General features: G+C 41.9%; 2 protein-coding genes across 3 annotated transcripts; both read left to right on the forward strand.

Annotated features, from left to right (window-relative positions):
* Positions 1-24134: 24134 nt before the first annotated feature.
* Positions 24135-33177, forward strand: akap17a (A kinase (PRKA) anchor protein 17A). 2 transcript variants are annotated; one of them, XM_084362283.1, is made up of 8 exons: positions 24135-24247; positions 25116-25465; positions 25658-25876; positions 26281-26493; positions 28168-28316; positions 28796-29036; positions 30125-30214; positions 30520-33177. In XM_084362283.1, the coding sequence occupies exons 2-8, from the start codon at positions 25124-25126 to the stop codon at positions 31420-31422; spliced, it is 2157 nt and encodes a 718-aa protein (XP_084218409.1). In that variant the 5' UTR covers positions 24135-24247; positions 25116-25123; the 3' UTR covers positions 31423-33177. The 2 variants fall into 2 exon arrangements, with proteins under 2 accessions (XP_084218409.1, XP_084218410.1); XM_084362284.1 differs by lacking the exon at positions 30125-30214.
* A 1072-nt stretch (positions 33178-34249) lies between these two features.
* Positions 34250-54757, forward strand: asmt (acetylserotonin O-methyltransferase; the record flags this gene model as incomplete). The annotated part of the gene is made up of 8 exons (XM_084362664.1): positions 34250-34351; positions 35962-36136; positions 36286-36415; positions 37651-37719; positions 41790-41908; positions 50065-50205; positions 52924-53046; positions 54418-54757. The coding sequence occupies 8 exons, from the start codon at positions 34250-34252 to the stop codon at positions 54633-54635; spliced, it is 1077 nt and encodes a 358-aa protein (XP_084218790.1). The 3' UTR covers positions 54636-54757.
* Positions 54758-72089: the final 17332 nt, after the last annotated feature.

Here is a 72089-nt window from a genome sequence, read left to right on the forward strand (position 1 = left end):
TTCATGAAAAAGGTCATTTTTTCTTTAAAATATTCGCCAAAAATACAAATTTCACCCGAATCCAATGGGGACTGCTGTGTCTCGTTCAGCCAGTATAGGACCACGTCTGGGAGAAATTTCGAGTCAATCGGTCCAAAGACCTGGAAGCTATTGAAAAAATCGGCCGACGTTTTCATGAAAAAGGCCATTTTTTTCTTTAAAATATTCACCAAAAATACAAATTCCACCGGAATCCAACCAAAACCGGCGAGCCTCATTCCACCAGTGAGGAGGACATGCGTGTGCAATTTCGAGTCAATCGGTCAAAAGACGACCGTAACCCTAACCCTAGCCCCATAACCCTAACCCTAGCCCCATAACCCTAACCCTAACCCTAACCCTAGCCTCAGCCTTAAGCCAGCCTCATGAAACATTGTCCCTCTCACTAAAATATTCGCCAAAAATACAAATTTCACCCGAATCCAATGGGGACTGCTGTGTCTCGTTCAGCCAGTATAGGACCACGTCTGGGAGAAATTTCGAGTCAATCGGTCCAAAGACCTGGAAGCTATTGAAAAAATCTGCCGACGTTTTCATGAAAAAGGCCATTTTTTCTTTAAAATATTCGCCAAAAATACAAATTTCACCCGAATCCAATGGGGACTGCTGTGTCTCGTTCAGCCAGTATAGGACCACGTCTGGGAGAAATTTCGAGTCAATCGGTCCAAAGACCTGGAAGCTATTGAAAAAATCGGCCGACGTTTTCATGAAAAAGGCCATTTTTTCTTTAAAATATTCGCCAAAAATACAAATTTCACCCGAATCCAATGGGGACTGCTGTGTCTCGTTCAGCCAGTATAGGACCACGTCTGGGAGAAATTTCGAGTCAATCGGTCAAAAGACCTGGAAGCTATTGAAAAAATCGGCCGACGTTTTCATGAAAAAGGTCATTTTTTCTTTAAAATATTCGCCAAAAATACAAATTTCACCAGAATCCAATGGGGACTGCTGTGTCTCGTTCAGCCAGTATAGGACCACGTCTGGGAGAAATTTCGAGTCAATCGGTCCAAAGACCTGGAAGCTATTGAAAAAATCGGCCGACGTTTTCATGAAAAAGGACATTTTTTTCTTTAAAATATTCACCAAAAATACAAATTCCACCGGAATCCAACCAAAACCGGCGAGCCTCATTCCACCAGTGAGGAGGATATGCGTGTGCAATTTCGAGTCAATCGGTCAAAAGACGACCGTAACCCTAACCCTAGCCCCATAACCCTAACCCTAACCCTAACCCTAGCCTCAGCCTTAAGCCAGCCTCATGAAACATTGTCCCTCTCACTAAAATATTCGCCAAAAATACAAATTTCACCCGAATCCAATGGGGACTGCTGTGTCTCGTTCAGCCAGTATAGGACCACGTCTGGGAGAAATTTCGAGTCAATCGGTCCAAAGACCTGGAAGCTATTGAAAAAATCGGCCGACGTTTTCATGAAAAAGGCCATTTTTTTCTTTAAAATATTCACCAAAAATACAAATTCCACCGGAATCCAACCAAAACCGGCGAGCCTCATTCCACCAGTGAGGAGGACATGCGTGTGCAATTTCGAGTCAATCGGTCAAAAGACGACCGTAACCCTAACCCTAGCCCCATAACCCTAACCCTAACCCTAACCCTAACCCTAGCCTCAGCCTTAAACCAGCCTCATGAAACATTGTCCCTCTCACTAAAATATTCGCCAAAAATACAAATTTCACCCGAATCCAATGGGGACTGCTGTGTCTCGTTCAGCCAGTATAGGACCACGTCTGGGAGAAATTTCGAGTCAATCGGTCAAAAGACCTGGAAGCTATTGAAAAAATCGGCCGACGTTTTCATGAAAAAGGTCATTTTTTCTTTAAAATATTCGCCAAAAATACAAATTTCACCCGAATCCAATGGGGACTGCTGTGTCTCGTTCAGCCAGTATAGGACCACGTCTGGGAGAAATTTCGAGTCAATCGGTCCAAAGACCTGGAAGCTATTGAAAAAATCGGCCGACGTTTTCATGAAAAAGGACATTTTTTTCTTTAAAATATTCACCAAAAATACAAATTCCACCGGAATCCAACCAAAACCGGCGTGCCTCATTCCACCAGTGAGGAGGACATGCGTGTGCAATTTCGAGTCAATCGGTCAAAAGACGACCGTAACCCTAACCCTAGCCCCATAACCCTAACCCTAACCCTAACCCTAGCCTCAGCCTTAAGCCAGCCTCATGAAACATTGTCCCTCTCACTAAAATATTCGCCAAAAATACAAATTTCACCCGAATCCAATGGGGACTGCTGTGTCTCGTTCAGCCACTATAGGACCACGTCTGGGAGAAATTTCGAGTCAATCGGTCCAAAGACCTGGAAGCTATTGAAAAAATCGGCCGACGTTTTCATGAAAAAGGCCATTTTTTTCTTTAAAATATTCACCAAAAATACAAATTCCACCGGAATCCAACCAAAACCGGCGAGCCTCATTCCACCAGTGAGGAGGACATGCGTGTGCAATTTCGAGTCAATCGGTCAAAAGACGACCGTAACCCTAACCCTAGCCCCATAACCCTAACCCTAACCCTAACCCTAGCCTCAGCCTTAAGCCAGCCTCATGAAACATTGTCCCTCTCACTAAAATATTCGCCAAAAATACAAATTTCACCCGAATCCAATGGGGACTGCTGTGTCTCGTTCAGCCAGTATAGGACCACGTCTGGGAGAAATTTCGAGTCAATCGGTCCAAAGACCTGGAAGCTATTGAAAAAATCGGCCGACGTTTTCATGAAAAAGGCCATTTTTTTCTTTAAAATATTCACCAAAAATACAAATTCCACCGGAATCCAACCAAAACCGGCGAGCCTCATTCCACCAGTGAGGAGGACATGCGTGTGCAATTTCGAGTCAATCGGTCAAAAGACGACCGTAACCCTAACCCTAGCCCCATAACCCTAACCCTAACCCTAACCCTAGCCTCAGCCTTAAGCCAGCCTCATGAAACATTGTCCCTCTCACTAAAATATTCGCCAAAAATACAAATTTCACCCGAATCCAATGGGGACTGCTGTGTCTCGTTCAGCCAGTATAGGACCACGTCTGGGAGAAATTTCGAGTCAATCGGTCCAAAGACCTGGAAGCTATTGAAAAAATCGGCCGACGTTTTCATGAAAAAGGCCATTTTTTTCTTTAAAATATTCACCAAAAATACAAATTCCACCGGAATCCAACCAAAACCGGCGAGCCTCATTCCACCAGTGAGGAGGACATGCGTGTGCAATTTCGAGTCAATCAGTCAAAAGACGACCGTAACCCTAACCCTAGCCCCATAACCCTAACCCTAGCCCCATAACCCTAACCCTAACCCTAACCCTAGCCTCAGCCTTAAGCCAGCCTCATTAAACATTGTCCCTCTCACTAAAATATTCACCAAAAATACAAATTTCACCCGAATCCAATGGGGACTGCTGTGTCTCGTTCAGCCAGTATAGGACCACGTCTGGGAGAAATTTCGAGTCAATCGGTCCAAAGACCTGGAAGCTATTGAAAAAATCGGCCGACGTTTTCATGAAAAAGGCCATTTTTTCTTTAAAATATTCGCCAAAAATACAAATTTCACCCGAATCCAATGGGGACTGCTGTGTCTCGTTCAGCCAGTATAGGACCACGTCTGGGAGAAATTTCGAGTCAATCGGTCCAAAGACCTGGAAGCTATTGAAAAAATCGGCCGACGTTTTCATGAAAAAGGCCATTTTTTCTTTAAAATATTCGCCAAAAATACAAATTTCACCAGAATCCAATGGGGACTGCTGTGTCTCGTTCAGCCAGTATAGGACCACGTCTGGGAGAAATTTCGAGTCAATCGGTCCAAAGACCTGGAAGCTATTGAAAAAATCGGCCGACGTTTTCATGAAAAAGGCCATTTTTTCTTTAAAATATTCGCCAAAAATACAAATTTCACCCGAATCCAATGGGGACTGCTGTGTCTCGTTCAGCCAGTATAGGACCACGTCTGGGAGAAATTTCGAGTCAATCGGTCAAAAGACCTGGAAGCTATTGAAAAAATCGGCCGACGTTTTCATGAAAAAGGTCATTTTTTCTTTAAAATATTCGCCAAAAATACAAATTTCACCCGAATCCAATGGGGACTGCTGTGTCTCGTTCAGCCAGTATAGGACCACGTCTGGGAGAAATTTCGAGTCAATCGGTCCAAAGACCTGGAAGCTATTGAAAAAATCGGCCGACGTTTTCATGAAAAAGGCCATTTTTTTCTTTAAAATATTCACCAAAAATACAAATTCCACCGGAATCCAACCAAAACCGGCGAGCCTCATTCCACCAGTGAGGAGGACATGCGTGTGCAATTTCGAGTCAATCGGTCAAAAGACGACCGTAACCCTAACCCTAGCCCCATAACCCTAACCCTAGCCCCATAACCCTAACCCTAACCCTAACCCTAGCCTCAGCCTTAAGCCAGCCTCATGAAACATTGTCCCTCTCACTAAAATATTCGCCAAAAATACAAATTTCACCCGAATCCAATGGGGACTGCTGTGTCTCGTTCAGCCAGTATAGGACCACGTCTGGGAGAAATTTCGAGTCAATCGGTCCAAAGACCTGGAAGCTATTGAAAAAATCGGCCGACGTTTTCATGAAAAAGGCCATTTTTTCTTTAAAATATTCGCCAAAAATACAAATTTCACCCGAATCCAATGGGGACTGCTGTGTCTCGTTCAGCCAGTATAGGACCACGTCTGGGAGAAATTTCGAGTCAATCGGTCCAAAGACCTGGAAGCTATTGAAAAAATCGGCCGACGTTTTCATGAAAAAGGCCATTTTTTCTTTAAAATATTCGCCAAAAATACAAATTTCACCCGAATCCAATGGGGACTGCTGTGTCTCGTTCAGCCAGTATAGGACCACGTCTGGGAGAAATTTCGAGTCAATCGGTCCAAAGACCTGGAAGCTATTGAAAAAATCGGCCGACGTTTTCATGAAAAAGGCCATTTTTTCTTTAAAATATTCGCCAAAAATACAAATTTCACCCGAATCCAATGGGGACTGCTGTGTCTCGTTCAGCCAGTATAGGACCACGTCTGGGAGAAATTTCGAGTCAATCGGTCCAAAGACCTGGAAGCTATTGAAAAAATCGGCCGACGTTTTCATGAAAAAGGCCATTTTTTCTTTAAAATATTCGCCAAAAATACAAATTTCACCCGAATCCAATGGGGACTGCTGTGTCTCGTTCAGCCAGTATAGGACCACGTCTGGGAGAAATTTCGAGTCAATCGGTCAAAAGACCTGGAAGCTATTGAAAAAATCGGCCGACGTTTTCATGAAAAAGGTCATTTTTTCTTTAAAATATTCGCCAAAAATACAAATTTCACCCGAATCCAATGGGGACTGCTGTGTCTCGTTCAGCCAGTATAGGACCACGTCTGGGAGAAATTTCGAGTCAATCGGTCCAAAGACCTGGAAGCTATTGAAAAAATCGGCCGACGTTTTCATGAAAAAGGACATTTTTTTCTTTAAAATATTCACCAAAAATACAAATTCCACCGGAATCCAACCAAAACCGGCGAGCCTCATTCCACCAGTGAGGAGGACATGCGTGTGCAATTTCGAGTCAATCGGTCAAAAGACGACCGTAACCCTAACCCTAGCCCCATAACCCTAACCCTAACCCTAACCCTAGCCTCAGCCTTAAGCCAGCCTCATGAAACATTGTCCCTCTCACTAAAATATTCGCCAAAAATACAAATTTCACCCGAATCCAATGGGGACTGCTGTGTCTCGTTCAGCCAGTATAGGACCACGTCTGGGAGAAATTTCGAGTCAATCGGTCCAAAGACCTGGAAGCTATTGAAAAAATCGGCCGACGTTTTCATGAAAAAGGCCATTTTTTCTTTAAAATATTCGCCAAAAATACAAATTTCACCCGAATCCAATGGGGACTGCTGTGTCTCGTTCAGCCAGTATAGGACCACGTCTGGGAGAAATTTCGAGTCAATCGGTCCAAAGACCTGGAAGCTATTGAAAAAATCGGCCGACGTTTTCATGAAAAAGGCCATGTTTTCTTTAAAATATTCACCAAAAATACAAATTTCACCCGAATCCAATGGGGACTGCTGTGTCTCGTTCAGCCAGTATAGGACCACGTCTGGGAGAAATTTCGAGTCAATCGGTCCAAAGACCTGGAAGCTATTGAAAAAATCGGCCGACGTTTTCATGAAAAAGGACATTTTTTTCTTTAAAATATTCACCAAAAATACAAATTCCACCGGAATCCAACCAAAACCGGCGAGCCTCATTCCACCAGTGAGGAGGACATGCGTGTGCAATTTCGAGTCAATCGGTCAAAAGACGACCGTAACCCTAACCCTAGCCCCATCACCCTAACCCTAGCCCCATAACCCTAACCCTAACCCTAGCCTCAGCCTTAAGCCAGCCTCATGAAACATTGTCCCTCTCACTAAAATATTCGCCAAAAATACAAATTTCACCCGAATCCAATGGGGACTGCTGTGTCTCGTTCAGCCAGTATAGGACCACGTCTGGGAGAAATTTCGAGTCAATCGGTCCAAAGACCTGGAAGCTATTGAAAAAATCGGCCGACGTTTTCATGAAAAAGGCCATTTTTTCTTTAAAATATTCGCCAAAAATACAAATTTCACCCGAATCCAATGGGGACTGCTGTGTCTCGTTCAGCCAGTATAGGACCACGTCTGGGAGAAATTTCGAGTCAATCGGTCCAAAGACCTGGAAGCTATTGAAAAAATCGGCCGACGTTTTCATGAAAAAGGCCATTTTTTTCTTTAAAATGTTCACCAAAAATACAAATTCCACCAGAATCCAACCAAAACCGGCGAGCCTCATTCCACCAGTGAGGAGGACATGCGTGTGCAATTTCGAGTCAATCGGTCAAAAGACGACCGTAACCCTAACCCTAGCCCCATAACCCTAACCCTAGCCCCATAACCCTAACCCTAACCCTAACCCTAGCCTCAGCCTTAAGCCAGCCTCATGAAACATTGTCCCTCTCACTAAAATATTCGCCAAAAATACAAATTTCACCCGAATCCAATGGGGACTGCTGTGTCTCGTTCAGCCAGTATAGGACCACGTCTGGGAGAAATTTCGAGTCAATCGGTCCAAAGACCTGGAAGCTATTGAAAAAATCGGCCGACGTTTTCATGAAAAAGGACATTTTTTTCTTTAAAATATTCACCAAAAATACAAATTCCACCGGAATCCAACCAAAACCGGCGAGCCTCATTCCACCAGTGAGGAGGACATGCGTGTGCAATTTCGAGTCAATCGGTCAAAAGACGACCGTAACCCTAACCCTAGCCCCATAACCCTAACCCTAGCCCCATAACCCTAACCCTAACCCTAACCCTAGCCTCAGCCTTAAGCCAGCCTCATGAAACATTGTCCCTCTCACTAAAATATTCGCCAAAAATACAAATTTCACCCGAATCCAATGGGGACTGCTGTGTCTCGTTCAGCCAGTATAGGACCACGTCTGGGAGAAATTTCGAGTCAATCGGTCCAAAGACCTGGAAGCTATTGAAAAAATCGGCCGACGTTTTCATGAAAAAGGCCATTTTTTCTTTAAAATATTCGCCAAAAATACAAATTTCACCCGAATCCAATGGGGACTGCTGTGTCTCGTTCAGCCAGTATAGGACCACGTCTGGGAGAAATTTCGAGTCAATCGGTCCAAAGACCTGGAAGCTATTGAAAAAATCGGCCGACGTTTTCATGAAAAAGGCCATTTTTTCTTTAAAATATTCGCCAAAAATACAAATTTCACCCGAATCCAATGGGGACTGCTGTGTCTCGTTCAGCCAGTATAGGACCACGTCTGGGAGAAATTTCGAGTCAATCGGTCCAAAGACCTGGAAGCTATTGAAAAAATCGGCCGACGTTTTCATGAAAAAGGCCATTTTTTCTTTAAAATATTCGCCAAAAATACAAATTTCACCCGAATCCAATGGGGACTGCTGTGTCTCGTTCAGCCAGTATAGGACCACGTCTGGGAGAAATTTCGAGTCAATCGGTCCAAAGACCTGGAAGCTATTGAAAAAATCGGCCGACGTTTTCATGAAAAAGGACATTTTTTTCTTTAAAATATTCACCAAAAATACAAATTCCACCGGAATCCAACCAAAACCGGCGTGCCTCATTCCACCAGTGAGGAGGACATGCGTGTGCAATTTCGAGTCAATCGGTCAAAAGACGACCGTAACCCTAACCCTAGCCCCATAACCCTAACCCTAACCCTAACCCTAGCCTCAGCCTTAAGCCAGCCTCATGAAACATTGTCCCTCTCACTAAAATATTCGCCAAAAATACAAATTTCACCCGAATCCAATGGGGACTGCTGTGTCTCGTTCAGCCAGTATAGGACCACGTCTGGGAGAAATTTCGAGTCAATCGGTCCAAAGACCTGGAAGCTATTGAAAAAATCGGCCGACGTTTTCATGAAAAAGGCCATTTTTTTCTTTAAAATATTCACCAAAAATACAAATTCCACCGGAATCCAACCAAAACCGGCGAGCCTCATTCCACCAGTGAGGAGGACATGCGTGTGCAATTTCGAGTCAATCGGTCAAAAGACGACCGTAACCCTAACCCTAGCCCCATAACCCTAACCCTAACCCTAGCCTCAGCCTTAAGCCAGCCTCATGAAACATTGTCCCTCTCACTAAAATATTCGCCAAAAATACAAATTTCACCCGAATCCAATGGGGACTGCTGTGTCTCGTTCAGCCAGTATAGGACCACGTCTGGGAGAAATTTCGAGTCAATCGGTCCAAAGACCTGGAAGCTATTGAAAAAATCGGCCGACGTTTTCATGAAAAAGGCCATTTTTTTCTTTAAAATATTCACCAAAAATACAAATTCCACCGGAATCCAACCAAAACCGGCGAGCCTCATTCCACCAGTGAGGAGGACATGCGTGTGCAATTTCGAGTCAATCGGTCAAAAGACGACCGTAACCCTAACCCTAGCCCCATAACCCTAACCCTAACCCTAACCCTAGCCTCAGCCTTAAGCCAGCCTCATGAAACATTGTCCCTCTCACTAAAATATTCGCCAAAAATACAAATTTCACCCGAATCCAATGGGGACTGCTGTGTCTCGTTCAGCCAGTATAGGACCACGTCTGGGAGAAATTTCGAGTCAATCGGTCCAAAGACCTGGAAGCTATTGAAAAAATCGGCCGACGTTTTCATGAAAAAGGCCATTTTTTTCTTTAAAATATTCACCAAAAATACAAATTCCACCGGAATCCAACCAAAACCGGCGAGCCTCATTCCACCAGTGAGGAGGACATGCGTGTGCAATTTCGAGTCAATCGGTCAAAAGACGACCGTAACCCTAACCCTAGCCCCATAACCCTAACCCTAGCCCCATAACCCTAACCCTAACCCTAACCCTAGCCTCAGCCTTAAGCCAGCCTCATGAAACATTGTCCCTCTCACTAAAATATTCGCCAAAAATACAAATTTCACCCGAATCCAATGGGGACTGCTGTGTCTCGTTCAGCCAGTATAGGACCACGTCTGGGAGAAATTTCGAGTCAATCGGTCCAAAGACCTGGAAGCTATTGAAAAAATCGGCCGACGTTTTCATGAAAAAGGCCATTTTTTCTTTAAAATATTCGCCAAAAATACAAATTTCACCCGAATCCAATGGGGACTGCTGTGTCTCGTTCAGCCAGTATAGGACCACGTCTGGGAGAAATTTCGAGTCAATCGGTCAAAAGACCTGGAAGCTATTGAAAAAATCGGCCGACGTTTTCATGAAAAAGGTAATTTTTTCTTTAAAATATTCGCCAAAAATACAAATTTCACCCGAATCCAATGGGGACTGCTGTGTCTCGTTCAGCCAGTATAGGACCACGTCTGGGAGAAATTTCGAGTCAATCGGTCCAAAGACCTGGAAGCTATTGAAAAAATCGGCCGACGTTTTCATGAAAAAGGCCATTTTTTCTTTAAAATATTCGCCAAAAATACAAATTTCACCCGAATCCAATGCGGACTGCTGTGTCTCGTTCAGCCAGTATAGGACCACGTCTGGGAGAAATTTCGAGTCAATCGGTCCAAAGACCTGGAAGCTATTGAAAAAATCGGCCGACGTTTTCATGAAAAAGGCCATTTTTTTCTTTAAAATATTCACCAAAAATACAAATTCCACCGGAATCCAACCAAAACCGGCGAGCCTCATTCCACCAGTGAGGAGGACATGCGTGTGCAATTTCGAGTCAATCGGTCAAAAGACGACCGTAACCCTAACCCTAGCCCCATAACCCTAACCCTAACCCTAACCCTAGCCTCAGCCTGAAGCCAGCCTCATGAAACATTGTCCCTCTCACTAAAATATTCGCCAAAAATACAAATTTCACCCGAATCCAATGGGGACTGCTGTGTCTCGTTCAGCCAGTATAGGACCACGTCTGGGAGAAATTTCGAGTCAATCGGTCCAAAGACCTGGAAGCTATTGAAAAAATCGGCCGACGTTTTCATGAAAAAGGCCATTTTTTTCTTTAAAATATTCACCAAAAATACAAATTCCACCGGAATCCAACCAAAACCGGCGAGCCTCATTCCACCAGTGAGGAGGACATGCGTGTGCAATTTCGAGTCAATCGGTCAAAAGACGACCGTAACCCTAACCCTAGCCCCATAACCCTAACCCTAACCCTAACCCTAGCCTCAGCCTTAAGCCAGCCTCATGAAACATTGTCCCTCTCACTAAAATATTCGCCAAAAATACAAATTTCACCCGAATCCAATGGGGACTGCTGTGTCTCGTTCAGCCAGTATAGGACCACGTCTGGGAGAAATTTCGAGTCAATCGGTCCAAAGACCTGGAAGCTATTGAAAAAATCGGCCGACGTTTTCATGAAAAAGGCCATTTTTTCTTTAAAATATTCGCCAAAAATACAAATTTCACCCGAATCCAATGGGGACTGCTGTGTCTCGTTCAGCCAGTATAGGACCACGTCTGGGAGAAATTTCGAGTCAATCGGTCCAAAGACCTGGAAGCTATTGAAAAAATCGGCCGACGTTTTCATGAAAAAGGCCATGTTTTCTTTAAAATATTCACCAAAAATACAAATTTCACCCGAATCCAATGGGGACTGCTGTGTCTCGTTCAGCCAGTATAGGACCACGTCTGGGAGAAATTTCGAGTCAATCGGTCCAAAGACCTGGAAGCTATTGAAAAAATCGGCCGACGTTTTCATGAAAAAGGACATTTTTTTCTTTAAAATATTCACCAAAAATACAAATTCCACCGGAATCCAACCAAAACCGGCGAGCCTCATTCCACCAGTGAGGAGGACATGCGTGTGCAATTTCGAGTCAATCGGTCAAAAGACGACCGTAACCCTAACCCTAGCCCCATCACCCTAACCCTAGCCCCATAACCCTAACCCTAACCCTAGCCTCAGCCTTAAGCCAGCCTCATGAAACATTGTCCCTCTCACTAAAATATTCGCCAAAAATACAAATTTCACCCGAATCCAATGGGGACTGCTGTGTCTCGTTCAGCCAGTATAGGACCACGTCTGGGAGAAATTTCGAGTCAATCGGTCCAAAGACCTGGAAGCTATTGAAAAAATCGGCCGACGTTTTCATGAAAAAGGCCATTTTTTCTTTAAAATATTCGCCAAAAATACAAATTTCACCCGAATCCAATGGGGACTGCTGTGTCTCGTTCAGCCAGTATAGGACCACGTCTGGGAGAAATTTCGAGTCAATCGGTCCAAAGACCTGGAAGCTATTGAAAAAATCGGCCGACGTTTTCATGAAAAAGGCCATTTTTTTCTTTAAAATGTTCACCAAAAATACAAATTCCACCAGAATCCAACCAAAACCGGCGAGCCTCATTCCACCAGTGAGGAGGACATGCGTGTGCAATTTCGAGTCAATCGGTCAAAAGACGACCGTAACCCTAACCCTAGCCCCATAACCCTAACCCTAGCCCCATAACCCTAACCCTAACCCTAGCCTCAGCCTTAAGCCAGCCTCATGAAACATTGTCCCTCTCACTAAAATATTCGCCAAAAATACAAATTTCACCCGAATCCAATGGGGACTGCTGTGTCTCGTTCAGCCAGTATAGGACCACGTCTGGGAGAAATTTCGAGTCAATCGGTCCAAAGACCTGGAAGCTATTGAAAAAATCGGCCGACGTTTTCATGAAAAAGGCCATTTTTTCTTTAAAATATTCGCCAAAAATACAAATTTCACCCGAATCCAATGGGGACTGCTGTGTCTCGTTCAGCCAGTATAGGACCACGTCTGGGAGAAATTTCGAGTCAATCGGTTCAAAGACCTGGAAGCTATTGAAAAAATCGGCCGACGTTTTCATGAAAAAGGCCATTTTTTTCTTTAAAATATTCACCAAAAATACAAATTCCACCGGAATCCAACCAAAACCGGCGAGCCTCATTCCACCAGTGAGGAGGACATGCGTGTGCAATTTCGAGTCAATCGGTCAAAAGACGACCGTAACCCTAACCCTAGCCCCATAACCCTAACCCTAGCCCTATAACCCTAACCCTAACCCTAACCCTAGCCTCAGCCTTAAGCCAGCCTCATGAAACATTGTCCCTCTCACTAAAATATTCGCCAAAAATACAAATTTCACCCGAATCCAATGGGGACTGCTGTGTCTTGTTCAGCCAGTATAGGACCACGTCTGGGAGAAATTTCGAGTCAATCGGTCCAAAGACCTGGAAGCTATTGAAAAAATCGGCCGACGTTTTCATGAAAAAGGCCATTTTTTTCTTTAAAATATTCACCAAAAATACAAATTCCACCGGAATCCAATGGGGACTGCTGTGTCTCGTTCAGCCAGTATAGGACCACGTCTGGGAGAAATTTCGAGTCAATCGGTCAAAGGACCTGGGAGCTATTGAAAAAATCGGCCGACGTTTTCATGAAAAAGGTCATTTTTTCTTTAAAATATTCGCCAAAAATACAAATTTCACCCGAATCCAATGGGGACTGCTGTGTCACGTTCAGCCAGTATAGGACCACGTCTGGGAGAAATTTCGAGTCAATCGGTCCAAAGACCTGGAAGCTATTGAAAAAATCGGCCGACGTTTTCATGAAAAAGACCATTTTTTTCTTTAAAATATTCACCAAAAATACAAATTCCACCGGAATCCAACCAAAACCGGCGAGCCTCATTCCACCAGTGAGGAAGACATTCGTATGCAATTTCGAGTCAATCGGTCAAAAGACGACCGTAACCCTAACCCTAGCCCCATAACCCTAACCCTAACCCTAACCCTAGCCTCAGCCTTAAGCCAGCCTCATGAAACATTGTCCCTCTCACTAAAATATTCGCCAAAAATACAAATTCCACCCGAATCCAATGGGGACTGCTGTGTCTCGTTCAGCCAGTATAGGACCACGTCTGGGAGAAATTTCGAGTCAATCGGTCCAAAGACCTGGAAGCTATTGAAAAAATCGGCCGACATTTTCATGAAAAAGGCCATTTTTTCTTTAAAATATTCGCCAAAAATACAAATTTCACCCGAATCCAATGGGGACTGCTGTGTCTCGTTCAGCCAGTATAGGACCACGTCTGGGAGAAATTTCGAGTCAATCGGTTCAAAGACCTGGAAGCTATTGAAAAAATCGGCCGACGTTTTCATGAAAAAGGCCATTTTTTTCTTTAAAATATTCACCAAAAATACAAATTCCACCGGAATCCAACCAAAACCGGCGAGCCTCATTCCACCAGTGAGGAGGACATGCGTGTGCAATTTCGAGTCAATCGGTCAAAAGACGACCGTAACCCTAACCCTAGCCCCATAACCCTAACCCTAGCCCTATAACCCTAACCCTAACCCTAACCCTAGCCTCAGCCTTAAGCCAGCCTCATGAAACATTGTCCCTCTCACTAAAATATTCGCCAAAAATACAAATTTCACCCGAATCCAATGGGGACTGCTGTGTCTCGTTCAGCCAGTATAGGACCACGTCTGGGAGAAATTTCGAGTCAATCGGTCCAAAGACCTGGAAGCTATTGAAAAAATCGCCCGACGTTTTCATGAAAAAGGCCATTTTTTTCTTTAAAATATTCACCAAAAATACAAATTCCACCGGAATCCAACCAAAACCGGCCAGCCTCATTCCACCAGTGAGGAGGACATGCGTGTGCAATTTCGAGTCAATCGGTCAAAAGACGACCGTAGCCCTAACCCTAGCCCCATAACCCTAACCCTAACCCTAACCCTAGCCTCAGCCTTAAGCCAGCCTCATGAAACATTGTCCCTCTCACTAAAACATTCGCCAAAAATACAAATTTCACCCGAATCCAATGGGGACTGCTGTGTCTCGTTCAGCCAGTATAGGACCACGTCTGGGAGAAATTTCGAGTCAATCGGTGCAAAGACCTGGAAGCTATTGAAAAAATCGGCCAACGTTTTCATGAAAAAGGCCATTTTTTCTTTAAAATATTCGCCAAAAATACAAATTTCACCCGAATCCAATGGGGACTGCTGTGTCTCGTTCAGCCAGTATAGGACCACGTCTGGGAGAAATTTCGAGTCAATCGGTCCAAAGACCTGGAAGCTATTGAAAAAATCGGCCGACGTTTTCATGAAAAAGGCCATTTTTTTCTTTAAAATATTCACCAAAAATACAAATTCCACCGGAATCCAATGGGGACTGCTGTGTCTCGTTCAGCCAGTATAGGACCACGTCTGGGAGAAATTTCGAGTCAATCGGTCAAAGGACCTGGGAGCTATTGAAAAAATCGGCCGACGTTTTCATGAAAAAGGTCATTTTTTCTTTAAAATATTCGCCAAAAATACAAATTTCACCCGAATCCAATGGGGACTGCTGTGTCTCGTTCAGCCAGTATAGGACCACGTCTGGGAGAAATTTCGAGTCAATCGGTCCAAAGACCTGGAAGCTATTGAAAAAATCGGCCGACGTTTTCATGAAAAAGACCATTTTTTTCTTTAAAATATTCACCAAAAATACAAATTCCACCGGAATCCAACCAAAACCGGCGAGCCTCATTCCACCAGTGAGGAAGACATTCGTATGCAATTTCGAGTCAATCGGTCAAAAGACGACCGTAACCCTAACCCTAGCCCCATAACCCTAACCCTAACCCTAACCCTAGCCTCAGCCTTAAGCCAGCCTCATGAAACATTGTCCCTCTCACTAAAATATTCGCCAAAAATACAAATTTCACCCGAATCCAATGGGGACTGCTGTGTCTCGTTCAGCCAGTATAGGACCACGTCTGGGAGAAATTTCGAGTCAATCGGTCCAAAGACCTGGAAGCTATTGAAAAAATCGGCCGACGTTTTCATGAAAAAGGCCATTTTTTTCTTTAAAATATTCACCAAAAATACAAATTCCACCAGAATCCAACCAAAACCGGCGAGCCTCATTCCACCAGTGAGGAGGACATGCGTGTGCAATTTCGAGTCAATCGGTCAAAAGACGACCGTAACCCTAACCCTAGCCCCATAACCCTAACCCTAGCCCCATAACCCTAACCCTAACCCTAACCCTAGCCTCAGCCTTAAGCCAGCCTCATGAAACATTGTCCCTCTCACTAAAATATTCGCCAAAAATACAAATTTCACCCGAATCCAATGGGGACTGCTGTGTCTCGTTCAGCCAGTATAGGACCACGTCTGGGAGAAATTTCGAGTCAATCGGTCCAAAGACCTGGAAGCTATTGAAAAAATCGGCCGACGTTTTCATGAAAAAGGCCATTTTTTCTTTAAAATATTCGCCAAAAATACAAATTTCACCCGAATCCAATGGGGACTGCTGTGTCTCGTTCAGCCAGTATAGGACCACGTCTGGGAGAAATTTCGAGTCAATCGGTTCAAAGACCTGGAAGCTATTGAAAAAATCGGCCGACGTTTTCATGAAAAAGGCCATTTTTTTCTTTAAAATATTCACCAAAAATACAAATTCCACCGGAATCCAACCAAAACCGGCGAGCCTCATTCCACCAGTGAGGAGGACATGCGTGTGCAATTTCGAGTCAATCGGTCAAAAGACGACCGTAACCCTAACCCTAGCCCCATAACCCTAACCCTAGCCCTATAACCCTAACCCTAGCCCTATAACCCTAACCCTAACCCTAACCCTAGCCTCAGCCTTAAGCCAGCCTCATGAAACATTGTCCCTCTCACTAAAATATTCGCCAAAAATACAAATTTCACCCGAATCCAATGGGGACTGCTGTGTCTTGTTCAGCCAGTATAGGACCACGTCTGGGAGAAATTTCGAGTCAATCGGTCCAAAGACCTGGAAGCTATTGAAAAAATCGGCCGACGTTTTCATGAAAAAGGCCATTTTTTTCTTTAAAATATTCACCAAAAATACAAATTCCACCGGAATCCAATGGGGACTGCTGTGTCTCGTTCAGCCAGTATAGGACCACGTCTGGGAGAAATTTCGAGTCAATCGGTCAAAGGACCTGGGAGCTATTGAAAAAATCGGCCGACGTTTTCATGAAAAAGGTCATTTTTTCTTTAAAATATTCGCCAAAAATACAAATTTCACCCGAATCCAATGGGGACTGCTGTGTCTCGTTCAGCCAGTATAGGACCACGTCTGGGAGAAATTTCGAGTCAATCGGTCCAAAGACCTGGAAGCTATTGAAAAAATCGGCCGACGTTTTCATGAAAAAGACCATTTTTTTCTTTAAAATATTCACCAAAAATACAAATTCCACCGGAATCCAACCAAAACCGGCGAGCCTCATTCCACCAGTGAGGAAGACATTCGTATGCAATTTCGAGTCAATCGGTCAAAAGACGACCGTAACCCTAACCCTAGCCCCATAACCCTAACCCTAACCCTAACCCTAGCCTCAGCCTTAAGCCAGCCTCATGAAACATTGTCCCTCTCACTAAAATATTCGCCAAAAATACAAATTTCACCCGAATCCAATGGGGACTGCTGTGTCTCGTTCAGCCAGTATAGGACCACGTCTGGGCGAAATTTCGAGTCAATCGGTCCAAAGACCTGGAAGCTATTGAAAAAATCGGCCGACGTTTTCATGAAAAAGGCCATTTTTTCTTTAAAATATTCGCCAAAAATACAAATTTCACCCGAATCCAATGGGGACTGCTGTGTCTCGTTCAGCCAGTATAGGACCACGTCTGGGAGAAATTTCGAGTCAATCGGTTCAAAGACCTGGAAGCTATTGAAAAAATCGGCCGACGTTTTCATGAAAAAGGCCATTTTTTTCTTTAAAATATTCACCAAAAATACAAATTCCACCGGAATCCAACCAAAACCGGCGAGCCTCATTCCACCAGTGAGGAGGACATGCGTGTGCAATTTCGAGTCAATGGGTCAAAAGACGACCGTAACCCTAACCCTAGCCCTATAACCCTAACCCTAACCCTAGCCTCAGCCTTAAGCCAGCCTCATGAAACATTGTCCCTCTCACTAAAATATTCGCCAAAAATACAAATTTCACCCGAATCCAATGGGGACTGCTGTGTCTCGTTCAGCCAGTATAGGACCACGTCTGGGAGAAATTTCGAGTCAATTGGTCCAAAGACCTGGAAGCTATTGAAAAAATCGGCCGACGTTTTCATGAAAAAGGCCATTTTTTCTTTAAAATATTCGCCAAAAATACAAATTTCACCCGAATCCAATGGGGACTGCTGTGTCTCGTTCAGCCAGTATAGGACCACGTCTGGGAGAAATTTCGAGTCAATCGGTCCAAAGACCTGGAAGCTATTGAAAAAATCGGCCGACGTTTTCATGAAAAAGGCCATTTTTTTCTTTAAAATATTCACCAAAAATACAAATTCCACCAGAATCCAACCAAAACCGGCGAGCCTCATTCCACCAGTGAGGAGGACATGCGTGTGCAATTTCGAGTCAATCGGTCAAAAGACGACCGTAACCCTAACCCTAGCCCCATAACCCTAACCCTAGCCCCATAACCCTAACCCTAACCCTAACCCTAGCCTCAGCCTTAAGCCAGCCTCATGAAACATTGTCCCTCTCACTAAAATATTCGCCAAAAATACAAATTTCACCCGAATCCAATGGGGACTGCTGTGTCTCGTTCAGCCAGTATAGGACCACGTCTGGGAGAAATTTCGAGTCAATCGGTCCAAAGACCTGGAAGCTATTGAAAAAATCGGCCGACGTTTTCATGAAAAAGGCCATTTTTTCTTTAAAATATTCGCCAAAAATACAAATTTCACCCGAATCCAATGGGGACTGCTGTGTCTCGTTCAGCCAGTATAGGACCACGTCTGGGATTAATTTCGAGTCAATCGGTTCAAAGACCTGGAAGCTATTGAAAAAATCGGCCGACGTTTTCATGAAAAAGGCCATTTTTTTCTTTAAAATATTCACCAAAAATACAAATTCCACCGGAATCCAACCAAAACCGGCGAGCCTCATTCCACCAGTGAGGAGGACATGCGTGTGCAATTTCGAGTCAATCGGTCAAAAGACGACCGTAACCCTAACCCTAGCCCCATAACCCTAACCCTAGCCCTATAACCCTAACCCTAACCCTAACCCTAGCCTCAGCCTTAAGCCAGCCTCATGAAACATTGTCCCTCTCACTAAAATATTCACCAAAAATACAAATTCCACCGGAATCCAATGGGGACTGCTGTGTCTCGTTCAGCCAGTATAGGACCACGTCTGGGAGAAATTTCGAGTCAATCGGTCAAAGGACCTGGGAGCTATTGAAAAAATCGGCCGACGTTTTCATGAAAAAGGCCATTTTTTCTTTAAAATATTCGCCAAAAATACAAATTTCACCCGAATCCAATGGGGACTGCTGTGTCTCGTTCAGCCAGTATAGGACCACGTCTGGGAGAAATTTCGAGTCAATCGGTTCAAAGACCTGGAAGCTATTGAAAAAATCGGCCGACGTTTTCATGAAAAAGGCCATTTTTTTCTTTAAAATATTCACCAAAAATACAAATTCCACCGGAATCCAACCAAAACCGGCGAGCCTCATTCCACCAGTGAGGAGGACATGCGTGTGCAATTTCGAGTCAATCGGTCAAAAGACGACCGTAACCCTAACCCTAGCCCCATAACCCTAACCCTAGCCCTATAACCCTAACCCTAACCCTAACCCTAGCCTCAGCCTTAAGCCAGCCTCATGAAACATTGTCCCTCTCACTAAAATATTCGCCAAAAATACAAATTTCACCCGAATCCAATGGGGACTGCTGTGTCTCGTTCAGCCAGTATAGGACCACGTCTGGGAGAAATTTCGAGTCAATCGGTCCAAAGACCTGGAAGCTATTGAAAAAATCGGCCGACGTTTTCATGAAAAAGGTCATTTTTTCTTTAAAATATTCGCCAAAAATACAAATTTCACCCGAATCCAATGGGGACTGCTGTGTCTCGTTCAGCCAGTATAGGACCACGTCTGGGAGAAATTTCGAGTCAATCGGTCCAAAGACCTGGAAGCTATTGAAAAAATCGGCCGACGTTTTCATGAAAAAGGCCATTTTTTTCTTTAAAATATTCACCAAAAATACAAATTCCACCAGAATCCAACCAAAACCGGCGAGCCTCATTCCACCAGTGAGGAGGACATGCGTGTGCAATTTCGAGTCAATCGGTCAAAAGACGACCGTAACCCTAACCCTAGCCCCATAACCCTAACCCTAGCCCCATAACCCTAACCCTAACCCTAACCCTAGCCTCAGCCTTAAGCCAGCCTCATGAAACATTGTCCCTCTCACTAAAATATTCGCCAAAAATACAAATTTCACCCGAATCCAATGGGGACTGCTGTGTCTCGTTCAGCCAGTATAGGACCACGTCTGGGAGAAATTTCGAGTCAATCGGTCCAAAGACCTGGAAGCTATTGAAAAAATCGGCCGACGTTTTCATGAAAAAGGCCATTTTTTTCTTTAAAATATTCACCAAAAATACAAATTCCACCGGAATCCAACCAAAACCGGCGAGCCTCATTCCACCAATGAGGAGGACATGCGTGTGCAATTTCGAGTCAATCGGTCAAAAGACGACCGTAACCCTAACCCTAGCCCCATAACCCTAACCCTAGCCCTATAACCCTAACCCTAACCCTAACCCTAGCCTCAGCCTTAAGCCAGCCTCATGAAACATTGTCCCTCTCACTAAAATATTCGCCAAAAATACAAATTTCACCCGAATCCAATGGGGACTGCTGTGTCTCGTTCAGCCAGTATAGGACCACGTCTGGGAGAAATTTCGAGTCAATCGGTCCAAAGACCTGGAAGCTATTGAAAAAATCGGCCGACGTTTTCATGAAAAAGGTCATTTTTTCTTTAAAATATTCGCCAAAAATACAAATTTCACCCGAATCCAATGGGGACTGCTGTGTCTCGTTCAGCCAGTATAGGACCACGTCTGGGAGAAATTTCGAGTCAATCGGTCCAAAGACCTGGAAGCTATTGAAAAAATCGGCCGACGTTTTCATGAAAAAGGCCATTTTTTCTTTAAAATATTCGCCAAAAATACAAATTTCACCCGAATCCAATGGGGACTGCTGTGTCTCGTTCAGCCAGTATAGGACCACGTCTGGGAGAAATTTCGAGTCAATCGGCCCAAAGACCTGGAAGCTATTGAAAAAATCGGCCGATGTTTTCATGAAAAAGGCCATTTTTTTCTTTAAAATATTCACCAAAAATACAAATTCCACCGGAATCCAACCAAAACCGGGGAGCCTCATTCCACCGGTGAGGAGGACATGCGTGATCAATTTCGAGTCAATCGGCCAAAAGACGGCCGTGATCCGAAACCCCAGCCCCTTAACCCTAACCCTAGCCCTAACAGCAGCCTTAAGCCAGCCTCATTTAAAATGGCCCCTTTCACTAAAATATTCACCAAAAATACAAATTCCACCCGAATCCAATGGGGACTGCTGTGTCTCGTTCAGCCAGTATAGGACCACGTCTGGGAGAAATTTCGAGTCAATCGGCCCAAAGACCTGGAAGCTATTGAAAAAATCGGCCGACGTTTTCATGAAAAAGGCCATTTTTTTCTTTAAAATATTCACCAAAAATACAAATTCCACCGGAATCCAACCAAAACCGGGGAGCCTCATTCCACCGGTGAGGAGGACATGCGTGATCAATTTCGAGTCAATCGGCCAAAAGACGGCCGTGATCCGAAACCCCAGCCCCTTAACCCTAACCCTAGCCCTAACAGCAGCCTTAAGCCAGCCTCATTTAAAATGGCCCCTTTCACTAAAATATTCACCAAAAATACAAATTCCACCCGAATCCAACGGGGACTGCTGTGTCTCGTTCAGCCAGTATAGGAGCACGTTTGGGAGAAATTTCGAGTCAATCGGTCCAAAGACCTGGAAGCTATTGAAATAAATCGGCGACCTTTTTTTTCATGAAAAATGGTCTTTTCTTTAAAATATTCATGTAAAATACAAATTCCACCGGAATCCAACCAAAACTGGCGACCCTGCTTACACCAGTGAGGGGGACATGCGTGATCGATTTTGAGTCAATCGGTCCAGCCAATCACTAACCCTAACCCTAACCCTAACCCTAGCCCCAGCCTTAAGCCAGGCCTCATGAAACATTGTCCCTCTGACTAAAATATTCACCAAAAATACAGATTTCACCCGAATCCAACAGGGACTGCTGTGTCTCGTTCAGCTATTGAAAAAATCAGCCGAGGTTTTCGTGAAAAATGGCCCCCTTTCACTAAAATATTCACCAAAAATACAAATTCCACCCGAATCCAATGGTGTTATGACCAGGGCCTAGGGGAGACCCTGGCGCAACATGAAAATGAGACTCCCATCACCCAAGCACCACCAGCAGCGAACCAGCAGGTTTTATTTAAAAACACATGTAGCACACAAACAAACATGCTGGTAGTCTGGTTGAGAGAGAAGAGCCCACAGGAACTGGGAAGAGTCGGCCTTTAAACTCCTGGCTTCGAGGCAGGAACCAATCAGCTCCATGGACAACCTTCACTCACTCGAACACACCTGCAACCAATCACACACACACACACACACACACACACAGACACACACACACAGACACACACACTCACTCAGGTATCAGAGGGTTATTTAAGCAGAGAGACAAAACATATACGACCTCTGGGGTCGTAACAAATGGGGACTGCTGTGTCTCGTTCAGCCAGTATAGGACCACGTTTGGGAGAAATTTCGAGTCAATCGGTCCAAAGACCTGGAAGCTATTGAAAAATTCGGCCAACGTTTTCATTAAAACTGGCCACTTTTCTTTAACCCTTGTATTATGTTCGTTTCTCCCCCCTTTCTTTGGTGTTCCCAGTCAAATTTGAGCGGTCTGGTTCAACTACTCTTACATTAATACAAAAAACATCATTCAAACATAATCATCACCAAATTGTGTTTAACTTTTTTAACCTTTTAATGCCGTAAATAATGTATCTAACTAGTGGTGAACATGAATAACTGCAGTGAATATCCAAAGAATAGACACTGAAAATTATTATAATAATCAAAACAGAGACCAAATTCACAGAACATCAGAAAATCATGAATAGTCTTCTTTCTCGTGTGTGTGAGTGTGCATGGGGATGTTTTCCATGAAAAAAAGTTCCACTAAAAAAATTCCACTAAAATCCAATAGAAACTGCTGTGTCTCATTCTACCAGTATAACAAGACATTTGGCCATTGATATTGAGTCGATGGCTCAAATGACATGTGAGCTATTGAAAAAAGTCGGCCGCTGTTTTCATGAAAAATTATGACTTTTCTTTAAAATATTCATGAAAAATACAAATTCCAATATAATCCAATAAAAACAGGTGTGTCTCATTCAACCAGTTTAAGACGACATTTGTGATCGATTTCGAGTCAATTGGTCAAACGACCTGGAAGGAATTTTAAAAATCGGCCGATGTTTTCATGAAAAATACTGACTTTTCCTTAAAAATGTTTGGAAAAACAGAAGCTCATTAGCTCAGTTGGCAGGGTGGGTGTCCCATGTACAGAGGCTTTGTCCTTGCTGCAGCGGGCCCTGGTTCAAGTCCGACCTGAGGCTCTTGCTGTATGGGTATTCTGAACTTAACCAATTACTTATTTTGATCTGGTTTAAACTTGTCCTGAATATCCAAGAGACCCTGGAAAAAATTTGCAACATTCATTCTCTTGAGTAGTTGTTGCTGAATGGTTACAGCTATGGAAAAAATCTGCTGCTGTTTTCATGAAAAATTGCGACTTTTCTTTAAAATATACATGACAAATACAAATTCCACTAAAATCCAATACAAACAGGTGTGTCTTATTAAAAGAGTGTAGGACCTCATTTGTGATCGATTTCGAGTCAATCGGTCAAACGACCTGGAAGCTATTGAAGAAATCAGCCGATGTTTTCATGAAAAATAGTGACTTCCTTAAAAGATTTTGGAAAAACAGAAGTACATTAGCTCAGTTGGTAGGGTGGGTGTCCCATGTACAGAGGTTTTGTCCTTGTTGCACCAGCCCCTGGTTCAAGTCCCACCTGAGGCTCTGTGCTGTATGGGTATTCTGAACGTAACCAATTGCTCATTTTGCACTGGATCAGGTTTAAACTTGTCCTGAACATCCAAGAGACCCTGGAAAAAAATTGGCAAAATCCAATAAAAACAGGTGTGTCTAATTAAACCAGTATAGTATACGACATTTATGATCGATTTCGTTTCAATCGGTCAAACAACCTGGAAGCTATTGACCCTGCCACCGTTCTAGCTTCAAACAGTGTTCTGGGGACATTATTTTCCTCAGAGAACAGCTTGTTTATTCCATTTTGGAAAAAATGAATATTTCTGTTTGTCTTATTTACTCATTATTATTGTAAATATTGAAAACCTTTTCCAAAACGACATATAGCCCCTTTAACCAATAATAATATGTCATCATTTATTCGTTGATAGTTTATATTAAGCAAATGAATTAGTAACTAAAGCTATCAATAAAATGTACTTGAGTAAATGTACTTAGTTACATTCTAGCATTGTCTAAAACCAAACGTATGAACTGGACAGTGAGGATGATGCTTCGCCACATGGTGTCACTGTTCTGAAGTGACGTCATCATAATGTTGCTGCACGTTGGTTCTTTTTGAGGTCAAAGTTCACTGAACGCGGAAGTGACATGTAGTTTGGCTTCTCTCTCTCATTTTTCTCCACAGTATTTGGCTCTTCACAAATCAACACAATACGTGTGTTGTTGTTTTTTTCTCTGGAGGCTAACTGAAGTTAGGTGAGTGGCGGTTAGATTTACTGTAGTAATGTAGTACAACGTTATGTAATATCGAGGATTTTGTTTGAAAGCTACAGCGATAGAGTTACAGGACACTTCAGGCTTACCTACGCTAGCCGACGGCTAACTCCAAATAACACTGATGTAAGCCGTTGTTATTAAATAAAACAGTTTGCGCGTATAAGCTAAAATTTTGGACAATATAGTCTACGGAATTAACGCTAATTGTCTGTTTTAGAAAGCCCTCGAGTTAGCCTCTCTTGAAGGTCTAACGCTAGCTAAACTTTACAGCTAGCGTTAAGCTAGTAACGTTACAGTTAGCTTTTACGTCTTAGCATACAAACAAAGTTTCGTAACGTTTATTCTCAATGGGTTAATACAAACAGACAACAAAATGCGTTTCCAGAGCTTGAAATGAGTCTTGGTTAATGGAGCCAACATAAATAATTTATCGCTAATTCTAACGTAACAGCTAAGCTAGTAACGCTAACGTTAGCTAGCTAGTTGTATGAAGCTTGTAAAGAGAAATCTGGCGCTAGGTGTATATCCTCAGAAGAAATTGAAGGTCTGTATAAATGATAATAACAGGCGAACCAAACTTTTAGTTAGTTGAGTTTGAAGTTTGAGTACAGCTTTATGAGGAATTAGTTCCAATTATGAAAAGGGATAGCGAGGATAGGTATCGTCAGCAATGTTTTTTATTTAATTTTGTATGAGACCAGTGTGTTTGCCAATCATCAATGCAACAGAATTAAACTGTAAAATGGTATAGAATTATTCTAAAGTAAAAGCACTAGAAATAGTCCTCTAAGTCAGAGTTATTTCAACTACAGTTAACAAGTGCTAACAGTCTATACTGTCTCTCCAGCTTCCCTCATGGCTTCAGCAACAATGACCACCATTGTCCATGACACTACAGAGGCAGTGTGCCTCTCCTCTGAGTACAACCTGTACCTCAAGCCCATTGCCAAAATGACCATCAGTGTGGCTCTGCCCCAGCTCAAGCTCCCAGGCAAGAGCATCTCCAACTGGGAGGTGATGGAGAGGGTAAAGGCCATGGTTGCTCCGGAGCAGTTTTCAGCTCTGCGAATTTCCAAGAGCACCATGGACTTCATCCGCTTTGAGGGCGAGGTGGAAAACAAGACGGTGGTCAAGAGCCTGCTGAGCCGCCTGGATGGGAAGAGCATCAAACTTAGTGGATTTACCGATGTACTTAAGGTAAGGTGCACATTATAGTGGATCGCAACTATTAGAAACACCTCTCAGTATAATGCAGTGCAATTAAACAGCACCACAAACAGCAGCCTCCAAAATGACCATAAAGTTGAAGTTAACATTGTTCTATCTTGTAATACATAATAAACGGGCACCTGAATTCATATCAACCTTTCTCTTCCCCTTGTCTCAAAGGTTCGTGCAGTAGAGAACAAGGTGGACTTCCCTACACGTCACGACTGGGACTCTTTCTTCCGCGATGCGAAGGACATGAATGAGACTGTCCCGGGGGAGAGGCCTGACACCATCCACCTGGAGGGACTTCCCTGCCGCTGGTTTAGCCAGAAGGACAGCCAGTTCCCAGACCGGCCCTCTGAAGAGGTCCTTATTGCGGTCTTCCAGACATTTGGCAAGGTGGTACATGCTTCTGCTTTTCTATATTTGAGAGGAAACTGACCTGAACACAGGATTCACAATATTTTATTTAGTTTGAAATTAGGTGATGTCCCACTAGATTGTAAGACACAGCTGATGTGAGTGACATAATGAGGGAGATGGAAAGTTACTGCTGTGTAGTGCGTTAGTTCCCTCTTGCAAGCTGGTGTATTCTACATGTATGGGCTTTTTTTATGCAGCAAAAAATATATATATATAACTTCACTAAAATAATTGAATTCTAAAATATCAAAATGTTTATCTAAATATTGCAAGAAATCACCCAAAATCACATATTATATTGCCACATCATTGATATTAAGATAAAGAGCCAAAAATAACATATTCGATTTTGTCAATGTGCCACCTTTTATTGTTTGTAGGTGCGAAATGTTGACATCCCCATGCTGGACCCGTACCGGGAGGAGATGCTGGACAAGAACTTCAACACATTCAGTTTTGGGGGTCATCTGAACTTTGAGGCTTATGTCCAGTACCAGGAGTACTGTGGCTTCACCAAGGCAATGGACACTCTGCGCAGCATGAAGCTGATGCTGAAAGGAGACGATGGAAAGGCAGTGGCCTGCAACATCAAGGTACTGAAGACACTCAAAGCACTTCACCATCTATGTTGATAGTTGTGACAAGAACACAGGTAGGGATTATTAGTAGTTTACCCAATTATTCGACTGAACCTTTGAAATATTCCCTCCCAGAACTTAGGCACCTTGACCTGAGCTGATAACCCATTTCTCAAATTATTCCTATTTTGTGAGGTTCACAACCTGGTGTTCGTAATTAAGTTGGACTACGTTGTTTGAGTTCCCATAATTTGTCAATCCTAGACCGAGAAACTGATCAGTACAAACTTTAAGTGGCAGGCTTTTTAGAAAAGTTGGGTTAACTTGTAATTCATTTGTAAAACAGACTTCTTCTCCTAGTGAGGTAAATGGTGAACACAGCTTTGTGTTTCTTTCTTCTTCACTTTACACATCTTCTTTGTCCTAGCCTGGCAGGCCATGAAAGTCGGCGTAATTTAGAGCTAGTACAGTGCAGAAGAAAAGAGTGGAGCCGTATTTGCAGAAAAGCCTCATTAATTTCAATGAGAATCCTGTGTTGATAGTGGCCGGCTCACACATGGGGCTCCAATAAGAAATATCGGCGGCAGAACAGCTCAGCATGGCTTAACTTTTGCCGCAATACAATTATTGTAGGGTAGTGCGAGGGAATCTGCACAGCATGTACTGGGATATAACTTTCCAATGTGGACGATGTCTTGGTACATTTTAATTCACTGTTGTGAAGACGCAGCTAAAATTATTTTTCCAGACTCTCAACCGCTGTAAAATCCTTCCCCACAGCAGTGTATATACAATATTTCATTTTATCACCCGTACCTGCAGCCCACTGAAGGTTTATTCTTGGTCTGACTGACCACTGAGGTCATATAAGAGATCTGCATGTGTCTGTTTTGTCTGTTAGGCCACCAGCGAATTGCAACTTCTGTAGCGATGTTGTGGATAGGCAGATTTTAGCAATTACATTGTGTTGTTCAGAGTCACGTAGCAGCTTTAAGACCTTTTAGTGGAATGAGAATTAAAGCTGTGTCATCGTTATTTCCAAGGTAATGAGGGGAGAGCCTGGACTCTTAATCCACAGAATAAAGCTTCACTGTGAAATCTAAATGAAGTAGATGAGGGAAAGGAGGGTCTGTTTAAGAAATGAGGAACACAAGCAGATGTTGTAAGTTTTGGTAGGTTCTGTTGGTAGATATACAAAGTGGAAGCATCTCATAATCTGACCAGCTGTTGCCTGAGCATGAAGGGTTTAGTCCTGCTTTCATATGACATGAAGTATTTTGAAAATTGATAATAACCTCATATGCCTACTTGATCAATTTGAATCAAGGCACAGTGGTAATCAACAGGCGACTCATTATATTATTTAACTAATTACTGTTACAATCAAGCTGTTGTAATAAACATTTTCTACCATCTGCTCTTCGCTGGAAGGGATGCTCTGCTATGCCACAATATTCTAAACCTTTTGGTCAAAACATCAGACTTGAATTATTTTATATTCCACGTTGATATGACTTTGGTCACGGTTTTGCTGGACATGCTGCAGTTACCATGTCACAACACAATGCAAAGAGGTACAACCAATTTGGTAAAAGGGCAATTAAACGTCACAAATGCCATTGGAACAGTTTAAAAAGATGTTTTACTCAATACTATGTCCTTGTATCTTTGCGTTTGTGTGTTCCTCAGGTGGCCTTTGACACCAGCAAACACCTGAGCGAGTTGGCCCTGAAAAGGAGGAGCATGGAGAGGCTGAAGTTACAGGAGCTGGAGAGGCAGAGAGAGGAGCAGAAACGACGGGAGAAGGAAGAGGAGGAGCGACGTAAGGAGGAGGAGAGGTACGATCAATTACAAAAGAGGAATGGAGAGTTCAGATGTCTCCAATTCAGATTTTTTATTAATAAACCCTTTTAATTATCATTTGCTGGGTAGCTGTGTGCTATGCTCATACTTTTATGCTTCTTTTGAGAAGTTTAACCATAAGATGAATTCAGAATGACACTGGGGCTTTGAAAAGGACACAGCTTTGTCTCTGCATATTTCCAAACCAAGCATTTGTCAACTTAAGTTTAAAGAAACTTTAAAAAACGTGCCATTGTGGAAGAGGCAAGAAAAAGTTACTTTTCTCTCATTTAAATGACTTGATATGAGTAGCAACACCTCAAAGGTAACAATTCATGTGTGGTTAATTTAATTTTACACTTGCTGTGGAAGTCACCATACACTGCATCAAAGCCCTGTTTGACTACAGTTAATAGCAAAAAGTCACCCTGTAACAAGAGAGATTCATGTAAGATAATTTACCTTTTCTTTCCAGGAAACTGAAGGAGCAGGAAGAGGAGGAGAAGGAGAGGAGGAAGGAAGAGAGGATCCGGAAGCGAGAGCAAAAGTTGCGGGAGAGAGAGGAGAGGAGGAACCTGAAGAAAGTGAGGCGACAGCAGGAAGAGGAGCAGAAGAAGCTGCAGATGAAGATCGCCATGGAGGAGAGGAGGCTGCTGCTGGCTCAGCGCAACCTGGAGTCGATTCGGCTCATCGCGGAGCTGCTGGCTAGAGCCAAGGTACGACACGCACACAAAGATACCGACACACCTACACACGTCCATCCAGTATCTAATGATGCACCAACACTGTAACTATCTGCACATTGGATTCCCCGAAAACTCTGATAAACTAATTTTCAAGCCAAATGCAAACAATAGGCTCTAATGTTTGAAACTTCACAAGCCTGATGAATATTCAACACTAAAGAATAAAGTAAGCACAATAAAGAGGACTGTTAATGTTGGGGTTCACCTTTAAAGGAATAGTTTGTCATATTTGTCCATTAAGTATCAAGACAACACTCCAAGAAATTACTGCAGAAGTAGTCTGGCACAAAGCCAGCCTTTAAACCACAAAGAAACAAGATAAAACAGAGGAGTTGGTGAGCTTTATGGGTGCCGACAGGTGGGTTTGGTAGCTTTGGACAGAATCCGGCAAGTGTTTCCTCCTGTTTCGCAAGAGTATTACCTTTTTGATGTGGTTTCATCAGTCTTCACTTTGATGAATAAAAGAATAAAGTTGACAAGGCTTAGTTGTCAGTACATTATGAGTTTAATACAATTACAAACCTGTTAACAGAGAAGATTTTAGTAGAGCATGTGCACACAGGAACGATCACACCAAAACATTATATTTGCTTAGCTTTATACAGTATGCCATCATGTCATCACGTCATCAGACAGGAGTGCACCAGATAAAATGTGTTGAACTCATGGTCATACATTTGATTGTTTATAGCACAATAAGGAAGTGAAATAATCATTTGGAGTAATAAACTATGTATGTAAGTTGCTGGAATACCTTGAAAATTGTTTAAAGTAGACTTTGAAAAGCAGTGTTTCCCACAGTGGCTGTGTATGTGTGGCGGGGAGGGGCTGCTCGTCGTAGGTATTTGACTCAAAAATCTACTTTATTCAGAATTGCTTGAAGAGTTTGTCTACATTACATAGTGTTGCATTTATTGTCCACCTTAGTACAGGCACACTGACCTGCCTAGCCTTTCTGTTTCTCTCTACCAGCAAAGCTATCTGCTTTCTTTGTCAGCAGTAAGTTTTATAAAGTCAGCCATGGATAAGGGGTTTTTATTCCATTCTCATAACAACAGGTGAGCCACGTGTGGAGGAAGCTTAATCATGAAGCCAATCAAAACCAACGTGCACTGAACAACATCGCAACAACCAGGTGCACTTACAAGGTGCGTTTACAAGAGGGGAGGCAATACCAGAGAGCATCGCTCTCACTCTCTCTCTGCAGAGTATGTGTGATTGACAGTAGAAAGGAGAGCGAGGGCACAGTGACCACTACTTAATCAATCAGGGAGGGCATTGTTGTTTCGGATGGATTAAAAAACTATAGCAAACTATAAATGCTAAAATGGATCATCAAATGTACTTTGGCGGCCTTTAATATACCTGGGTGGCCCACCTTGTGTTGGAAACACTTGTTGGAACCCTGTTTGCGTTGTTTCTATACTGACATTGTGTCGATCTCCTCCTACAGGCCGTTAAGCAGCAGCAGCAAGAAAAAGAGAAGGCAGAACGGGAGGAGCGGGAAAAGCAGGAGCAGTCTCGGCAGAAGGAGGAACTGGCTAGACTTCAGCAGCTGGAGGCCTGCCGACGCAAGCAGGAGGAGGAACTCCGGAGGGTGGAGGTGGAGAAGGAGCGTGCACTGGAGCTCCAGCGTCGAGAGAAGGAGCTAAGGGAGAGACTGCTTTGTAACCTGTTGAAGAAGGGCAGCGGTAAGGCTTCAAGACCTCCAGCCACGGAGGAGCAGGCTGGTCCTGGTGAGGAGGCCTCTGATCCAGGTGGCAATGATCTGATGTTGGGGGTCCTGGGCCGGGTGAATGGAGTCAAAGTTGTTGAGAGCAAAGAGAAGCAGGTGTCCAAATCCAGCGTGCACTCCCAAAGTTTGGGGAAAAACAGAGCAGGAGAGGAGAGGAAGGGAGGGGAGGACAGGAAGAAGGACCGGGAGGGAAGGAGGGAAGAGGGGGCGAGGAGCAGGCACAGCAGGGAGCGAGCGAGGGACCGGGAACGCTCCCACAGAGAGAGGAGCTCCTATAGCCATGGGAGGAGGAGGCGCTCCCACAGCCACAGCAGGAGGAGAAGGAGCTCTAGCCACCGCAGGAGGAGCTCCAGTCGTCACAGGCGTAGCTCCAGTCACCACAGCAGAAGGAGGCGCAGCCACTGCAGCAGGAGTACGAGCTCCAGCCGGGAGAGGAGCCGGAGCAGCAGCGGGAGGAGCTACAGCAGGGGGAGGAGCCACAGGTACAGTCACCGCAGGTACAGCAGAGGCAGCTCCAGGAGCAGCAACAGGAGCAGAGACAGGAGGAGTCACAGTCATTACAGCCGGAGGTGCAGGAGACACAGCAACAGTAGAGACAGGAGTCACTCCAGACGACGCTGACCTCATCAATCTGATTGGTTTATTGGTTGATTTATTCCCCCTTCTGGGTTCACACATAAAGTTTATTGAGTTACATCACAATAAGTGATATTTAAAAATGTGTTACAAAGTAAATTAAAATCCTTAAACGAACTCCGAAGAATCAACTTAAACCACATTTTAAAGTGTGCTACGTACGTTTGAGGCATGTAAATGATGCCGTTGATTCTGTGGAGTTGATTTAACCGTTCTTAGAGTTTTTTTCTTTCACATTTCATATTGTTGGATTGAAGATCCTGACAGCTGTTAATTTGTGAATATAAACAATATATGTTTACATTTTACAATTCAATGGCATAAAACTCCAAATTCAACATTTGGTTTCTAGAATATTGCTCTTTGCTGTGTGTGAAAGACATTGAATCAGTTGGCCCACATAAAAGCAGCACTATGTGGTTTTGGGGAAGAAATTTTAATCAGAAGAGAAATATCTTCATTGTCTGTTTTTTTTTGTTTTTTTTAAGGCTAAACAAACTGTTTTTTTTATGACTGAATCAAGGACAACACAACTTCGTACTGTTTTACTTTGTTTATATGTGGCGGACCCTGCCACCTTTCTAACTTCAGACAGTGTTCTGGGGACCTTATTGTTCTCTGACAAAAGCTGGTTTATCCAGAGTTCGTATGATTACTTATTAATGTTGTAAATAATAAAATTCTGAGTTTGAATTTCTTCTCCAGAGCTGCATAGAGCCCCTTTTAAAACACTAATTAGAAAAAGATTTTTAATGATATTGTAAGCTGAAAACATTGGCTGGCTGATTAATCCAAAGCCCACTACGTTTTTAGATCAACACACCAGTCTGATCCTACTGAGAACTCAAAAAACCTGTTGATGACTTAATTTTATGCAGGCCAGTTGTCTTTGTGCATGAATGACCGTGAGATGTAAGAACAGAGAACAAATAGTGTTAGTTATTTTGATGTGACACCAGCCTGTTCATCCACAGAAAATAAAAACATCCAGTAGCGACATTTAAATCAGAATGAAGTTACAGACGCCACAGTCGTGGAGGAAAGGACTAAAATAAATGGCTGCTGTTTTTTTTTTTTGTTTTTTTTTTTCAAATGTGAAATTTCCACTGACTTCAAGAAACATACCTCTGTGTTTAGGCTGACCTGCAGACAGCCTGAAATATGTCTTGGATTACTTCTTCAGTATTGGCTGAGTTGCTGACAAGCAGCTCAGAAACACACAACTGTGTTCTACCACAGATTCATCGTCGAGCTCAACCGAGCAGCTCCACGATGATTAGTTTAAGTTTTATCTGAATTTTCTGTTTGAAAAGAAGAAGTGGTTTGTGGAGTGTGAGTTTTGTGAAGACTTGATGTTGGACCTGTCACAACAAGCAGTGTACTCTGTCTTTCCTTGGTCATGTGTGAGTCTCGACTACGAGTGATGGATTTAAGACTTCTTGAGTTTGGGACAAAGTTTAATCATTGTTCTGGGGTTCAAGTCAAACCAGCACAACACCAAGTAAAAATAGGATGTTTGGATCTAGCAACATGGTGCCACATTCATTTCTTTAGTCTTACTAATAACTGTTCTCTAAGCTGTACGACAGGTTTGGGGAAGTCATTCAAGCCAAGTTGTTCTGTTGACTCTGCTGTATCAAACTTGTTATGGCAAAGCCCTTTTGTTCTGTGCACTGTATGCTCATGATCTACTGGAACATGTCTTGCACTCACATGGTCGAAATAAAAATTGAAAACAAATTGTCTGCATTGTTTGAAGATGAAGACGGTCATCACGAGTCCAGAATCTTAAACTTTGATAAAATACCAGTATAAACATACAATACTTGATACTAGGGCTGCACAATATGGTTAAAAGAGCTCATATTGGTATTTGATTTATTATTATTGGGAATAAATATTTTGCGTCATTCATTGAGAAACCTATTTAAATCATGATGATGAGACATCTGTTGGTGTTCGCACTAAATAAACATGTTTTCTCACATCAGGAGGACAAGATTGTAGGCGAGGGCTCCTCTGCAGCACAACAGGACTTCCTTATAACTTATATACCTTATAACTTAACATTAAACGTCTTTAGAAAATTCCTGAATGATTTAAAGCTCATGGAGCTGTTATCAGAGCAACTGATGTCCATTTTGTTTTTTATCTCTTTATGACTCCTCAAAACCTCGTGTGAAAGATCAAGGTGACAACATCCTCGACTCCAGCTGCCATATCTGTATCCTGTCCGTACATGGCTGCCTTAATGAACTGCGCGGATGAATAATTAATCGTCAAACTGATTAGTGTCTGTGTAACCTCATCAAGGCGCGTGACGTGACAGTCTTTGTCATTAGGTCTGATGCTACCATTAGTCTCTCAGCGTAAGTGCAATCAGGCCATATGGAGGCGAGGAGAGGAGCACATCTATCATGAGACAGTTTCTCCTCAAAGGTTTCCAGAAGTGTCAGACACAGTTTTGGGGTCATGCAAACTGTGGGAAACATGTCTGGTATGAGAATGCACAGAGTGAAAGTCTCCATCCAAGTGTGTCCAAGTGCGAGTGGTAATGAACAAAGCAGCAGTGTGCTGCCACAGAGTTGTTTCTTTGTCCAAAGCAGACTGAGCCCCCGCTCTAATCTGGGTTATCTGGCTGTAATCAGCTTAGCCCACTGCAACTCTCACTGCTGCAGCAGGGTGGGCACTTTGTCTGGGTCTAGTTCTGTCTACTCTTCCATTCATACATTCACCTGTTGAAGTGTCTCCGAAGAAGGGAAGTTCACTTTACATGTAGAAGAGCAAAGAGGTCCTGTCCAAACAAGAGGCCATGGCTGAACATCAAGGGGTGTGTTTACCTGAGGGGACACCTGCTGCAGACACGTACCCCAAAAAGATACTCGAGTACATGGAAGGATTCCTCATCTCTAAGGTAATGATACACTCTAAACTTCATGGGTCACATAAAGGGATGTACCTTTATAGTTTTCTCTCTGCAGCCTGAGGGTCAATTTAGTTAATTGCATTCCTGGTAGCTGATATAGCAATAGCATCAAACATATTAAAACTGCAAGGACAGAGTTTCAGAGGAGCTGAGAAGATTAGTTGACTTACTACTTATTTAATCAAATGTAAAGTAACTCTAAGATCAAAAATGCTACGCACTAGATTTGTTGCTTAATATCTTTGGGTTTTAGACTGTTGGACAAATTAAATGCATTTTGAAGATGCCATCTTGGGCTCTGGTATAAGGTGATGGGCATCTTTTAGATTCAACGATTATTGTCCAAAGCAGAACGTCCTAATTTCCTTTCCAGCACTCAAACTACTAACTGAGCTAAGCACAAATCTGTTGACATTTTTCAAATCGGTCAAAGTATGAGGCTACAGTGAAAGGATTTCTCAACATTGGAATGGATGTTAAAATTTTGAGTTTGAGTTTTTTGGGGTTTTTTTTTGCATTTTTAAAAAACAATCGACTTTTCCTATCAGATAAGTCATGACAAATCTGTGAAAATGAAAATGAAAAGATCTGATTAGTCGTGTTTCAGCACATGTTTGGCAAATTTTGCGTTAAAGTTTCACAAATCAACTAATAATAATATAATTGTGAGATTAATCAAGAATAAAAATCCATCGTTTATTGCAGCCTGAAGGAATCTCTAAACAGTAAACTACGACCATATGTACTGGCATCATTTCTATTTCTGGCCTCGTCACCAACCACAAGTCAGTTTACAGCACCTTTCATTTACTCGTACAAACAGTACACATGATTGTCTACACTGTAATAGAGTGGAGGACTGGATGATGATGCTTTAATTGAAAGGAGACCAGTGGTGGACACAAGTACATTTATTCAAGTACTGTATTTTAGTTGAAATTCAAGATATGTACACTGTACAGCTTTATACTTCTTAGGCAAATATTGCACTTGTCACCCCACTACATTTGTCTGACAGCTTCAGTTGCGTTTCCCACACCTTTCCTGCCAGATGAAAACAACACATCACCAAATGTGGTGATTTTGAATGTGAAGGATTTGGTGTTCCTTCGGGTTGAGAAAATTCTCCTACTTCTTAAACTAAATAATCTATTTTAAAACCCTCATGGATTACCTGGAAACACATTACCACAAAGCTGAACAGGACTCTGTTTCTAATGAAAACTTTTTTCAGAGATGTGACTTAAACTGCTACTATTAAACTACCCAACAGTAGATAAAGTAGTCAAAATGAGCTCAATCTTAAACATTTACAGCAGTAAAATGACACAGATGCATTCATGCAGCAGTAATATTAATCAAAAACACTAGATATAATAGTTAAACACTGACAGGGACATTTTCTGCAGAATGAGTACTTTTACTTTGACTAATTTTGCAGTTTGAATCATTCTTTTCAAGTCTTTTTACTGCATTAGTCCTGATTAGTGTGAATATCTAGATACATGACTATTAATTCAATTGATTAGATAATTCTATCAGTACACAGAGCATTTTATTTCAGTACACTGCATGTTGTCCCTCTCTCTTTGACTCAGGTGGTGTTCTCCTCCTGTGAGCTGGGGGTGTTTGATATATTGCTGGGTGCAGAGCGCCCCCTGTCTGCAGAGGAGATCAGTCAGGCGGTGGGAGCCAGTCTGGACGGCACACAGAGACTGCTGGCTGCCTGCAGCGGCCTGCAGCTCCTCCACACACACCAGGACAACGGACGAGGTAGTCACTCTGGTCTCCCACTTATATTTTGAATACATGCACATCTCCCCTTGTCTCCGTCTCTCACATAGACATAAAAGGTGAAACTTTGTCTGAACACCTGCAGTGAGTCACTCTCACTCATCTCCTCCCCCACCACCTGTGTTCAGTGCTTTACAGTAACACAGAGCAGGCCAGTGTCTACCTGACCCGCTCCAGTCCTGTGTCCCTCTACCAGTCCATCCAGTACAGCTCCAGAACCATCTACCTCTGCTGGCACCACCTGACTGATGCTGTCAGGTCAGTACACTGAGTTCATGTCACGGAGAACTGATCATGGAAAACACATTTTGCATGTTCGGTTTGTTTGATGCCATCAACCATTTACATAGTATTACAAAAATCAGTAGTAGTAAACAGTAACAAATAATTGTTTGTTAACAGTGAAATCACAGTATAATAAAGTTTAATTAACTATAAACTGACCATTTATTTCATGTATTTAGTGATGGTTAAGTGTTTTAATTTTTATTTTACAGGGTAAATGTAATCGCCATTTTGTAAACAAGGGTTTAAACAAAAAGAAATAATGTTAGAGTCCTTGAGTCCTGCGTTGAGTGTTGCTGTTGAGGATGAGTTCAGGAGTCTCACATCCTGGGGAATGAAGCTGCTCCATAGTCTGGTTAAAAAAAAAAAAAAAGAGAATTTCAAAAATAAAATAAAATTGAAATAAACTTTTTGTAAAACTCAAATTGACTACATTGATGCGATTTGATAGATTTTGCAAACTGTCTTTCTGTTTTGTGACTGTATCTTTAATGTGACTTGAAAGGAATCTTAGATTATTTATTATAAGAACATCCATTAATGACCACAATAAAATGTAAAAATATAACCTAGGGACACTGCAGGAGAGGGCGAACCAAAAGAGCCAGACAAGATAAGCAAACAAACACGTGCCTGAAAGTTCCCAAAAAAATGTAACATGAATGCACAAGAAGGACGTTGTCCAGTTGAAAAGAGCGAGTTCAGAGTAGACAGGTGGGCAGTGAGAGGCTGTGAGAACTGCAGCTTTGATTTGTAGCCTGAGGATGTGGATTCCCGTCCTCCCATCTCTGTTTGAACAGCGTCTCAGGATGGATTTGAGTCTCATTGTAATGTCTGAGGGAGGACCAGCAGCTGTCAGACAGCGTGACTGGATTCACTGTGGCTGACAAGTGGAGTCCATCACACTGAGAACACATCGAGGAGAGGATGATACAGAAAAGATGAAGGCATCTTGATCTAAATAACTAATTTTTGTGTGCGGTTGTGAGTGCTAGAAACGTTTGAATTTACCTAAACTAGACAGAACATGGTTGTGTGATTCATGTCAACACACTTGACCTTATTGATTTCATCTACTTCAACTGGGAGACGGAGCTCAAGAAAATTTTAAGCAGTGAGACGATCAATACCGAGAGCCTCCCTTCATCAAATGAGTCACACGCCCCATACTTGAGCATATGTTTAATTCTGTGTTTTCTTTATTCTAGAGAGGGAAGTAACCAGTATGAAAAGGCTTTTGGAGTCAACTCCAAAGACCTGTTTCAAGCTCTCTACAGGTAAGAAACACACACATGCACACACACAGATAAAACACAAACACACATACTCCCGCTCATTTACATTCCAGCCCTGTCTCTCCATCTTAAGCCTGTCCGTCACTTTCTTCTCACATCCTCCTAAAAAAACAGACCTGTGGGATTTATTAGGAGGCAGCAGTGGATGTGTGAGGCAGAGAGAGAGAGAGAGAGAGAGGATGTGGGCAGTGATGTGAGGAAGCTCGGAGAGACAGAATATATCTGCCATTGTCCTTGAGGTCTTGTGTGTTTATAGTATCTGGTGCCCGCAGTTTTAACGCTTCACTGATCCGCTGGTCAGCAGTTTTCAGAGGTCACACGCTGAAAGTTTCACACTTTGTTCACTAATAGATTTTGATCCGGCCGGCCTGAGGCCCTGTACTTTAAAACAGTGTCAGACCCAGAGGTATCAGAGGCCATCAAAACTGAAACACTGTGGAATAACTCGCTAAAACACTCTCAACTCTTGTCCTCATCAGAGCATTATTTAAGAAGCCATTGTGCTGTGACGGAAGGGGGTGGGTTGCACCAAACAGATGTTAAAATGCACATTTCCGACATGATTTTAAACGTGAACAATAAAATGAAATGTACCACCGCATGTGCAGATGTATGACTCGCTGTTTTTCACTGTCCACTGACTTCACTTCAGCCGAAAAAGAACAACACTGAGAGTAGACATATTTCTTTGCATGTGAACTACCAGTGATGGAACGTAACTGAGTACATATGTTTTGCAGTACTTGTACTTCATTTGAGTATTTCCATTTTCTGATACTTTATACTTCCACCGTTTTGGAGGCAAATATTGTATTTTTTGCTCATTACATTTAGTTGATGACTTTAGTTACTAGTTAATTATTACTAGTCATGATGCATCAGAGCCACATTTTTCAAATATTTTAAATTCAATTAGTTGACAAATAATCCATTAACCGTTGCAGCTCTTCTGTATTTGCCATTTTTGTTCTGATATCCTGTTAAAAAGCCACTGATAATCTCACAGGAGCTGCCTCATTGAGAAAAGATGAATGCAGAATGAGAATATTCACACATAATTCAACACACCCTTGTGCAGATGAATTTGCAATTCAGCTTTAATTGACTGAAAATGAAAAATACCCAGTGAGAAAAAATTTCAACACCTGCACACAATTGATTTAATGTGGAGGAGCAGTTGTTTGTCCCCGCTGATTTCCCCTGTGAATACTGTGGGTAAATTAGCAAGAGGAAACAACCACTGAAGTAATTCAGCGTGTTCTCGGAGCGCTGGAGAAGGAGCAGGATGATTCAAAGCCCGGCTGGATGACTCAGACTCCTGTTTACTCATCGGCATTTAACCAGCCATGTACTGCACCTGAATAATTTACAGCCAAGTCCTCATACCCGAGAAAGCAGAAAAGATTTGGAGAAAAGAAAGGCATGAGAGCGAGGATTTGGAGAGGTTTTGATAATTCAAAAATATACAAGACATGTTTACATACTACATATGAGTGCTTTTTATCCAAACAGGACAGATGTGTCTGATGATTTATGTAATTTTAAGCGAGGTGTTTGATACTGAAATAGCTGTAATATTTTACTTGATGTGGTCCTGCAAAAAATGTAGTCCAGTGACTGAAAAATGGAACAATTACAGTATATTTGCTCTTTGTTTGGGATATAATAAGTATGGTCAAGCAGACCCATCTCTGATTAATTGTTAAGGTTAACAAGGTCAAAATTATATAGATCATATCCTGCAACAAACCTGACTAATCTTGTATTTTTGTATTTTTTTATCCTAATACTGTAAAATGTGTACCAATCTTCATAATTTTTTAATTTGGCAATTAGTTTATTATTTTGTATGAGAACTATACAAGATGTGTGCTGAGCTAACTGTTGAAAAGCTATTGTCTTTTTTAAATGTAGAAACTTAAATGCACATTATGTCATTTCTTCCACTAGGGGGCTCCCTATCAAACACTGAAAACACAAAAAATATAAAAAATGATAAATGTATAAAATAACAAAATATAACACTAAGCTTTGGCTTTTGCTGCCTGGTAATTCACCCAGTCCTCACAATATTAAGTCAATTTCGGTCCATTACTTTTCATCTTGTATTAGTCAATAGTTGTAACTCACTTAGAGTAAAAGATGCTTTGCTGAAGCAACTTTGCAAAACACTGTTAGGCCCCGATCTCACAGAGACTAGTTAAAACATGCGCGTCTGCTTTAAAAATGCCAAATAAATGTGCGTTTTGGATAAAACAGTGTGGTGCAAGCCCGCAGGAACAGCACCAGGCTTTGAGGCCAGTTAATGTAGTGGCCAAACCGTGCAATTACATTATGTCATGTGATGTACTGCAGCCCAAAAAGACCTTTTTCCATTCCCTATTCCCTCTGTAAAACGGTGAATACACTTTTTTGAGCGTTAAAGCACCCATGAAATGCCCCATTTCACTATCTGAATTTGATCCATTTGGTCCAATAACATTTTTAAAGTCTAGAAGAGCCGCACGATTAAATTATTTTATCTCCATTCAAGTTAGCCGGGCGCTAAACCAGAAGTTAGCCGGCTCGGTCACAGAAGTCTCGAGTGCGCACGCTCTATGGGCCCTACATCATGGAAGATTGGGGTATTTTCATACTCAGGAAGTCGAGCTTTTTTGGCTTCAAAACGTCACTGAGCAGCTTTCATAGGTATGAACGGGGCTCCGCCTCAAACACTGTGTCCAGATTTAATATAACGTCCTTGGTGTGGTACGACTGTGTAGCGGAGCATCACGCACAACCAGCCATCATATGTAATTGATGGGAAAAGCAATGCAACTGCGCCTTGTGTAGAAAACTTGAGGATATTTAAACTCATTTATTTTGAAACTATGGCGAGACCAATAGTCTAATTGGTTTGCGGGCCACCAGAGTCTAGGTAATTAACAGGAATCACTGATCGGCAACACATTCAAAAATAAAACAGTTGGACATGAATTCTTTTAATATTTTGTCAATTTTGTCCCTTTTCCAGAATGAGCACACTACATACCTACTCAGGACGCAGTAATCACGCACAGTAAAACACATAATTGATGTAATGATCTTCAGAGGACACTGGCCAAAGTGAAACGTGCTTTGTCAGTCTTTTCTTCTGTTAATGCTGATAAGACAGGATAAAGCAACAAGACAGCAGTAAAACACAACAGTGATCTGCCGTGAGCCATGACTTTGACAGTGGGCGCAGATATAACAGAGAACCTGCAGGCATGTTGAGGAGGACGAGTCATGTCTGTGCAGAGTGAGGACGGATCATAAACCACCAGGACGTTATAATGATGTATTGAGCTCACCAGGCTGAGCATCGTTTCCCCCCAAAATGGAGACAGGAAGAGATTGTGTGCATCAATCGGGGACAAGAAGCACTGCAGATGTTATCATTAGGGGGCATTCAATAACTTATGTCCAAAACGTTCTCAAATTAGAGCTGACAGTGCTGCTGTTTGGCCTCACAGTCATTTCATCTTTTCACATCCGATGTAATCAGAGTCTGAGGCCGCGACAATGACTCACTTTCAAAGTCCGACTGGAGGTCAGCGTGACATCTGAAGTTAGTTGGCCGAACACAAGTTTGGATAAACAAAATTCTAGTGTTACAGAACAGAGGATGCTCAGTGTGTGTGTGTGTGTGCGTGTGTGTGTGTGTGTGTAGCCCCATGGCAGGGCAGAGTGCTGGGTGATGAGGTGGAGATTCCTCAGAGCAGCAGCAGTCACCACAGGCTCTTCTGTTCTGCTGCACCCTGTCTATCGCTCTCTCTCTCACACACACACTCACACACTCACACATACTGTGTCGCCACGGGGAGCCACTTTGTACATGAGGAGCGGCACTGTGTGTGTGTATGTGTGTGCGTGTGTGTTTGTCTGTTTATTGTGGACATAAAGCAAGTTGCCCCTTAGGTGACAGCTCACAGAGAATGACAAAGAAAGTTTTGCGCCATTACAGCCAGACTTTAATACAAAAAAAAAGGCAGTCTTGACTACTTTCTTATGGACTGTCTCTGTGTGTGCAGGTCTGACGAGGAGATGGTGAAGTTTATGCAGCTAATGAACTCCATTTGGAACATCTGCGGTAAAGACGCGGTCACGGCCTTCGATCTTTCAGCTTTCAAGGTCATCTGTGACCTTGGAGGTAAGTGTGTGCGCGAGTGTGTGTTTATCGAGTCACCAGATCTCATTTCCATAAGGTCGTGGGTTCAGTCATTAACATTTAAAATTGTTGGAGTCATGCGTTAACAGAGACAGCTGGCTCAGCCGCACACACATACGGCATTTATACAGTAGAGCGTGTGTTTGTGTGTGTGCGCACAAAAATGCACAGCACTCACAATCAACTGCAACCTTTATAACAACCCCCACCCCACCCTTCAGCCTCGCTGAGTTAATGACTCTTAGTGAATCAGTCAGCTTTCCCAACACACACAACTCAAAGTCACGTCCACCTGGAGTTTCACTGTATTGACAGTATACTTTGTTGTATTTGTTCAGCTCTGAAGGAAAAACCTGATTTTAACAGCATAAATTAATTTGTTTTTACAGACAGTGTACAGACACAATTTATGGGTTACCTGCCAGCTGCCAGAATAAATGTTTGTCATGTATGCCTCTTCACACCGTGGAGTTTCTAGAGGTTCTGTTTATTGTGACAGTGCTGTGGTTATAGTCTGGTCAGGTTTAGGCACAAAAAAAACACTTGGTTAGGGTTTGGAAAACATCATGTTTTGGCTTAAAATACTTCTGGGAATGTTCCGACATCTCCTGATTAATTTCCACATTATGTTTGCTGGAAATTGTCCACAGGCCTCCTTAAAAGTATCCACTTGTTTCACATTCACAAATGTTGAAATGTAGTCTCAAACTGCGGTCAATCTCTTGGCAGCCTTCTTTCCTGGAACTCCACCACCGTCCTCTGTGTTTATGAGAAAAAACAGATCATCGTTTGGCTTAAAATACCTGTTTTGTCGCAACAAACATGGCTGGAAATTGTCCAGAGGTCTCTATGAAAATATCCAACAATATAAATGTTGAAACACGGTCTTGAACTGCAGTCACTGGCTTGACAGCCTCCTCGCCTGTAACACTACTGCTATAACCTTCACCTCCTGATATGAAAGTCAGGCCATAAACATGTAATGTGAACGTAGTATGACATGTTTTGTTTTTTAGAAACCTCAGTATGGTATGTAGACTTTAAAGCGGACACATGTGAACGTATCAGTGATTCGCTTTGTTTTACATTACACTGCAAACACTCAAAATCTTAGTGAGTCTAATTTCTTGTGAAAAATATCTCAGTATACCTAATATAAGACACAATTATCTAGAAAACAGACAAGAAACGTCTTGTATTCATTGTTTTCTGTACTTATTTTTGAAGTTGCATTTTTTCCAGTGTAAAATACTTAACAAGGGCAGCGTTGGTAAAAATGCATTTAGCTCGTCTACACTGAAATCCAAATCAGTGTTTTCAGAGAGTAGGAGGCATCAGAGAGGTTTAACCTGCTAAGTGTGAGGCATCCAGCCATCTCTGTCACAACAGTCTATTTATTTCACCCTTCTTCTTGCCCAGAAATGACCGTAATACATGATTTTGTAGTTTGACAACCGAGAGAATAAATAAAATCAACAGTTTTCCTGTTGTGGCAGCATTTCAATGTGTAACTTAATCTGAAAACCGTATTTCTTCATAAATCTGCATTAATGTGGACATGGCCCATGGATTTTTCTCAAGCATACAAGATTTATGCCAATAAATAAGAGCAGTTCCAGTTAGCTGCAAACTAATTTAGCCTCCATCCATTGTGATGCTCTGAATGTGAAATGTCTAAATGTGAAGCAAGATGTTGCAGCTTCGTCAGTCTTCGGATGAATAAAGGTAAAAAAAAAATGCAGCTTTCTTGACTGATCTCTGCTATGTAATCTCTCTCTTTGGCAAATCAGATTTATTTATAAAGTGCTTTTGTACTGCAGGTTTCCTACAAAATGGTTTTACACACAGAGCAAAGTGCACAAGGATAAAAAAGTGAGGGAAGAAAGACTGAACGAACGCAACATGAACTGTAGGATGTGAGGCCAGGACTTCAGGGAAAAGAACAGAGCAGGATCAAAAACAGAGGAAGAAATAAGCAAAAAAGTGACATGATATGAATAATAATAGAGCAAAAAAAAAGCTTTTGTTGCGCTGATGTTGCCCGTTCTGTTTCAGTCAGCCTCCTCCTGCACTTAGAGCTGAACGTTGTCTCCACCCATGAGCCCCTCAATCGATCAGAGAGAGCAGATGATGGATAATAATGTAGCAGTAATGTCCACGTGCAAGATTATACTCAGAGATAAATGATCCAATGTGCAATCAATGTTTTGAAGAACCCCCGCTGTGTTCAATCAGGATAGAGGTTGAGATAAAGCCCCTGAACAGCGCTCTAATCTCGACTGAATGTCTTTTAGTTTGACATGAAAATGCGTAAAAGTGCCTTGACATTTAAAACATTAATTAACACACATTTTTCTCTGTTTTGATTATAATTACAACATTAGGGCTCAGTCAGGCTTGGAAACAGCACACTGTATAAACACTAGTTTACACTCTTGGCCGCCTCCTGTGTGTGACACCTCAGTCGACCACACAGGGGAGCTGTGAAGCCACTAAAAGCACACATGCTCACACACACACACACGCACCCACACACAGACGCAGACACACATCGAGGACGGTCGTCCTGTCGCTTCTCTCCTCTGTGACTTCCTCAGCGTGAGGTTGTGTGTTCATGTTTATGCATTAAGGTGCTTCACCAAAAACTGTGTGCGTGTGGACAGCAGGAGTGACTGCATTGTCTCTCACACAGCATCTGTTGTGTTTGCACACACCTGCTGCTCAGGTGCTCTGTCTGTTGCTCTGTCCAAAGTCCAGATCAGGGATCAGCCAGCCCGCATTCAAAGTCTTCATCATTTTCCTGACGAAAAATGGGTTATTCTGTACTGACGGTCTGCGTGAGGCCGTTCACCTAGATTTATTTTAATGTGACATTTAACACACAGTTCAGTTCTATGTTTTGTTTAAAAATGCATAATGAACTTAAAGGTTACAGCAGCTCTGAAGAAATTATATTCATGGTTCTGAAGCACAATGTTTGTGTTGTTTTTTATGTAAATGGCCATCTGCTTCATGCTGCTACATGCAAGAAACTCAGTTATGAAACAATATTCACATCATTTGCTTTAGATAAAGTCATGATACTACAAGTGGAGAATGTATTCAAACTTTTATCATTGAAAAAGTAAACAAACGTTGGTAGTAATGTATTATAAGTGAAAGATGCTCTGTGTAAAGATTTGTATCAGTTCACGTGTTTATTTGCCCATATGTGGGTGGATTGTAACGTGATGTGGAAAATGTGACCTTCATCTTCTTCGTGAAGGACTCCGCTATCAGAGAGCCACAGTAGTTAACGTGAGACCGCTAACGTGAATTAACGACCATCTTCCAGCACAACACAGAAGTTCCCCAGAGCCCATTCTATGTAGTGATAGTATATAAGCAGATATAAATTATAGAAAGTGTAGATAGTAAAGTGTATTTGCAACAATCCTGTCCCTCATCAATGACCAACCGAAGGTTAATATGTGAATTCTGTCTCTCAAACTCCATTTCTCCTGTTCGTCACACAGGCTTTCTATGAAAAGTCTAAAGTCTGCGTCGAGATAACCCTGATTATATCTTCTGAGCACTGACAAAGCTCCTCCAGGGCCACAGAAGTACATTATACAGCTATTTTCACAGGCTGGAGAATTCTCCTCATTGTAAGTAAACTGATCTTGATGTGGAAAATCAGCGGAGTTCCCCCTCAGTGGTTCCCTGCCACAGTTGTATTAGTTGGATACAGATGTAGTCAGCAGTATCTAGTTGCTGACACAAGATAGAAAGTGTGTACACAAACAGTTTTCTAATAGATTTATTCAACCCTGAACATACTTCTATGAGAGTAAAACTACTCACTTTTACAGAACACACAGAAATACCAGCACATACAGTACATCAGCGGAGATTAACAATGGGATGGTCATATGTGCACAAATAAAGGTGCATCAAGTTGAAGTTAGTGCTGAATGCCTATTCTCCACAGCAGCGTCCCACGAACTTCTTTACATCCCGTCCCACCTCAAAAAATATTAGCCTCACCAAGTACTGCTATTATGACCGAGACCAGAGGCCTACTCTTTTCAGCTCACTGTTTTTCCTTCTTATGTCAGCAGGTGCTGTGGACGCTGCTATTGGCTACTTAAGTAGCCAATAGCACTGTCAACTTCACTTTCAACAGATCTGCTTGAAATACTCTCCTCCTGCTCCGCACTTCTCCTCCCTATAGTTCCCAATAGTTCCTGTTTGGAGCCATGTTTGTAGTGTTTTTGAATCTTTTATTTACCTCAACTTACTATCTCGCCATCAGTTTGAGTGTAGCGCGTAATTACGGGGGAAAGAAAACATATTTTCTATTATATTTCAGTGTTTAAATTTGAAATTCTGCAGTATTTTGCTAGTATTATGTTTTTTAAATTGACTTATTTCATTTTCATAAAACATTTGTCCGACTCCTCCACATACCACCACAATTGAGAATAGTGGCTCTAGACTCCATGAGTAAAGTTTACTGATTAAGATAAAGAGATTTACAGATATGTTTTTCCTGAACATTGATGTAAACATTGTGTATGTTTAAAAAAAAGAAGAGAATAATATATAAACATTGTGAAGTTTTAGATAAGCAATTTTTTAAATATCATATTATTAATATTTCATATTACTTTAAATACAATATTTAAAGTGATAGTACAGGTCGTACTTATCCCTCATCAGTGTATTACCTGCAGTAGATGACCATCACCTCGCCGCCGGTGTGGAGAAGCAGTGGCGGCGCTGGCAGGCGACAGAGTTTTGTACCAGCAGCAAGACGTATTTTAGCCAACTTATATAAGTCCGACCTACAACCTACCTACCTGTAAAATATATACATCTGTTTAAGTGCATGCAACATTTTTGGCGCTTTACGTTGCCGTTAAACAGCCTTTTCCTTTGGCACTACATTCCCTCAACTGTACAACGTTCATATTCCTACGCACAGGCTGCTTCTCCACACTGGCCGTGTACTCATACAACCCCACACCAAAAGATCTGAACTATCATTTTAATGTTGGCAGTTGATGTTCTTTTCCGAACTGTCTCTCTAGTGGCAAGAAGGCCGTTGGCGTGTGCCCAGAGTGCCTGTGCTTAGATCCGAGCCCAGGGTTTCACACTTGCAAATGTTTGAACGCAGTCTCAAACTGCAGTCTTTGGCTTGGCAGCCTCACCTGTAACTCCACCACCATCACCTCCACCTCCCGACATTGCAGTCATGTCATAAGCATGTTATGTGAAGGTGATATGACAAGTTTTGTAAGAATGTGAATATGGTTCACATGACACGAACAAATTTGAACCTATTAGCGGTTTGCAGAGACGTTAACCCCCAACATTTTGTTCTGGCGACTGGCCTACACGTCACTTCCTTATTAAACTGGTTCCATGCTCATAATTTGACCCATTCAAATGCTTGGTTCAATCACTATATTCGGGAACCTTTTACAACACACATTAGAACCATGCAAACTACTCTGCTCCTGAACGAAACTGCTCTTAACTGTATCGTTTGCTCATTTATTCTGTTTAACGTGTACTCTTGACAGCACTGGCAATGAGCTCGTGCCCTGATTGATTCAAGATTTAAATAAAGGTTGAATGAATGTAAGTAGTCAGAAAACTCAACAAAGAGGAGGAAAAACAAAACAGTATAACACAACGTATCAATCACAATCTCCCGTCAAAGGATTTCATTAACAAACTGAGGCAGACAGGTTAGCTCGGGGTCTTGTAGCTGCGTTGTTGTGTTTGGATTCGCTCCTCCTTGCTGCTCTTTGATTTTTCTCCTCTGCTGACCCCTGTTTGATGTGAGCGTCCTTGTGTGTGTGTGTGTGTGTGTGTGTGTGTGTGAAAAACATAAAGCAAGAATACAGACTGATTCAGTAGCAGCAGGTCCTATTAGGAGGAAGGCACTACTGAGCTTGACAGTTTGCCCTGTACACACACACACACACACACACACTCCTATGTCTGGCTGCCTTTGTATGTTTGTCAAAGTGCGATCCTTTGATCCTGTATTCCACCTCACTGCCTCCCCATCACTCATTCAAACATTCTTCATCTATCTCTTCCTCTCTATCTGTCTCGCACACTCTCGCTCTGTGTTTTATATTCAGATTGCTTGATGAAGCATGAACACCGATAATAATGCTGCCAAAGCATCAAGTTGAAATATTCATATTTCCACATTAAACCGCTGTTTCCGCCCTCGTGTGTTTGTGTGTGCTCGTATGCTAATTTAATTTCGTTATTTTCCAGTCAAATAATCAGGTCTGACCTGTGCCCTACGACGAGCTGCAGTTCTCTCTATGAGACAGCATTCAGTGCAAGACATGCAACCTTTAATGCATGCGGGGCTGAACTTGGCCACTATCCCCTAATGATTAAAATTCAACAGTGAGTAATCAGCTTTTATAAACATCTTTTATCTTGTGACCCAAGAGTTGAACGAAAACAAGAATCCTTTCTACCAGCTGATCCCGAAGCTCTGCCAGCAACAGACACTTAACAATTCAGCCCAACCAAACTGTAACAGTTGAAACTGTGTAATATACCTTTAAGACATACTGGGTTGCTTTAAAGCCTGAAGTAAAAAGCTCATGTTAGGCTGGCTATAAATGACTTAAACGTCACCGCTACTAAGTATCTTACTACGCTATAGTACACACACTTTATTATAAATTGATCAATCTACAGTTGTAAAGTTGAGTTAGAGCACAACTTTGCAACCTTTAAAGATGGACTGAGTAGTTGAGTCTCAGTGTTCGGCACAATGACACTTAAAGTTCCTGTAGTCTTATTTAGAAACTTGTTGGCAACTACCTTTTTTGAGACACGTAAAGGCTTTATAATTCAAACGTGGGGTATTTACTGGTATATTTATGTTGTAAAACAAAATGTGAAAATCTCTGGTTACCACATACCTTATTTCAGGCATGTAACTGTAATCCTGAGGCACCCTATTGACTAAGGCTTTGTTCAGGCATGTCAACTTCCTGGCTATAAAGTAACCAGATCTTTCATGTTGTGTGGCCCATAGATTGTGCGCACTGGAGACTTCCACTGACCGAGCTGGCTAACCCCATGTTTAGCGGTCGGCTAACTTGAATGGAGATAAAATGATTTAATCTTTGGGTATTCTAGACTTTCCAAATTTTATTAAACCACATGGCTTAATTTATGATAGTCAAACGAGTCATATCGTGGGGGTTGTGACGCTCCAAACAGTTTCAAAATGTAAGCTTATGGAAAAAAGTCTTTTTGGGCCCCAGTGCGTCACGTGACGTTGTGATTACATGGTTTCAAAGCCTGCCACTGTTCCTCTTTGACCACCACAAGCTGGATGCCACTTTGTTCCATTATCCATAATCTTTGTTCAATTGTATCCATAATCTAAAGAGGTTCGATATCTCTTGGGCCGCTATCTCCAAAACTCTGCAACTCACACCAAAACAGTTTCGATGGATAAATAGCACTACATGTAGTGCTCACACACTGATAGTTGCTGAGATATTTCAGTAAAAATCAAAAATGTCTCCCTCATGGTAAAGCTAGAGGAAGAGTCCCTGGGGAGCATGAATGTCTGTACCAAATTTCATGACAGTCCCTCCGATAGTTGTCAAGATATTTCAGTCTGGATCAAAGTCGTGAACCGACTGACCAATCAACAGACCGGCGTTGTCATCCCTGGAGCCCTGCAGCTCGCTACATAAATAAAAAAATGATTTACATGTAAAGGTTCATGCATGTGAAATCAGTTTGAGCCAGATAACAATCACATTGCGTGTTTGTGTTTGCTCTTGCTTAGATTAGATTCCTGTCGGATTCCTAGACAGCGAGCTCTGTCCAGTTTCTTCTCTCTCTCAGTCACTCTAAATTCAGTTCATTCCAGTCTGCTTTATTGGCATGAATGTTAGATGAACCATATTCCCAAAGCCGCCACATACAACTGAATACAAATCATGCAAATAAATAATGGGTATATACCTGAAAGGCATCTGTTCCACTTGTCTGACTCTGTGTGTTGAGTGTGAGCATGGTGCACTACCTTGTTAATGAAGGTTGTGTGCGTTCATTGCGCCGTAACTAAAGCTACTCCTCTCTGTTTCTCTCTCCAGGCTGCAGTGGAGCATTAGCCAAGCAGTGCACGTCAGCCTACCCAGAATGCACCGTTACGATCTTTGACCTCCCCAAGGTGGTGCGTACGTCGAGGGAACACTTCTTCTCGGAGGGCGACCAGAGGATAGGCTTCCACGAAGGTAATGTCATTAGGGCTGGGCGACATCGCTTGACATTTTTAATCATATACAGACAGTTCAAGTGCAGTTACACACACACACACACACACACACACACACACACACACACACACACACCATTTACACCTTGTATTAATAAGCATTCTTCTGCTCTGAAATCTGCCTGCATTGTGATCAGATCTCAATATGCAAATCACACAAGCAGAGATGGTGGGCTTGTCAACAATAGTGGCACGTTGCCACCGCTGTATCAGCTCTACTTTTTCCTTGCCAAGGAAAGGGTCTTCTGCAAGATTTTTCTGGGTTTGCTTAACTCTAAATACTGACGCTTTCGGATGGCGGCTGACCCCCGAGCTAAATTCCTAAAGCGTCAGTATTAATATCTTACCAACAGGAGCTTTAAAGTGATTGTTCGGGTCTTTCGATGTGGGGTTGTATGAGGTACTCATCCCTAGTGGGTGTATTACCTGCAGTAGATGACCGTCAGCTCTCTCCCTGTGTGGAGAAGCAGCGCATAGCACCCTCAGGGAAGCAAAGCATTGTGCTGCAAAACGGCACTGACAGCAAGAAGTATTTTAGCCACCTAAAAGAAGACACGTAAAAAATATGTATATCCGTTTAAGTGTTTAAGCTATTATTTGAAGATTTTTGGCACTTTGCATTGCCGTCAGACGGGCCTTTCCTTAGGCGATATATTCCCTCAACTGTCCGTATTCCTACATAGGAGCACAGCTTTGCCTGCCGTGCACTGAATGACCTGGCTGTCTGACGGCGATGTCTTGCTGTTGCTGTCATTTCGCAGTACAGTGCTCTGCTTCCCTGTCTTCTTCCTGTCCCATCTTCCCGACCCAGCTTTTGGTTCCTGATTCCTCGCGTTATTCCTGGTTCGTACTTTGCTTTTTTTGGTCGGTACTTTGTTTAGCTTTTGTGTTTGGCCTTTGTATTTGATGGACTTTTGGGTTATATAAATAAATTTGATTTGATTTGATTTAATAAAGCTCACCTTTTGTTTGGTTACTTGCCTGCCTGTGTGCCTTGCGTTGGGTCACTTTTGGTTAACCGTGACACTTTGAAGTGGCATTTTTCCAATGTTCTTACTATGTAGCTAAAGATATAGCTTATATTCCTCTGTGCCATAAAGCTCCACATCAGTAAGCATGTTCCTTCATTACCATGTAAAGTCAATCGCGCAAACTCCTGGTTCCTTAAATACTCATAAGTACGGCACATCTGTTGCTAAAACAAAAAAGGTAGTGCCTGCTTCATTTTTAGCAAGTATTTTTTTCTTCAGGAGGAATGGGTTTGTAGTGCCGAAGAGGGAATAGTTAAATTCTGAAGTATTCTGAGCTGTACAAACACATTGTTGGCTGTGGTCTTTTAATAAGACTGGTTGACAATACGAAAGATATAGGACATTGCCTTTAGCCATCTATGAATGCATCCAAACTGTAAAGATTGTATTACACCTGGCTCTGATCTGATCTTAATAGGATGGTGCAGATAAGGTCTGGCTGATCTGATCTCAGTCTGATAATAATGCCTCCTGTGTGCAATTATACCTGTATAAACCTTTTCTTATCCAGATAAATATTACATGTTATCACAAGGTGAGAATGGGACCATCGTGCTGTATGAGGAGAAACACAAAGACAATGCATTACACATTATTTACAACATAATGGAAAAAGTGGAATAATATCTTGAACATCCAAAGTGTCGGATTTAAGGGGATCTGGCAGAAATGGAATAAACGCTCATAAATATGTCCATTATTGTATGATCACCTGAAACAAATAATCGTTATGTTTTTGTAATCTTAGAGTGAGCCTTTTTATATTTACACAGCGAGCAGATCCACCATGTTGCACTGCCACAGATAGACCAAACAAAGCTGTAAAGAGCGCCTTTCATGTTTTTTGCGGCCACCATAGAGCAGGGGGGGAGATTGAGCGCAGTAACAGTCTGTCTGCCACCATCAACCTCATTTCCCTCTAACAGCATAAAGAAATGACAGAAAACATTTTTTGGAAGATATTTTCAAAGTCTGATCTGAAAGTAAAAGCAGAATAGGACACTGTTGATGTTGTCACTTGTGTGTCTCCTGCTGCTACTGGACTGACAACATTGTGTATCAACTATCAATTTATATCTCACACTATGTGCTGTCGGCTCTCCAAAGCAGCAGCAAATGTGGAGGGAAAAACTTCTCAGCGGTCTGTGAATCTTGAAAACCTGAAGTCGCAATCAATTCCTGCTGTTCTCATAGCCGCGATGGTGTCGAACACAACGGGAACCGAAAAGAAAATGAAAAGCAGTGATATATAGTTTTTGTTTTTCTTCAATGTTATGCAGACCCCTGTGTGGTCATACAGTTATAATGGACAGCAGAGGCGTGGAGCTGAGTCGAGGACAGGCACACAAACACTCATCTTTATCACTGTTTAGAAACAGCAGCAAGTGAAGTTGACCCTGAGCCATGGTGGACAGCAGGCTGAAAATACACTGTTAGGTCAAATCCTTCTGACACAATATGATTACAACAGACATCAGCCCCTTTTAATTAATTATGTTTGAGTATGTAAAACACTTAAATAATCATTGTCTCATTACTGGAAGGCTTGTCAACATAATTAATAATTATGTGAAATAATTAAATCAAATATGGCTGCGTCTTAGGAATTCAGTGCATTTGAATTGTATGTGTGTGTGTGTGTTTAGGGGACTTCTTCAAAGACCCCCTGCCGCAGGCTGACCTCTACATCCTCGCCAGAATCCTCCACGACTGGACAGACGAACGCTGCGTAGAGCTACTTAGTAGAGTCTACAAAGCCTGCAAGCCAGGTTTGTCTGTCTGTCTGTGTGTGTGTGTGTGTGTGTGTGTGTGTGTGTGTGTGTGTGTGTGTGTGTGTGTGTGTGTGTGTGCGTGCGTGTGTCTTTGACTGTGACAGAGATGAGTACTTTTTTTTTTCCTCCCCTGCTTGAAATGAGATGGCAGATTGTATCCCACAATGCAGCTGATCCCAGAAAAGTCTGTCCTTCTGACTTTGATCAAAGACAAACTCGCACACACACAAAAGCAGCAGACTCTATCAGGAGGCACAAAACCCTCTCATGTGTTTTCGTCTGTGAATCTGTGTGTGTGTGTGTGTGTGTGTGTATAAAAACAAGGACATAAAGTAAGTGGGGAAAGCCTATTTTTTTCTGGACAGAGACTACAACCTGTTTTAGAACAAAGTAGTTTCTTATTAAAGCCTCACAGGAGACATTTAGAGCAGACATGTTGACCTGTTGTAGCACAGAAAGCACAGGTGTTGGTAAAAACATACATTTTGTCTCTGTTTCTCCAGTTATGGCAATGCAAAGCAGCAACTAACAATGGTATTAGTTACACCTGTGTTTGACAAGTCAAGATGTCTGCTATGAAATAAGGCATATAAGAAACTTTATCAATTCTTGTCTATCAATTGCATTCCTTTTTTTACAGTAACTAAATTAATCATAAATATGGTTGTTTACTAGTTGGTAACAAGTTGAGCACAGAAAATAAAGTTACATAGTGTGCATTCTACGTCAGATCATCCGCCAACGCGCGGGCTTAGTTTACTCATATGCTGATGACACACAGCTCTATCTCAGCACCAAACCATCTACCCAGCTCCCGTCAGTCCCTTGTCAACTGCCTGCATGCCATGAAAACATGTATGTCATTCAATCTTATCAAACTCATGACGTACACTTAGCATGTGACTGAAAGATCCACTGAAGAGACAAAACATTGTGGCAGACAAAAACATCAGACGTGTGGGCTGATATTGGCACCTGGCTGGATAATTGCCGCCACCTACCGCTTATCTCGATGAATCAACTCCTGATTGTAATGACGACAACGACCATTGATAGAAACAAGATAATAAAAGAAATATGCATTCACTCACATTTTCTTCGTCTTAAACAAATACACCGGCTTGTTCTGTTTTGCTAATGATCGTTTAAATGAAACCACGTTGTTTTGATGTATACTGGGTTTATGGGAAACTGACTTGCTACAGGTATGTTAGCAAAGCTATCATTAGCCTAGCTAGCTACAGTAAGCTTTGCTTAGACACTTGCGAACCAGTCAGAGAGGGAGAGAGAGAAACAAAGAAACCAGAGAAAACAAAGAGAAAGGAATAAAACAAACAAACAGAGCTGAACTGTTGGTTATTCCTGCAGGAGGCGCTGTGCTGCTGGTGGAGGCGTTGCTCTTTGAGGACGGCTCTGGCCCACTGACAGTGCAGCTCTATTCCCTGAACATGCTGGTGCAGACGGAGGGCAGAGAGAGGACAGCTGCTCAGTACGCTGCCCTGCTCGCCGCTGCTGGCTTCTCCAACATCCAGCACCGCCTCACTGGGAAGATCTATGATGCTGTGCTGGGACACAAAGAGATATGAGACCCACAGATAAGTGTACACTTGTACCAGGACTGTAACTGCTTCTCATTGAATCTGTATGACCTATTCAAACCAAGGCCCATTTGTACGGTTGCTTGATTCTGCATACTGAATATTCTGAATTATTGTCCATCATTTCCTGCAAATTAGCCTGTTTTGGTATCTTTGAAAACTTAAAAATTAAAGTACTTTGGTATGAACAGTGATTGAGACTTTCTTCATCACTTACTTACTTTGGCTGCTGTTTTGTGTTGAACAGGAGTTATCTTGTAGTACATCTACAAGGGCAGTTGCCAGCAGTTGGGTTTTTAATCAGTCCAGCTATTCAAACAAATGAGCAAAAAGTGGCTGAAAACTGTTTGGAGCTGCAAAGCGGTGTGTTGATTTTACTGGCCCCATCGACACAAGCAACCCTTTCACATAAACCAGGAGTGCTTTCATAAATTATTTTGGATACCAAGCATGCTGCTGTCTGTGAGCCAAGACCTGCATGTACAAATTTCAAGCACGTACTTTGCAAAGCTCCACAACCGTTATTTCGCTTCTGTAAAAACTGCAATGAAAACACAACTTTTATGGACAGAAAATGCTAAGTGGTATTACCACCTGTATTGCTAGGAAGAGACTAAAAGATAATTCTTTCTGCCACATAATAAATGGTAAAACAAAGTAGTTATGGACCAGTGGAGTCCACAGCAACAAAATGAGAAGAGTTACATCCATAGTAAATCACACAGACAGTCCCTTTATTATACTATCTATTGATCCTGGGTCCATTTTAGAGAAGTTATTTTCCTTTTTTTCAGGGAAAAGGCAGTAATTGTGTCCTCTAGACCTGAAAGAAATCTGTGAAAAATATATGATGTACCCCAATCTTACGCTAAGGTCACAACATCTCATGACATATAAATATAGAGAGTAGGAATATATCGCTCTTATCCTTGTATTTGTTGATGTATTATAGTGTTTGTGGGAAATTCACACTTTCAATACCATTCATAAAGCATGGATTCTGCTCTCATCCAGAGCTGTTTACTAACTGGAAGAGATAGGGCTGGACATCAAACTTCAATTATTTATTTGATACTAAATTTCAAAACCTAAGGAGGTAGATCTAAAATGCTGTGATTGGCTGTCTCGAGGCATGCAGAAAAAACTCACTAACGTTTGCTTACGGCTAGTGTACAGTCTACTGCATGAGTAACGTGAATAAACACAAATGATCCCAGGGTCAAACTTGCTTTACTGCTGGTGAATACACCGTTAAAGAACCATCATTGCTGGAAAAAAAATCTATCTGATGTGACTCAGGCACAAATGTTTACAGACGAGGTTATGCTTTTAAGTTTTATTGGTGTTAACTTTAGACGCATTCATTGATTTCCCTATTTTGGAAGAAACATTTGGGATAATGTAAGTACACAACTCAACAAAATAGGGAGGTCTTGTCGTTTGGATATTTGAATGGAAAATTTCTACATAATATATCTTTAAAGTATAAGTTACTATTTTTACTGTTACTATTTGTCCCATGCAGGCAATTTGTTCAGGAGCAAGCACAAAAACACAGCAAAACATAGAAACATATGATATGACATAGAAACATACCTCAGTTGATGCACAGGGCAGCTTACACCCTCAAGAATTCCCCCGAGTCATTTAAACTTCTCTGGAGGACACTAAGTGTCCACTCTAACCCCACAGGACCTGTTAATAATACTAATGTACACACTGTCAACATCACCTAGCAACATAACCATTACCAATGTACTTTACATCACCGGGAGCAGAACATGACTCATCTCCAAACTAAATGGGTGGCAAACTTGCTCCCTAATTCAATGCCCTGTATCAGTAAAATACTACAATGTGAATATTTCTGTGCTTAAGCCTGCTCTAAATCTACACAATCAAGTAAGAAACTAAGCCCAGTCCGGTCTGATTCGGCTGTAAATGATTAGCCATACACTGAAAAGGTCAGCTGCTATTAGAAGGTGTGCGGTCGGTGTGAGCTTCCAGTCTTATTGCTAAGAAGATGAACCGCCTTGCATATCTGTTCCGATCGCTCAATCCCGTCTGAACCCCCTCGCCTCTTACTGCTCTTAACAGCCTGGCAAAGCTGTCTTTGTACCGTGCTCTTTGTAATGATGGACGGGACTCAATAAATCTTCCTCACAATGACTCAGCACAGGAAATATTCAAAATGCAGATATCAGCCCGTTATTAAAACTCTGTCATTGTGCCCCACCTCTGATGACGCAGTTTTCTGGGAGACATTATTGTGCTGATCAGCTCAGTGAGAGAGTATTTGTGGATATAATTCATGTTCAGTTTCATTAATACAAACCCTCATCTATTTTGGCATAAAAATGGGCCTGCCAGAAGATAATTGCACAAAGTATCAGCTGTCTCACTCTTTAGCTGAGGAAGATCATTATCAGCCTTCAGACACCAATATTGTCTGAAGCTCTCTCCGCTCTGCATTCAGAGGACTGTACCACCACTGTTCACTTCCTCTCCGTCTCTTTTTCTACAACACCCACTCCTTCCCGCTGCCCTCTCTATCCTCCCGTTCTCTTTTTTCCTGCAGTAATTGTGAATTAATCAGACTTCAAAGTGCAACAAATTAGAATTGATGTCAAATCCTTGTGGACGGCTTTACAGAGAGTCGGCCTAATGAAGGGAAATGAAGTGCCGAGGCTGGAGACAGCTTGACCTGTGCAGAGACGGCGATAGCGCCCAGTGCTGCCACGGTGCAGTATTACCAATGTCATGGTGGTTGACTACAGAAAAATATCTTTTCTTGATAACGTGCAAACGGAAAGGAAAAAATAGCTCGTTAGAAGTCCCTTTAAATATAAGATTGAATTAAACCAAATCTGCAATCTTGTCTTAAACCTGATTTAACTTTCCGGTAATTATTAATCCTCCCCTTGCGCTAAAACCAGATTAGATAAGAACAAGGTGTTTTTAAGTTTTCCTATGACTTTAATAAAAATTGTAAAAGGAAGTTAACTTTCTCTGGATGAAAGTATCCAACTGCTTTGTATTTTTAAGTGAAAGGACCCACTTCAAATCGCTGCCGTTTGATTTTTCTGATTACTCGCAGGGAAAAAAATTGATTGATGAAAGAAAGGCAGCTCAGGACATCAAAGTAATTAAACTGTGCGAATAATTGCAGCAGGGAGTTTCACTTAAAACCATCCAGTGAGGCTTTTCAGACACAACTTGGTTGCAGTCTGCATTTAAACAGACGCCTCTACAAAATCAGCTGTAATTCTGTGAGAGTATCTCTTCAAGTACTTTTCCCTCGCTTTTCGTCAATGATTTAGACTCAGGTCAATGTTTTCCACTTCAGCAGAGAACAGTGCATACATTTCTCCTCTCTACTTTTCAGTTCCATTTACTGCTCCATCGCATGAGGCTATTATTGCCCCGGCCTCAGGTTCAACCTGAGTGGATTTTATGGATGGTTCTCGAAAGTTTAGAGCTATAAAAATAGGGAACTGTGATGGAGAAGAGGATAGATAGGTGAGCTGAGGACGTCCAGCCTCTTCTACTCTCTCTACGCTGGACACGTGACTCGAGTCTGACTGGAGAAAACATCTCAAAGTAAAGCACAGATTAGCGGTGCCTAGTGTGTCATGATGCATGTCGTGTAACGATCGTGCCCCTGGTTTGATTCCGGCTGGCAACCCTGCTTCCTGTCCACCAAATGAAGACCAACATGCAAAATATTTCTTATCATAATAAAGCACCACCAGCATTACACGTGTGTGTTTGTGATATGATTCCTGCACATTTATTATAACGTATAGAAACACGTTCGCCTGCAGGAGAAAGATGAAAAGTTGAAATAATAGTAAAACATGAACTCTCCTGAGAATCTCTTAATTACAGCACAGAGTAAGAATTGTGACTTGCAGCCATGTGTGTATGTCAGTATGTGTTTCCTGCTGTGTGTTGTAACATGTATGTATTAATTGGCAGAAATTGTCTGTGTTCACCTGTGTGTCTTTATTGTCTCTCTTTTTGTGTGTGTGTGTGTATGTGTGTGTGTGTGTGTGTGTGTGTGTGTGTGTGTGTGTGTGTGTGTGTGTGTGTGTGTGTGTGTGTGTGTGTGTGTGTGTGTGCGTGTGTGTGTGTGTGTACTACACTCTTCGGGGACACTCTAAATCTGCTCCACAAGTCACGCACCCTCCCACCCTCAAGCGCCAGGATGCCACTTTAAGATAACAACTTCAGGGTATTTCAGGGAACACACTCAGTTTATGCCCAGAGAGAGAGAGAGTGTGTGTGTGTGTGTGTGTGTGTGTGTGTGTGTGTGTGTGTGTGTGTGTGTGTGTGTGTTTGTGAGGATGTGTGTGTCTATGTGTGGTGCTTATTAGGGCTCCTGGCTCTTTTTTGTGATGTAGTTATGTTTTCATTCCAAAGTTTTCACAGGAAACTGAGAGCTACGACCTGTTTTCCTTTGTGGAACAGCAGTCGGAGTCGAGCTTCACACCTCCTGGAAAATCTCAATGTGATCAGAAGAGTCGCTGAGGTACACAACAGGGATGAGCTGTCTACCAGTTTTAGATTTTATCTGTGTGCTTTTTAAACGTGTAACTTAGCAGTTCCTGCTTTCTAAACCAATTAATTTGTAAAACAATTAGTGCACCCCGTGCTCTAAAACAGGGCTATAATCTATTAATTAATCCGACAACTGTTTTTCTTAATTAAAGCAGCAATTTGTAAGATGTGGCCTGAATTTTAGCAAATAAACTAATATTATCAACAAAATTTTTAGAATGAAAAGTGTTGACGCTATGTCAAAGAACTGAGTCGAAGAGATATTGAGTGGAGTTAGCATGCTAATCAGCTAGCCCCGGCCCGTCCTGTTTCATAACACCACTGCAAGAGGCAACTGTTCGATAATATAACCCCCGTAGTTTCAGGTGGACTCTGCCCGCACTGGAAACAAGGGTAACGGGGTATCGGCGCCAAAATAGCTCAACTTCCCAGCTATAAAATCACACGGATCATAGAGCGTGTGCAGTAAAGACTTCCGCCGACCGAGCCGGCTAACTTGAATGGAGATGACGTGATTTAATCTTGCGGCTCTTCTAGACTTTCCCAAATGTATTGGACTGAATGGCTCAAGTTATGATGTGAAGCAAGTCATTTCACAGGGGTTGTGATGCGTCATGTGATGTTGTAATTACACAGTTTGGCCACTATGAGAGTTGGCTTCAAGGGGCCTGAGGAAAACTGGGCAAGAAACCACCTCAGTGTTTTTGGATGGAAGGTAGACTTGACACTACAGTGATTCACTATTGCCCCTCGAGGTACAAAGCTGTGTTACGAGACAGAACACACCAAGGTTAGCTGATTAGTATGCTAACTTCAAATCCTCTTCATTATATTTGTTCATTGTTTTTAACTGAAAGTCTCACACATTGCTCTTCTGTTTGTTAACCAAATAGCCAATTAATATTTAACCTTCAGATTTGTTCATGGTAGTTTACAGTACTTGTTTTAAGAGACATTAATTATAATAGCACAGTGAAAAGCTGATTAACTTTATCACCTCTGGCTAAATTCCCAATTAATGACCAATACAATTTGTGTGTGTGAACGAATGCATAACCCAGAACACCATCAACGTTTCCTTGCCTAAAGGTAACATTTTTAAATTAACCTTTTCAAAGTATGAACATGCAATAATTAAGCACAGTATTTTTTAATGATGGAGAACTATAAAAGGTTTATCAGTGTTTCAGAGCTTCTTCCGTTGTTGCCAAAGTAACCTGACGCGACACAGTCTGGAAAGACAGGAGCCACAGTTTACTTTACCTGACACGACCTACTTATTTAGTATTTCAGTCACACGGTCTTGAACAAGCAACAGGACCCAGATATGCACTCAAACATATTTTTTATATGAGAGCTGTATGTGGCTGAGAAAAATACATGAGCACAAGTTTGTAGAGTTACCTGAGCATGAGCAGAGACGATGTCAGCTGGATGCTGTCGGTGAGGAAACCTCAGCTAAACCGCTGTTTGTTCTGCTGCGGCACAGCTGCATGTTGGGAAACGGCGGCGGTTGTGACGGCAGTGTTACCTCAACAGAGAGACGAGGGGGAAAAGATGGGATGAGTAGAGCCATGGTTACGGGATCAATCAAATACACACACACACATGCACATGCACACACACCCATCACATCTCACAACTCAATAAAAGTGTCTCTGGGCTGTAAGCCGTGCTTTGTCACTTCCAAACACTTCCATAATTCATGGGCCGGTGACAGCAGTATTGAATTGAAGACAAAGATGTCTGCCCTGTAGGCTACACACACACACACACACACACACATACACACATACACACCTACACACCACACATGCATGCACACACAGATGCAGTCAAAGGTGGTCGTCGAGTTTCATCAGCTACAAATATGGAGAAACAGAAAATGTATGTTAGTGGAGACCTTTGGAGAGGTGATGATGCTGTGGTGGGTGATGTGTGTGTGTGTTTCTCTCACTGTGTTTGTTTGTGTGTGTGTGTGGGTGTGTGTGTGTGTTTGTGTGTTCCACTTCTCCACTTGATAATGACTAATCCCTCAAATTTTGCCCTTCCTCCCCTCTGTCACTTACTGTTGCTTCTGTTTTTTGTATCTTTGTCCTGCCCCTTAGCATGACTAAATACGGTTCGTCTCACACATGCGTGCGCACACACACACACACGCACACTTTGGCAGACATATTTCAGACAAAGGTTGTCACTTCTGCTCCTGGCAACATGTCACCCACCCACATGCCCCCTTCCAAAAAAAGAAGGACCATGGACAGCAATACAACCAACGTCGCTGTTTTGACGTCATTCGGTCCTTCTAGCCAAGCTGAGGAACACACACACATGCACACACACACGGACACACACACACACACACACACACACACAGAGCGAGCCAACTGTTTCTCTTTATTAAAGTGATTTTTCACAGCATTAAAGCCAGAATAAAAGAGGAAGTCTTGACACATGGTATCGTCACATTTGTACCGCTGACACTGAAGGTGGCGTCTAAATCTGTTTACCCCAGGAACAGGAACACAAAACATTACACTGCCCTCGCGCCACATAAATAAAAACGGCTGACATTTTGTTTTAATAACTAGACATCCGCAAACGAGGTGACAGTTGAAATGTCGTGTGTGGTAATCTACATGTTTATTTTTAGCTTTAGACCATTAATTAACAGTAGTGGGTGTAAATGTCAGCAGTGCAGTATGTGGCTGCCTGAAAAAGGTTGCACGGACTCTTTGAAGTGGATACCAGGTGATTTCCATTAAAATGAGTAAAACAGAGTCAGAGCGGAAAGAGTTCAGCACAGGTTTCATTTTCCCAGCTATTATCTGCCCACGCACCGGCAGTTTAATAAGCAAATAAACTATTATGTTCCTGTGCTTTACTGTAATAGATCCTGTTCAGCACAAACAAGTTTTTATCTAGCACATCTGAACTTTTCATCACAAAGGCCTGGTGAACGTCACAGGATTATGTGCCTCTCACTGAAGACACTTTATTCGCTTTCTTGCCGGAGATAGATGAGGAGATCAATACCACTCTTACTATCCGTGGCTCTGTCCAAAGGTAAAACAATCCACCTTCCAGCGACTCTAAAACTCACTAATTGAGACATTATATTGTCTAGACGTTTCAATCAGCTTTCAAATAACTCCGCTTTACACATTCAAACTGCGTGCAGTGCATATGCCAGTCCAATTTCCATTAAGTTCTGTGGAAAAAAAAGAAAGTACAAGAAGGGTGGGGTTGATGGACGGGTCCAAAACAAGTAAAAAACCCAGGACTTTGAGCCAGGAGACCGGAGTTCACGTACTGTATGACGCATTAACTTGCGTCCTTAAGTTAAAGGTCATATTGATAGCATCTTTTGGAAGTTGGTTCAAGTTTCTACCAAGGTTGATCAGCAAGTAGTATAATGACGTTGGTATCACATGAGATCGGTGCTAAGTCAGTCTTGGTAGTTGCCAGTTTGCGGAAAAATAACGTAAAAAAGGTGGAGTTCTACAGTTGTGCCCAGCATACTGTCCTGCCCTTACGTTAGCTAGCTAGCATTGACAATGTTGATGCTGGCTTCTGACATCTTACTCACTAGTCGATCTTTACAGGCCAACTTGAGGGGAATCGTTTCTACAGTTGCTCAAACATATTATCATCATTATTTGGTCGATAAGCATGACATTTACATAGTGTAAATAGTGTGTGCACCTTGCTGTGTATTCTTCTGTGATTAGTCATGTTAGGTCTGTACCAGCCTGAATAATTCCTTTCCTCACAGCTATTATCAGCCCAGTCCCAGCAGCTATACTGCAGAAGAGTTCAGCTCATTTCATCATTTGTTCTGGTTTGCCAGGATTAGTCCACCGTGTATAACTGATCTTTTTCAGCATTTCGCACTGTTGAACAGAGTCATTTCCACTTGATAATGATGTCCTCACAAGCTGATACATTTCCCCTTTGGTCGTTACCTGTAAATGGTACCCAGGTGATTAAAAAAAAAATGCTGTTTTGGAGACTGTTAATAGATAATCTCAGCTCTGCAATCCAATGGGGGGAAAAAAAGAGCCAGATATAAATCTCTCTGATGCTGCACAGTGTGTAAACTTCATCACATGCATGGGTCAAATACTGAGCCGTAATGGTTATGGTTAAATGGATTCAGTTGCCATAGGTGATTACTCACAGGAGCATCTGGCCTTTTTGAAAGAGCACAGTTTGTCTCAGCCAACCACAGCCGGGCAGATTAACATATTTCCCATGATTGTTTTCATTAGTGTGTAAATGCCAGGGTCGCCCCAGTCCCTGTCCCCGAGGGAATCAGAACAGGCGAAGCACACTGCCTGTTTGACGGGAGAAGCTAAGTCATATCCATAAGACATAGGTGTAGCCTAATCCCACATGCAAAAACGTGCACCTGCTCTCCTGCATGTTATCTCGCTACAGAGTGCCACTAATCTGTGCTGCACTTTCAAGTTAGCGCATCCACAAGGGGAAATGACTCCCATTCATTTAATTCCACGGATTATTAGCCGCCTCCACTCATGTTGATTCGGCGCGTCAGTTCGAGCAGCGGGGATTGGGGTTAGGCTCGGCTCTGCTGCAGCACTCTTTCAACTCCCATCTCTTTTCATACTCTTTCCACGAAGGCAAGGAACGGCCCAGGTTTTTGCAAAAATACCGAGCCAGTTTAAACCCAGTAACAACCGCGCTTTTACCAGGTGTGGGGCAAACGAAGCGATAGCAGCAAGCTGTATGACAATGACGCAGCAGGGGGACTGACATTTTTGGCAGAATCCAAACAGCATTGTGAGCTTTTTGCAACTGTTCATCTGAGAGTGAAAAACCTTCCTTGCGTGCAATCCCACAAGCGCCTGTCAACATGCTATGATACTGGAAATATATTCATAGAGTCGTCTCCAAGCTTAAATGAAACTGAATGTATTTCCTATAACAGCATGTTGGGCTCCTTTGATATGATAACCATATTTTACATTTCTTTCCGATTTGACCCCTACAGTCACATCATATTTTAGACATAAGTTGACCAGGTCCATTGTCTATTGTACACTGCAATAAAGTAAAGCTATTAGGTTGGTTCAGGCTTCAGTTACATGTCCACAAAACTATATTTTATTTATAATAAACTGTACCTCATTACATTACGGTCATTTTAGGATTGAAGTGTAATAACTCCTTACTGCTTTTACTGCTGGCATACAAAACATTTATGGTGTTACCTTGTAGATATTAAATACATATGGCAAAGACAGAAACGCTGTTTGGCACAGGCATATTTTGAGTTCCTGTATTCATCTGGTTTTTGGTATGGTTTTAGTGGCTGTTGGGCTGGTTTTGTCACACAGACCTGGCAACCCTGCCACCAGTGAATGATTCGTGCAGAAGGTATAGAAGTAAAGGAGCATCACTGTTCTTGTATGGCAGGATGGAGCTTGTAAACCATGTTACAGCACAATAAGATTAGACTGTGCTTTTATTTTAATCCCTGTTCGAATAAAAACAGTGTAGCCTACTTGGACAGACAACAGACGTTAGATTTGTGCTTTATTTGTTGTATTTGAAAATGGTCTTCCCCTTCACAGGAAATAATAACAGGATTAAGGATTAAGGCCAACTAATTGGTTATATGCTATCTTGGGTAAAGAGTTTAGTTGGGAAGTGTAACTCTCCCCAAATCGTATGAAGAGCAGTGCAAAGTATTATTTAACAACATTTTCCTTATGTTTTACATTCAGCTGTGTTGAGAAAAAACAACTCAAAAAGAAAAAAGCTCTGTCTGACCACCAGAGCCGATTGGCCTTCAACACTTGGAGCACCTGCAATAGTCCAGGGGCTGTCCTGGGGTGAAAATTAAACAGAAAGAGTTGGGGACACTTTTATGTTTTATGTTGTAGGCAGCAACATAGAGAATACAGAAATACCCAGCAACACCCTGATGGAAGAATAGAAAACACATCTCCTGTCGAAAGAAGTTGTTTTTTTGTTCGATGAACGAAGTTGGAAGACAGCAAGTGATGGACTCTCACAGGGAAATATTCACAGCTTTGATTAATTTTATTGGAAAAGCCATTTTGATTCTTTAGATCAGTGGATGCTTTCAGACTAAAGGAATATAAATGATTACAGAATGGATACAAATTAGGACTTTCTGATGGATTTAAAGGTAGGGAGTCAACACATTTTTCTGTCTCTTTTGCTCACATGAATTATTCTTCAGTTTTTCTGGTTTCTGTTAAATTAATTGAATGACTGAACTGTGGAGAATCTAACCAATCTGCCACCTCTATGAACAAGCTTTAACCGACTGTCAGCAACCAGGTGGATCTTTGGGGCGGTCACTCGTTACCAGACTTAGTTACTATAGTAATATTACTGCAAATCCGATTAGCAACGTGTTTTATTATGATCAAATGCTTAAAGCAATACATTAGTGTAACATGTTACCTCCCACACTGACAGTAAATAACTCTTTAAATAGAGCTTCCTGCATCTTTCTAAGCCATAATCTGTGCTCAGTAGAAGGTTTGCAAACGGCCAGCTTGGGGTTACAAGGACACGCTGACTGCAAAATGCAAATAATGACGCTGTCATTTAAACCAATTTGAAGCAGTGACCATCATGATGGACCACTAATTAAAACAAATGGCAGCAGCACGCATTGGTGCACTCATAAAGGCAAGGTTTTACGTGGGCGGCATGCATGCAAACAGTAGCGCAGTGTGTCCTCATTGGGATGCAGACAAAGGTCGCAGGAAATTCTGTCTCCCCCACCCTCTTGTCTTTTCTGTTTCTCTGCTTGCACGTTCCCGCTCTTATCATCCATCCATCCGTCCTCCTGCAGTTGCATATAGCTGCATCACCCCCCCCCCCACACACACACACACACACACACACACACACATCTCTAACACTAAAATGACCTTCACAAGCTCAACATGCCGGAAGATGGGAAAGACAGAGGCGGAGTGGTATGTGGACAGAAAAAAGGACGAGAAGAAAAGGGAGGGTGGAGATGTGGCAAATGGCAAAGAAGATGGAGGTGTGTTGAGAAGGAGATGTGCAGGAGGATGATGAGAGAGAATTATATGAGAGCGAGAGTGAGAGCCGGGAACAGAAAAACAGGAGATGTAAGATGGGGAAGACAGAGTCACAGTGGGATGAATAATGGGAAGAAGATGAGTGAGATAGTGTGTGGAATGATGGCACACTTACTAAAATAAATCTGCACATGTGCTGGAGGCGCTCCACAGCCCTGTTGATCCCGTTTCAATCAGCATCACCCTTATTTCGCGCCCGTAAAGCATTTTAAGGGAAAACACCTGCCCGCATGCTGGTGGATATCAACCAGTGATTCAGAAGATGCATTATTTTCTCCAAACAAAGATAATTGAGTCTTTCCTGGAGGAGCGCCGTCTCATGTGGCTAGAATGACAGGTGGAAGATTAACTGTGTCCATTTGTGTTTGACCTTCTCTTTAACCTTGTTTAGCCCTGTTCCACTGCGCTGGAGATGAACACACACATGATCATGAGAGAGAGAGCGGGGGGGAGAGGAAAAGTAAGATTCTCACAGTGCTGCAGGCTTTTTAGCGCCTAAACTCCGACTGGGAAAGCGAGAGAGCTTTCTCTCGTTCCCTCTCTGACTCATCGCAAAGTCATGAAATACTAAAGCTGGTAAAGAGAGATTATTTAAAAACTATCTTATACATTCAGTAGAAAGCCGTGAATGTCAGCTACAGCAAAAGACCCAGCGATATGGAGAATCTCTCCCTCTGTCTTACTGTCTCTATCTCAGTCTTTCGCCCTCTATCTTGCTCTTCCACTCTGTATAATCTTCACCTCATTAGCATTTCAAAAAATCATATCTTTATGAGTCATGCGTCGCAGGCGCTCTGGTGAGTTTGTCATTACTTGGTTATGAAACCGGGGCAACTCAGCCTCCCGATTCAAGACTCAGTTCAGGGTTGTCTGAAGACATTTCGCATCTCACAGTTTCACAAAACACACTCTGTCACAGACGTGCGACGGGATGAATACAGCAGAATGTACAAAAGGACATCAAAGACGATATGAAAGTGTACTGATCTCTGCGGAGAAATTGGGTCATTGCTGCAGGAGACGTTAACAGGATTCAGCACAAAATAAAAAAAATGACTGATAACGGAACAGATGGAAATATTAAAGTGACAATGTCAACATGTCAGGAGCCAACAGGTAGGACTGAAGTCATGAGTCAAAGCAACAGTAGTTGAGGCAAAAAGAAACAAATGCTAAAAAAGAAAATGAACACGAAAAAACAGTCATTAAACTTTATTTGACCTTTTTATAAATTCTGGTCTGGTATAACTGTCTGCGCTGATAATGTATCCCTGCTGTATCTCCGACTTCAGAGACACTTAAACTGTAAGTTTCTTGTTGTCAGATTACCGATACTATTCTGCACAGCAACAATCTTCTGTGGCTGTACTTTTTTTTTCTCCTATTCTGTTCTTATAAGTTTAGCTAAGATTTATTCTTTGGTTTGGTTAACACATTAGTTTGGATCATAACTAAACGTTTAACACACCAAAGTCACAGAACAGCACAAACGAACTAACCAATAGAAATACTGTTTTTGTTTAAGGAGTCTGGTGGATTTGAAGAAGGTATATAAGGATATACTGGCTTCAGTTCCCTGTCTGACAGTATCGTAAAACTGTACTTATTCTAAATATAGCGCACACTTAAACGGATAATGATTTTTTTTGAGGTTGGCCCTTTGCTGTAGGTAATCCACTGACTGTAGATAAGTACATCATACAACCCGTCTTTAAAAAATCCAAACCAACCCTTTAATGATCTGATTAAGTGCCAACATTCAGGAGATTAACTTCCCAGTGGAGTATGTAGTCACACAAAAACACACACAGTTCAACACAAACCCACAATTAATCTCGATCATAGAAAAAAAATAGAAATTTATTGCGGAGAACATGTCTTACATACAACTACGCTCCACAATGACACAGTGCTCTGTGTACAAATACACAATGCTCATTCCAGCGTGTGGCTCATCATCGCAGCAGCTTCGAGAAAACAAAGACAAAGGATCTGTCGTCGTTGTTAACCGTGAGACGCAGAGAGAAAAAAACAATGAGACAGATAGCGGACTGCATCAGCAGAGCGAAAGGGGACGGCTCGTCTTTTCTATTTTTTGTTTTTTTTGTTTTGCCATAATGCAGTGAGGAGTTGCCTTTGTGAGAAGGACATTCACTTGTTGAAGATTGTGTTTGTCAAGACTCAGGAATGATAATAATTTATGTGAGACACATCGTGAAACATGAAAATCAGTATTTTTCATGCTGCTGCTTTTCCTGTGAGGTTTTTTTGTTGTTGTTTGCTTGTATGTTCCTCCTCATCAGTCACAGTTAGAGGATGTGATGTGACATTGATGCATTTTCAATGCAATTAGGTGGGGTCCAATTTCGAAGGAAAGCTGTTCTGTTGACATGAAAATGTGACATTGGATTGACATTTTGTTGTGCAAAGGTTTCTCTCAATGTTGCAGTGATTACCTGAGCTCCTTTACGGCTGCTCTATTCTGAGTCCAGGTGTCAGCTCATGAAAATCATGACGACGATTAAGTGTTCGATAATTACCACCTGCGTTAATACCATGTCTGTTGCAAGATGAGGGGATTGAAATGTCAGTAGCAAAGAAATCGATGCAACAAAAAATCCGTAGACATTTTGTATTTTCAGAAAAGAGAGTTACAGTTCACACAGAAAGGGAGCCACACTCAGAGGCAGCCATGTAAAAGAACACAAAGCAAGCTTTAATGTTGAAAACTAAAGTCTCAAATCCAAAAAGCAAGCGACAAATGGCAGGCAGCGGAAAATCCAATGAAAAATCTAGAAAGGAAAAAATGAGAAGCCACGGGAATCAAATCAGAAAAACACGAGGACCGGAGAACGAGCACAGGAGAGACAGGACGAAACAGAAACAGACGAACCGAGGAGGCGTAAAGGAAAAACTCCGGCTGAAATACACAATGACTAATTAACAAATGAAACATGCGTACACACATGAAGAGCGAGAAAACAGACAATGACAGAAGAAAGCAATGAAAATCTGACACATGAGGATATAATCTATGAAATAAAACAAGAAACCACTAACCAAAACTCAAGCCATGACAAAGATTTTTTAAAAATTATACAAAACCACTGTGGGAAATATTCCTTTTATTTGTTTAAATCATGTAAATGTGGTGTCTAACATGATAGGTATGGCAAGAGTTAAAATAAAAGGTCTAGTTTGAATGCAGGATATAAGCCAGAGACGGCCTTCTCCCTCATGTGCACAAAATGTCCCAGGATATCAGCGCTCCAGTCCAACTCTTTGTTCCTGTGCTCATCAGCTCATACAGAACATCAACACAGAGGCCAAATGAACGATGATACATGTGAAGTTTGATTAGTGAGTGAAAACTGGAGCAGAACATTTCAGAAGCCGTTGTTGAGATCGTGGTGTAAAAATGCAAATTGCCATATTTCCATCTGCGCCTGACAGATTAGTCCATAAGCATTATTCAAACTTTACAAGATGGTTACAAGAGAAGTGCCGACTTCAGGGGTGCAGATTACAGGCCAAAAAAAAATACACTTTGCTTCTTCAAGAATTTTTTATTTAACAAATTCTGTTTTTCGTTTAGCGCTTCATTTCATACAAGTGAGATTCAAGGTCCTGGAGGAGAGCTTCGACCTGACATTTAAAAGACGATTATCCTCATTCCTAAACAACATAATAGGTTGTTTGTATGTGCTGTAGTTACGTGAAGCAAGTTAAGTACGTCACATAAAATAAAATGAGTCAACATTGACTTTTAGCTTCAAATAGGACACAGGCAGCTGTAGCCTTGGTGGAGTCTGGCTCTGTGTTTGACTCATTCATCAAACCTGACCTCCAACCTATAGTGTGACAGCAGCATGGGTAGTTGGATTACAGATGTTAGAAAGTGGCCCCAAAGTCATTGATTAAGGTTTCTTATACGAGCTGCAGTTATTCAGATTTTACATATTAAAGGTGCACTATGTAGGGTGGGGGGAGCTTTTTTAATGCATAAACAAACTAAATTAACAAACTCTGTTTGTTTTCACGACTATATAAACTGAATAAACAAACTGACCTTAAAGAACAACACAATTTCATATTGTTTTACTTTGTTTATATGTGGCGGACATTAATATTTGAAATATTAAAATTATTAGTTTGAATTTCTTCCCTAAAACCACATAGTGCTCCTTAAAACATTGTTTAGGACAGTAGCATAAATACCTAATGGAGCAATAGAGAAAAATGTATAACTGTAATATACTGACGTTACTGTACTAGCTAGCTGTCATAATCAATCCAGAGCTGCATTTAATCAATACAGATCGGTAACATTAATAAAAATAATATATGTATTCCTGTTTATTTTTCGTTGTATTTGGGATTATTTCATTAATCACATGGCAACAAAATGCCAATGAGCCTGATGTTACAGCTCACTTAAATAGATATTTAACAATATAAGAGAGTATGATATGTTGCAGACAAAAACAGAACTAAGATAAAATAAATATTGTAGAAGCATGACACCTAAGGGTTGAAACGAACATTTTATCAATTATTCATGCAGGTTATCTAACTCTGTCTAAATCTTCATCACCTGAATTTGTTTGGTTTCAAAGACCTGATGAAGAAGAGTGCTGCAGCTCAGAGCCGACAGCACCGCAGCTGATTGAAACATCTTGAGGATCGATCTGCAGTTTCTAACATGTGACATCATCCTTCAAACAATAATCAGAATATGAGAAATGTACAAATATTCTTGATAAAATATGTTTAAATCACAGATTTCAACATCACTTTCTGTATCTGTACACAGAGGAGTGTGACTCAGTCCTGAGCACTGACCTCTCGTTATAAGCAGATTGTATCACACTAGTCGTTTTCATCACTGCACAAGTGGTGTGTTTATGTAAGGTTAATAATACTGCAGCTAATCCTGTAGTTCTTGGCAGAAATGTGCATCTCTGTACAACATAAACGGTCTGGTTATGTCCTCCTCCACAACACTTCAATGATGTTTTCTTGGTACAAAATTACAAGGTAATCTAATGGAGCGGCAAATCACCCTCCTCCTCATGCACACTTATAGCTGCAATCACCACGTTTGCCTTGAGGCTTCTTTACAAATGATGAAAAGGAAGCAGACGCCTTTGAACTTGCATTTCAAACCTGCACAATCTTGCACGAAAAGTGCAAATTGCAAGCACCAAATTGGCTCTGAAATGTTTCCAGAGATAATGTTCTTTTATACATGTTTCCTTGTAATTTACCCTGGTGTTTTTTTTTATGTTTTGAAGCTTTGAGTTAAATTTAAAATACATATTACTGTATGAACAAAGCTTCAATGCAAGATGGATTTGCAGTATGGTCTTACCCCGAGATGAGCAGGGTTGAAAAGTTAAAAATCTGTATTTCTTTTTAGAGACAGGACTTATTCCTTTAATCAATCACTTGCTAGATCAAAAAAGAGGTAATGTAGAATAAATAGTTGCTGATTTATGTTAATGAACAGGAAAACACTTCAATATGTTGATATCAGTTACAATGATTGCACAAACCCTGCTGGTAGCTCTGTTGAGTAAATGATTAATCTACCTTTTTTCTGGTTCTCTATTTTTTCTGTTGCTTGCATCATAAATCTCCTCACCTTCATGTAAAACCAACAGCTTAATATTTAAAGACTCTCTAGAACATGAGGAGCACTGCATAGAAATCTATTTTTCTTGCAGGTTATATAAATATTTTCTTAGCATTTTTTTTACTTTTTTATATT

This window comes from Pagrus pagrus, assembly GCF_965226575.1.
Source record: "Pagrus pagrus genome assembly, chromosome: 9".
Classification (NCBI taxonomy): domain Eukaryota; kingdom Metazoa; phylum Chordata; class Actinopteri; order Spariformes; family Sparidae; genus Pagrus; species Pagrus pagrus.

Coding starts and splice junctions, on each gene's coding strand:
- akap17a (XM_084362283.1), top strand. CDS start 25,124: ATGGCTTCAGCAACAATGACCACCATTGTCCATGACACTACAGAGGCA. Junction 28,317..28,795: donor CGACGTAAGGAGGAGGAGAG/GTACGATCAATT, acceptor TTTTCTTTCCAG/GAAACTGAAGGAGCAGGAAG. Junction 30,215..30,519: donor CAACCAGGTGCACTTACAAG/GTGCGTTTACAA, acceptor CTCCTCCTACAG/GCCGTTAAGCAGCAGCAGCA.